The following is a 72,089-nucleotide window of genomic DNA, read 5'->3' as shown; positions in this document are numbered from 1 at the left end:
CTTCATCGAGTAATGAGTCATCATTATCCACGCTACGAAGGAAGTTGTGTAAGATACAACATGCTAAGATAATCTCTGTCATCGTCTCCAAATCATAGTGTGGTTCAGTGCCACTTGCAATGATAGGGAATCGTTTTTTCAGCACACCAAAAGTTCTTTCAATAACATTTCTCAACGATGAATGTCGATGATTAAACAACTTGTGTGCATTTTGTGGTCCTCTGCGTGTATATTCCTTAATGTGATATCTGACGCCTCTATACGGGGTCAAAACTGTGCTTTTCAACATAAATCCAGCATCACTGAGGTAGTATTTTCCTACAATTTTGCACATATACAACTATTTAGTCACTACTCACATATACAGGTATTTAGTCATCAACACCGCAATGTAGACACTAACCTTGGGGGATAACCAACGGATCATCTCGATTAAGAGAATTTTTTAAAATTCTTGAATCCGATGCAATGCCTTCCCACCTAGCAAGAACGTATGTGAATTTCATGTCAAAATCACACGCCACGAACACATTTTGAGTTGGCCAATCTTTTCTTCCTCGAAATCTCGGAGCATCAGATCTTGGCACCTTTACAAGAACATGAGTACCGTCCATGGCCCCTAAACAATCCTAAACATACAAATAAGAAGACATGATAAAATTCTAAATTTGTTATCATCCTTTCATCAAAGAACATCTAGAAATATTTTTAAATGAGTACCTTAAAGTACGGGTAAAATCGATTGTTGTTCAAGATATATGGATGAACCTCATTTCCTGAGGGTTGAATCAGAAATTCAGATTCCAAACTTATAACTGCATCCAAGACATTGTGAAAGTGTTTACTAACCGTCGAACCCGATCGATGAAAGAAAAATGCGACACTTCGATTCTTAACATTATGGCCAATTATGTGAAGAAATTGAGCAACTTGTTACTCCACTGTCGACCGAATGGCGTCCTTAACTAACCCAGTTGATCTTACTCTTTCACAAAGATTAATAAATGCCTCCGGACTCATCCTAATAATGTCGCGGCATCGATTAGTGTGCACAAGATATGACATTAATTTCCACTTACGACGATCTTTTTCTGGTAGGGAAATGCTTACACTACTGGAATCACTCTAGTACATTTCCAAGATTCTCAACGCGTGTGCAACATTGAATAACATTGTTACCGCAGCCAAAGCAGTGGTTATTTGTAAGTGTTGACATATAATTGAGATATTATTGAAGTCTACGCCAAGCACATCATCATCTATATCTTCACGCTCCAAATATGATAAATCTAATTCTTCTTCCATCTATATTTACTTAACCAAATATACATACTATAATTAAAATCATACATTCCTATATTCATTAAACAAACCTCATTCATACATTCGTACATCATATCTTCATATATTAAATAATTATTATAGATTAATACATTAAATAAATATTGTACATTAAATAAACATAATACATTATTACATTAAATAAACATTATACATTATATATTCATATAATCAGTTATAAAAAACAAAAAACATAACACGCTACATTATTTTTTGTAATATATAATTAGTTATACAAAAAAACAAAAAAGCATAACAAGCATTCATATATTCATTATACATAATTATTTCAAAGATGGTTTCAAAATTACCTCTTGAAGACTTATCAAAATGTTATTCAAGATTGACCAAAAACAATTTCAATGAACCTCCAATTCAAAGCCACTCAAAATGTACCCAAAGATTGTCAAATTTAAATGTAAAACTTCAAAGCCCGTCACCCTAACAAAGCAAAGATGGCAACTTAAGTAGGATTATATCAAAAATATATTACACAATACTACAATAAGTTTTTTAAACATGATATACCTTCAATGAACTTGAATAATACGAAGAATCACTTCGCTGCATTTTTGATAAATGCCAAAACACCAAAAAAAAAAGGCTTCAATCAGGAAATTATAAAATTAAGTAAATGCCCTAACACACTTTTACTAGCCACCACCCACGCTGCTCTTTGGTTACAACCTGCAACCAATTCAGGAAATTATAAAATTAAGTAAATGCATACACAAGAAGACACTCTAATGTAACAAGAGAAAATCATAGGACAAAAACATACTTCTTTCATAGTCATTATTTTCAAAGATCAAACAACGAATATAACGAATGGGAAAACACCTAGAAATTGCAATATATGGGCCATTTACATAAAGAGACTATCAAAACAGCAAAAATTATTACTTGTGTCCCGTGTTAAAAATAAAAATATAGTGCAAACTCAAGCCTTTGCCCACATGCTGTCTGGAACATCAACATCAACTATATATCCCTCTCGGTTGCCAAGTTTCTAAGGCACCACCTTTATCACTAGCGGACCAGCTGCATCAAACAGAAGAACAACATGAATAATAGTTTACATCCATTTTCTCTTTAATTAAAAAACAATGTAACAATCTACAATGGTCTTTTGTTAGGAATAATGAAAGCAATGAGGTTAGGACCCAAGATAGTGATGACATCTCCCCTGGCTTATGAGCAAACCATTCAAACAAACTCAACAACAGAATCAACCTAAAACAAACTAAAACCGTCATGTTTGAAGAACTTTTTTACATGTTTCTCACCTAGCTCGAGGATGCTTCACCAAAGTCCTTCATAGCACCTTCACCAGACAAACGCCACGAACTCGACAAAGCTTCACCTGCAAAACGGACCTCACGTACAACTCGTTCACCTACAACACACACAAAAAAAGGGTTAGGGTGTTGCATCAAGTCGTGCTGCTTCAACCACTGTGGTGATTCTTCTTCTTCGTCACACGTTGGTTTCATAAACTGTGTATCATGCAGTGTGGTCCATGGATATCGCCATGTTAAGCTTCTGCAAGGACTGCTCCTCCATGGACCTCCTCATGTCCTCAACGATCTCGACGCCCACCACGCGCACCATTAACCATGTTCACAACAAGAACATGAAATGGAGGCTGCATGGATTCGAAAATGATAAGCACAACAAGAACTTCTCCTAAGCACACTGTTGCGATGGAGTAAGGAACAAAGGCTTGACCAACCGGTGACTACACCCGGAAACAACCCATCCTTCCCATCCAAAAACGAAAGCTTGGAACCGGATACGCGAAGTTGTATCCGGATAACCTCCCTTCGCAAAATGTTCAAAAACCTATATCCGGATACGTTAACACTGTATCCGAATACCCTTCATGCGAAAAATCTTCCAATTTCTCTACAATGGACATGTCTTCTACATCAGGTTTCGTCTTCTTCATCCGCCTATCTCCTCATCATGAAGCTTCTTCTTCCTCATCCCCTCTCTACAACCACACGTCTTCAACCTGCAGAAACCACAAGACAAAAACATTACCTCAGCAGCAGAAGAAGATCTCCAAAGCTCCTTGATGAGTCGTTATTTCTTGAACTGTATTTAGTTTATTGCAACTAAATAAATCAGGGAATTGTGTTTAATTGTCTGTTATTTCCCCGTTTTCTGAATTCTGTTTAATTTGGTCGGAAATTCGTAATGGTGCTAATTTGGATTTTCTGAGCTGATTAAGCGCATTTCTGGTTGTAGGGAAATTGTGGAAATATCATTTGGAGCATTAGGATGTGGCGTGACACATTAAAGACTCAACATTTAGTCATTTAAATTTTAATTAAAGTTGTAATTTCGTTTTCTAGAAGTGTTAATTAGAATTAGGTGTTTTTGGGCTCTTTTAGGGGTAATTTTGTAAAAGCCCACTTTGTAGGACATGTGGCTTTTAGTCTAGGGTTTTGTTTTAGTGTGTGGACCCCATCATTGGGTGATTCTCAGTCATATTGAGAGACAATACTGAGGCACACATTAGCCACTTTCATTCACATGGTTTTTTGCTTCATTTCTTCTAGGGTTTCTCTTGTTTGAACATGCTCTCATGGGTGCTTGCTTGGTGCCACGGTTTTGGACCATTTTCAATGAATTGATGCATATTTTCTTCTTCCCTTGATTTACTCTTGGTTGTCTTAACTCATTGGTGGTGAAAATCCATTCATTCCTTCTTCCATTTCCTTGTTGTTGATGTTTGGAGCTTGAGCTTTTAAGCTTGTCTTTGCCTTTCCATGGTGGTTGTTGGGTTTGAGTGACTTTAGATTTCTGTTTCCTCTTCCATTGTTGTTGTTATTCTCGGTTTCCTTTGCATTTTGGTTGGTTGGTTGATGAAAATGGAGTTCTATGTGAGTTTTGGGTTGAAGAGAGCTTAAGGTGTTGTGTGAGTGTTGTGGGTTTGGCTCTTTCCTTCCATATTTCGGTTTGGATGTTTGAAACCAGTTTGGAACCAAAGTTTGATGTGTTATTGTGGCTGGGTAGTGCTGGAGTTGAAGGGTAAGTTATTATTTTCGTTTTTGCACAAGAGCTTGAAGAAATGGAAGATTAGGTTGAGTTTAAGTAATAGTAGTGTGGGTTTATTGTCTTGAATGGAGTTGCAACTTGAAATGGGGTCTTGATGAAGGTTGAAAAACAGTTATTTTCATATGCTAATTTAGACCAAATCACTCTCTTTACTACTTGGAATGAGCTTAGAATCAAGCAAAGCTCAATAAATGAGTCTGTAGAGAGTCAAAAGTTGTTTTTAGCGATATTATGCTTGTTCTGCACTGTTTTGCAGTATTTTTGAGAAAGTGAAGAATGGAGTTGAAGATAAAGGTCGTAGACTCAAGAAAAGAGAAGAAAATTGAAGATTTGAAGAGTCGACGCACCGCCCGGCGGCAACTTAAACCATCGGGCGGTCCAGGGCGAGGAGTAAGCACTAGCGTTGGCGCTGGGCGGTTTTGAGGGAAACCGTCGGGCGGTTTTGCGATCTGTGGGAAACCATCGGGGGCCACACTTGTTCCGCCGGGCGGTGGTCAGTTGGGCTTGGGCTTGTTTTCTACTGCGTTCCTCACCTATAAATAGCCCTATTGCTAGTTGAGATGTATTCTTTTGACAGAAGGGGGCGGCCAGACCTAATTCTGCTCTCTAGAGAGGATCTCTTGGATGCTTAGGCTCCTTTTCATCTTTTCTAGGATTTTCTTTTCCATTCTTCTTCCATTTTTCATCTAGATTCACCATGAAAATGGTGAACTAAACCCTATTGTTGATGAGGGAAACAATGTAATCTTTTGATACTCTCTTTTATTGAAACTCTTGATTATTTATATGGTTTCCATATGTTTTGATTGTTAATTGTTGGGTTCTAATCTGTGCTTAATGCCTTTATTGTTTAACTCATTCGATAACTGATGTTTGTCTTTATTGATACGAGGACGTACAGTAATGTCATGAACTGGTGAGTAATTTCTTGATTATGCAATATCACCTAGGGATAGGGGTATGACGATCAATTGCGTTTAACTTCTGCTCTATAATGTTGTATTAATTTGTAGGGGAGGCTAGGGATAGCAAGCCAGTAATTAGTATTAGGCTCTTTTCGCCGAGGGATCGGGTTAAGGGTAGGCTAAGAAAGTTGCATGACAATTAATTAATCAANCTAATAATTCAANAGGAGTANATAAGAGAGAGCAGATTAGATGAAATTGTAAACCCCCAACAACTTCATTCATCCATTGTTTTCTTTTGTCAATTGAATCAATCCATTTTACATGTTTATATTTTATTTGCACATCCAATTATTTAATTTTTATTTTCAAGTCTTATTATTTTAATTCACGTGAACCAGAAAGCCTTTCGAGTCTCTTGGGAAGAACGATATTGGGTTTTACCAATTATATTACTTGAACGATTTGGTACGCTTGCCAATCCGTTAACAGGTCTCTTGGGTGTGTGTTTTCGGTGTGAGGAAGAAGAAAGAGCTGGAGGTGTGTGCTGGTTGTGGAATTTCGAAATGGGACAAGGAAGGAAGAGAGAGAGGAGTGCAATTAATTTCCTTACCACTTTTGGGAAAACATACATGGTGCTACTTTTGACTAAGGGAATGTTTCCAATTTAAGCTTTGTTTCTGTCGATAATTGCTAGGTGATGGGAGGTTTTTGTTGTTTGTTTTCTTTGGGTTTTGCTTACTTGGCACATTGGTAGTAGCATTTGAGGTTGCATCCTTTTACCCTTTGGTTTAGAAGCATTTTCTTGGTAACCATTACATGGAGTTTACGGTAATTTGTGCCTTGGTATTGGGATCAGACTTCTTTGTTGCATGGGAAGAGTGAAGGGACGATTTTATTGTGTTTGGAATGCACATGTTTAATTTTTTTGAGAAATGGTGCACAATGGGACAAAAAGACAACAAATTGGGTGGTTTCTTGAAGAGTAAAAATTGAAGTGGACTTGGTGGACTGTGGCTCACGGCCACTTGCTCTTTCTTGGCCATTTGGACTTTTAATTTATTTGTTAATTGCACCTTGGTTCACATAAATTACTAGAAGTTAAATAGGCTTGTTTATTTCTCTTGTTTTCACTTAGTTTAATTAATAGGTTGAGTTTAATGTGTTTCAGTTAGTGTTGAGTTTAATTATTTTTAACTGTGTTTGTTAATTTGTTTGTGACAGTGTTTGATGTTTGAATGTTGTCTAAGGTTTTTAATATTGTTAATTTGATTTCCATGGTAGCTTAAACTAGTTTGGTTGGTCATTGACGATATTGCACTGTTTCCTTGAGATTCTTGAATTGTGATTGTCTATGGACTCTGACTTGGTTAATGTGAATTCTATTTTTGCACTTGCAATTGGGTATACGCTTAGTTGCCTAGTTGGTGTTACATCTTCGCTTAGTTGATGTAACTGAATGGTGTAAATTAGATTTGATATTAACACTACGTTCGCTTAGTTCGCTTTTATGAAAACAGGGTTAACCTTCGCTTAGTTAGTTAACTTTGTTGGATTAGAGGTTTGATTTGTAACCTTTTTTTGTTGATCTGTGATTGGAAACATTGTAGTTAAGTTAATGACCAACCTTCTTTAGTTTGTGTTTGAAACCGTTTTCTTTAGATCTGTGTTTACATCTTTGTTTGGATCTGTGTTTTGGATTTCAGCTAATTCGTCTGTATTCACCACAACCTTTTCAAACCCCCCCCCTTCGTGTTAGACTCGATTCTCGAACCGCAAAATTGGTCTTTGGGAGACGACCTAGGGGTCATTCCCTAGCTATACTGCATTTCTCATATGCAATCAAATTTGTATGGGCTGCGACACCTATCACTCCTACTCTCCACAATTGCTGCTCTTCACCACACACAGAGAGAACTCTTCGCGCAAAGCTCGTCAATGACCACACACTCTCAAACTTCCTTCACTCTATCTAAACACACAAGCATCGGTTTTAATACACACACCAAAGTTATACGTTAACACACTCCTATTAATGGTCTTCATGCCCAGACCTTCTTTTTCAAATTCAAACGGCAGGATTCTCTCCTTTACTTTGCAGTGAATGGTTGTGTAAACAAGCGAATCTCGCCAGCGAATCTCGCCAGCGAATCTCCCCAGCTAGTTACAGTGTGCAGCAGCTACTTACAGTGTGCAATGGGCTGAAAAGAAAGCTGCAAAGGCTAGAGATCAGCATGCCCAGGACACTGCATACTGGAAAATCACATGGGCAATGGGAAACGAACAGTGGTCTCGTGAAACCACAGTGCATGTGTTTTTTATTTCATGCTTTCAGAGTTGTTTTTGGTTTTTTAATATTAACATTAATATTATGGTTTTTTAATATTATAAAGGGTTGCAGATTTTTCAGATGGAATTTTGAACAGTGGATGAGGGCATATAAGTATTTTACTTATAAATCAGCGCATATCTTTCCATTTTGGCGAGATGGTCTAAACAATGAAATTCAGCAAAATTCACGCAAATCATCGCTTTTCCATCGTCTGTAATCAGCTCAAGCGAACAGCATTTCCAAATCTTTCATCGCTCTCAAATTCGCATGAACAGTAAAATTTGTTCAAGCGAACACACGCTAAATCATGTGCTCTCCTTCTTCTAGAAGAACGGTACAGAATGTTTTTATTAAAATTCATCAAAATATATCTCCATGTCTTCAGTGAAAACTTTTCGCAATTTATTCTTCAATCAATATATTATCCATAAACCCTAATTATCATTCACCACATATTAGTTGAAGGAAATTTGAATTTCAATTAAAGATTCTAAAGTGAGAATTCAAGAAGAACATATCAAATAAATTTCAAAAAATCAAATAAGAATATATCAAATAAATTTCAAAAAACCTAACAAATGTATATTGAAGGTGGACCTTTGAACAAATGACAAGATCAAAAAATGGATATGATGACATTGTGTAATGCTCCAAATTTAAGGTATCATGAGTTGTTACAAATACCAATAATATCAAATTTTTATCATACCACAAAAACATATTTTTCAAAAACTCAATATTTAAACGTGCATACTTAATTCAAAGCATAATAGTTCTGAAAGTCTTATCTAATTACATTATAATAAAAATAACGAAGGAAATAAAAAAAACTCCAATTACATTGTCTCAAAAATTCAACCACAAATAACTTTAAAAGAAAATCTCAAGTCTATCCCTGACACCTCTCGAATCTATCATGTCTCAACAACATCTACAACATCGTTTGTTCACGGATAACACATTATATGATCATCTTCGATAATTTCATTCACAAACACATAACACAAACTTGTATGGGGTAAGCTACCGATAAAACAAAATACAAAAATATTGATTATATCAACCATAATCAAACACCCCTACATAAAAGTAATAACAATAGGATTCATAATCCTCTAAACATAACAAATCAATCATATCTGATTATCACTCCTTGATCCTTGATCCTTGATGTCATCACGAACATCACAAACATGGACTAATAGTCTATCCATTCACCAGCACCAATGCTAAATATAACTATGATAAATACACCACATAAACTAATCACTAACAATATAGTATTCTCTAAAGCATCATCGTCATTACGATCATTAACACATGTACCTCCATCATGAACATTACAATGAGCATCCATAATACCATAACACCATAGTGAAAAGAATCAGTCACACTCTTGTACCCTACCTTACACTATAGTCTCCCCTACAGGCCCTTGTAGCCTCTCCTACAAGTCCGCTTGAGTAGTCCCAGCCACTGGCTAAGGAACATGTTTTCCTACCTCACAAGGACAAAGCAAAACACCATCATCCCTACACAAGGAAGGTTCAATACTCACACACCCCTTCCTTTTCGCACAAAAGTCAAAGGGAGCCATTATCCCGTATCACATGGCTGATAGACTCGGGATTTACTAGGTATAACAAGTAGACCTATCCTTCACTTTTATGATCATCCACCACACATTTAGGTACTCTCTAACACTCACTCATGCTCAAACCTCAACCATAAGTCAAATTTGACCCTAAACATAACCACTAATCTTATTTTGTGCTCATTATCACGTTCTACAATTCATCTAGCTTAGTCCATGTCCATCCTTCATCAAAAAAGCATTTTCCAACAAAAATATACTAGGATAATCGAGATGGTAAAAGATTATTCTAGACAACTACAATAGCAATTTTTCAACATTTTAAAATATGAAAGGATAATCTATTATCATCCCAAATAATCGATTATTCTAGTAACGAAACTAAAAAACAACACGCAAATAATTGATTATCACTTAAGATAATCGTTTATTGTCGAACCCAAACTCATTCTAAAAAAACATCAAGTATTCAAAACACACAAACATCATCCCTAAACCACGAAGAATCATACTTAACACATCATACATACATTCAAGCCTCACATACCCTTATAAACAAACCCAAGTACATACATTACATCATTTGAATAATCCAACTCTCATCATTACGCAGATTACAACCAAAAAAAAACCCAACATACTACATATGATCATCATACCACTCTTTACAACAAATATTTGCATAGTAAAACCCCAAACAACATACCTTTGTCTTCCCTTAACCTCAATATATATTACCACGGGATAACCCAACAAAGCCATACATACTTTTATAGGGAAAACCCAACAAAAACATGACATAAGCCCTATCGTCATGCATACACAAACCCTTACCCAACAATAATAATAGATAATCATAACCATAAAGTTTCATTATCTTCCATTGAGAACAACTCGTATTGCCTTATGAGCAGGCTCAACTTGTTTCATTTTACTTCATTGGAACCATTGCATGTGATGACCAAAGTGTCCCACATTTCCTTGGCTCCTTTAAAAGTGTGTACCTTTCTGTATTCTTCTTCTGAACGAGCGCACATTAGTGAATTTCTAGCTTTTAAGTTTAGAAGATACCTATGTTTTTGCTTGTCTATCCATTTGTTTTTGGGAAATTCATCACCCTTCTCGTCAAGGGGTATAAAGTTTTTGTTTTCAACCACGTCTTACAAATCTATGTGACATGATTAAAAGAAAGCAATCATTCATTGTTTGCAACAGTCGAACTTTTTTCCCTTGAATAAGAGAGGGCGATTTATTATGTATCCTTCATTTCCATCGCTTATTAGGATCGTTTCCTCAAGTCTAGCGAAGAACTAACCCTTGAGAATAACTCTAATACCAACGAAATAATAGAAAAGGGAGGAGGGGTTTGAATAGTGTCTCGAAACTTTTCGTAAGAACATCGTTTAATAACTATAGCAAGTGTTAGTTAAACTGCAATAGTTGTTAATCGCTTGTGTTTTCAAGCAAGCGTTTTGGAAAATTGTTTTCTAAACAAGAAAATCAATAACACAAGTATTTTTATATTAGTTCACTCAATCCTGAGCTACATCTAGTCTCCCTTAAGAACTCTTAAGGGGTTTCATTAACCTTATCCAAGATTAGAAACGAGTATCAACCAATCCTGGTATATACCGAGTATTATCAACCACTCCTCGTTCCCAAGTATTATAAATTACTCTTGGTTCTCCAAGTCAATCTTGACTAGTCCGAGTTTAACCACTCTTAGTATCCAAGTATTCTGACCACTCCTGGTATCAATCCTACCGTCTAGAATGTTTAACTCTCCTTAGCTAAACAATACAAGTGTTTTCACTCTCTTCAGAATCCAAACACAATTAGTATTTGTTTACAAGTACAAATTTGAGTAACTCTTAGAGAGAGGATAAGTATAATACAATGAAATCTGAAAACTTGTGAAGTTCTTTCTTTTGTTCTATGAACAAACTTAGACAACGTAAGTTTATAAAGAGAATAACAACGTAATGATACAATGATAGCAAAAATTCGTTTATTCTCTTGTGTGAGTCCTTCTTATATAGCTTTTTTCGAGAGATGACCATTACTCTAAGAGAGTTGACCTTCTTTTTTTACAGTTGGTGGCTTCTCGTAAGAAGATATGTAATTTTTTGTGCCCTGGGAAGATTAGTAGTGCTTTCACAATAAGAGCTTGTACAGTTATGGTAGGACATAAACCTTTAGGAAACATTCCTGGAATGTCTTCCTATTTAACATCTTTCTGATTCACGTGTAGTGTCTTTGAGTAGATCTTGGTATTATTAATATCTGCACAAATAAAAAGAGAAAAATCAAAGCAAACAAGGTATAGTATGTATATGCATTTAATGATCTATATGTTGAAGCATGATTTGTAATATGAGCGTTTAACACAAATCTGGGCTTTTTCAAGTAGTGACAATTGTTAAGATATATGTTTATTGTTTCTTTCTTTAGACGTGTTTTAGTCAAATATTGTTTAATCTTTTATATTTGACACATCATGATTTGTCTTATAAGCGTTTAATAAGAATGTACTTTGTCCAAACACTATATTCCACTAAACTATATTTCATCAAAAGTTGTTTGTTAAACTTTAAAACTCGAGATGCTAGATAGTCTATTATCTTTAGATGATCTTGTCTTAACACTTTGTGTTTTCCTTGGTCTCTATATATAGAACTTGATTGGGCTTGGATTCTGACTTTTCTATTGATGAATTCATTTATTTCATAATGGTTTCTACATCATAGCTAATTAACGAAGTGTTTTAATCTATGTGCATATTGATCATATGAGTCTAAAGGTTTTAATTTTTATTGAGAATGTACTTTGATTGAACTTAGCAACTTTCATATGATTGAATGAATTTTTGCTACCAATTGAGGATGTATTTCGATTATTAGTAAAAACTTTAACAATAATTAGTCAAGAATGTATTTTGATTAATTAAATTTTAAATTGATTAGGAGATAAAAAAATAGACATTATTAAACATAATAGAAATTAATTGAGAATGTACTTTGGTTGAGTTTATTGTGAATAGTGTAGAAAGGTATTGCTTTTAATTGAGAATCTACTTTGATTAATAGTAAGATTGTCATCAAATTAATTAAGAATGTAGTTTAATTAATTTAAAATAAAAAGCAATAATCAATTGAACAATAATATGTGGTTGATCGATGATGAATCTATTTTAAAAAACAATGGAATTAACATATTTTTACTATAATTGTTTCAAAGTCTTTTATTTGTCTCGCACTTGTATCAATCTTCAATTTTAATTTTATTAGGATAGGTTTTTGCTTTTATCTTTTAATATTAGCATTGTGTTTTGTTAACTCTTTGATTTCATAAAAATTAATTATTGAAAATGATTTCGTATCTATTGAAAAACGATTCAGAACTAACTTAACCTTATCTATTTTGTTAGGATAATGATATTTAGACAACATTTTTTTTACAACATTTGAACATTGATTACGTGTCAATCTGTGGTTGGTCAAAAATTACTCCACAATCAATAATAATAATCATAAACATTATTGTGGAGTAATTTTTGACCAATCACAGATTAATACGTAATCAATGTTCAATTGTTGTCAAAAAAATGTTGTCTAAATATCATTATCCATTTTGTTAACTATTAACTTAGTACTACTATGATATGATACTGAAGTTACCTTATTAAATAGTAGTAATATGATAGAGTTAATAACAACATATCAAGTTTGGCATTATTGTGCCATAATAATAAGACAAAAGGGTGTAGACGCGTGAGAACTTATAGGTCTCTTAATATTAAAGTGAAGAGCACTACTAGTTAACAAATTTGAATAAACACTTGGTCTCTTAATATTAAAACCCAATTACATATTGAATAGTAAGGTTAAAATTATAAATTTAGCTTATTGATCTCTTAATATTAAAGTGAACTAAGACAAAAAAAAAAAAAAAAAAAAAAAGGTGTAGCGTCAGAACTTCGACCGCTGCAAATTTTTTGGCATGGTGGTCATTTAGCTTGGACGATCACCAGATCAAACAGGACTACACTGGGTGGTGGCAGCACAGTGATAACAAAAGTAGCTAGAAAAAACCTAAGGATAAAGCTGAAATTTTTTAATAGAAACAATTTTCAAAATAAAAAATAGTACCGGTGCAAAATGGGTTCACCGGATTGACAAAGATTAAACCAATAAGAGAGAGAAAACATAAACTCAATTTCTAATGTGTTTAGAACACACAATATTATGCACTTAAAATATAAAGAACCCAAAGAGATAACCTGCACCCAAAACATTTAACACTACATAAAGCAAATGTACATAAAACTACAAAATTAAGTAAATCCGTTCAGAAGTTTATTAGTCGTAGATTAAGTAAAGTTAGTCATCAAGTTTAATAAATAGTACTATTTACAAAGTAGTTATATGTTTTTCTTTGATATTTCTTATTTGACCCATGGTTTTTAAAAATTAATTTAGAAACCTCGTGTTTAGAAAACTCACATGTTAGTTGTCGTTAATTTCACCAGGATACTTATAACTAATTAAATCTTCAAAATATAATGTTCCATGTGATGATAATTTATGTATATACATATTTTACATCGAAGATGAGACTAGAGAATTACACGAGGCTTGGGCAATCCACAAGGTCAACAAATCAGTCAGTAAGTAACGTGCTTGTACACAATTAATCAAAAAAATGATATTATATACTCACATAGTAATTAATCAAAAACTAGCTCTATTTCCTTCGTCACCATCCAAATAGTATCTAAAAATTAACACGGCCTATCATATGCAAGCCATTAATCCCATACCCAACAAAATAATATCCCGTCAAGCAAAAAAATCAGAACATCAAAGCAAAACGTACAAGCAATCAGAAATAGAATGATGTTAAAGAATGCCAAAAAAATATTAAAAAGAAAAAGAAAAACAATCAAACAAAATCATCGTAATGCATCACGTAACCGGTATCTTCTTCCTTGTTATCCATCTCCTTTTAGCATTCTCTATGGCTTCCTCCCTCATCTTCACAAGCTCACGAAAGCATTGTTGATACTGTGTTTCTATTGCTTCAAGCTCCAACTGCAGATCGTCTGAAGGGTCTTTGTCAACTATATTAAGAGAACCAGTGCTTGACATGTCAAAGTTTTTAGATGGGCTGCAGCATGAATTGATTAGAGAGCCTTCTGAGTTCTCTGAATGATTCTTTTGTCCATCCTCTTGCCCACTAAACCTGTCATCTGAATTGGAATTGAATACATCAAACCCCTCCCAGAATTCATCAAAAATAAAAATGTCAGGTTCTACATCTTTAGAATCTGAGGCAATCGTAATCCCACACTCTGCTGATATATCTGACATAACAGATTCTTGCTTCTCCTGATAACCTCCATCCACAGGCCCATGACGAACTAGATCCTCATACATCGTCTTCATATCGTAATCACTTGATTGTAATGGCCAATGACAGCTCAACTGTTCATTCTGAACTTCTGAAGGGGCCCTGTAATGATCTGTCCCAGATGAGAGGTTCTCACACAAAGGCTTCCAGTTGGGCTCAAGCTTAACAATCATATCTTGTATTAGCTCTGCAATGACAGATACATCCTCATGTGTGAGTTCCAGATGTTCCACCATCTCCTCAGCAATGGAAATTGCTGTATCAGAATCGATGTAGAATGGAAAATGGATATTCCTTGCTCCACCTACATACATATATATTAAGTATTAACAACAGGCATATACCAGAGGAACAGGGGAACAGAAGATATCTCACCACGTGCATCTGCAATTCGCAGTGTAAGTGAAATTGTACTTTCAGCATTTTTCTCCCCTCTTAGCCTAAATTCGTTATTCTCAGTCCTCTTCACAAGATCAAAAGTTGAAACCTGAGAAATTTCCTCAATTCTTCCCACAGACGAGCCTGGTGAGCTACGCCTGGAGTTAAAATCTATCTCCATGGGATGAGGCTTGCACACTGGTTGATTCATCAATTTGATATGAGGATTATTAGGCAGCTGCAGTATATCAAGATTAATCTCCTTTGCGTTTTCAGTCGCAAGGAATGGGTCTTTGAGTAGTTCACATGCCGACAGTCTCACTGACGCTGGAACTAGACATTTCTCGATGAATTGCTTCACTTCAGGATCATTTACTTTAGCAAGAGCAGCAGGCTTTATACCCTAGAAATAAAAATAAAAAACAAATTAATGAGTAATGACCAAAAAACAAGATAAACCGCAGTCAAAAATAAATAAATAATTAAAAAACGAGAAAAATAAAACAGACATGAAATATTTAACGAACTCCACTGAAGCAGACTTACAGAGGTAACTTTCTTATATATCTGAGCTGGATTTTTACATTCACTGTATGGGTACTCGCAGGTGATCATTTCCAAGATGCACATACCAAAGGAATATATGTCAACAAGTTCATCGTAGTTCTCCTCATAAAGCTCTGGGGCCATGAACTCCGGTGTACCTGCACCAAGATTGAAAATGTTTGCCATCTGTTTAATTTACAAGGCCTCATTGAGCAATAACCTAAGAAGTAGATCACAAGTCAATCTATTATATTACCGATGACACTACGGGCAGTAGGTTGTTGCATAACAATTGCCAATCCAAGATCTCCGATCTTAACCAGTCCACTATTCCCATTGACAAAAATATTGTCACATTTCAGGTCCCTGTGAATGACAGGAGGAGTCTGACTGTGCAGAAAACACAAGCCACGGAGAATCTGCCGTGCCCAGTTCTTAATGGCTTTCATATCCACATTCTTATGCTTCTTACGGTACCTGTACAGGCAAGACACACATGAATAAAATAATCACAAAAGTAGGAAAACACAAAAGCATAACCCCTGTACTTTTTAGAATACCAATGCATGCATTTTCCAACAAAAAACACATGTTTCAACGTGAACGAGTGATTAAGACGAACATAGGTTTACATCTTAATCACATTTAACAGCGGCAAATAATGTCATCAAAATTAACTCTATGAAACAGAAAATAAAACAGCTTATGGGGAGAATTCAGCTAACTTAGCTCATGAGAAAAAGAAAGCAAAAGGCTTGGTCCATTTCAGATTTAGAAAATCAATAACAGAAGAAAAATAACCCACATTTGAACAGAAGAAAAAAAAAAACCCATTTGAACAGAAGAAAAAAAACCCACATTTGGACAGAAGAAAAAAACCCCACATTTGAACGTAAATACCCTGGGCACACACCTCAATTACATCTACCGGATCAAAATCAAGACACTATCTCAATGTAAATATGTGATTCAGATCGGTTTAGGCACTTGTCTCGATCAAAGAATCACATTCAACAGACAAGATAGAGAATATCAAGAAAAACAATCCAACCCAACCCTAAAAACGAATGAGGCAGAACAATAAAAGGAACTAGTGTAGGAAAATAAGAAAACTGAACTGCCTCAAACTCCCGGAGGTGAACAACTCGGTGATCATGTTGACAGTGGCTGTGTTATCATCGATCCAATAATTGTACAGCTTGATGACATTGTCGTGCTTCAAGGTCTTGAGCAAGTGAACCTCCGAGTATAACTTCTCCAACTGCAGCGGCGTCTGCACAACGTCCTCCGCGCTGATCCTGTTCCATGCAACCTCGATTCCATCTACTTCGTCAAAGGCTTTGTACCTGCCCCCGTTCAACAATCAAATAACAACAACATTCAAAGAATTCAATAACAAACCAATAAAATCCCCACAGGAACGAGTCGGAGAGAGATACATACACAGTCTTGAAGGCTCCTTTCCCCAGCACTTCATCATACTGAAAAATAAGAACGTCACGAAGATCGATCAAAGAAGCCAACAAATAAACAATGAAAGCAATAATAAGAAGGTAACACACCCGAGCGTATCTGGAGGTGGGGTCTTTCTCGATAGCGTGGGAAGAGGCCATGGCGCGAAGATAGATAGATATAGAGAGAGAGAAAGAGATAGAGAGAGAGAAAGATAAGAGGTGAAATATCAAAGAGGGTGAGGTTCGGAAAAGGCCTCGCAAGCGACGGCATAGGAATCGAACGGCGATCGGAATCGGTATTCGATGGAAGACATGCCGTGGAAGGATCGGAGAAGAAGAGCGAGAGGGTTGTGAAGAAGGCTGTTGCTGCCGCTGCTGCGCTTAGTCATTGATCCACCCTCCCCCATGATGCCTCTATCTGCATATCTTCACACAAAATTCAACAATCCCTAATTCTGATTCTAAACCTAATCCTAATTTTCTATACCCAATTCCAATTCAAACTATTTTAATCGATTTTGTCGCAGAACACAACTCGTAAGGAGACGCACGTTAATACCTGATGCTTCTTCCTTATCTTTGCTCTGCTTTTCCTATCTTTTGGGGAACACACGACCTAACACAACACAACACAACACGATACGATGCACTTTTCGAAACAACGATTTACATGATTTTATGCATTTAAAGTTCAAGTAAATATTACAATCAATTTTTTTAACCCTATCTTCCTATATGATTTATCTCCAGATTACCCTTATCTTCTTTTTATCTACAGTGGCCCACCACTGGTTCCTATAAATTTCCTTTTTATTTTTGTGGTTTCTACAATTTCAGCTTCATTCAGTTAAAACTTCAAGTTATTAGATAAGATAAACTTATACAAACATTTAATTCATTATAAAATTAGAAAGCGTATATGAAAATTGACTTTACGTTTTTAAGTTTAGTGACTTTAATAAAGAAATATTTGATTTTAAGGTTTAAAATTATATTACAGATTTTTTTTAAATTACAAAATATTTATTTTTTCTCTACTTCATTTAAGATAATTATTTTGTAAAAAAAGATGTTATTCAAAGAGATTTAAAAATAAGTGTGTGTGTATATATATATAGGTATATTCTAATAATTTTTATTCACTTACAATATAAAGTCACAATAAAAGTAACACACATAATAACAAATTATATAAAAAAAAAGTCATACCATAATGAATATTGTAAGATAAAAAAAATAATAAGGAAATTATTATAGGAAGTTATTAATACAGGCTAAAATACTTATTCTACCGTGTTAACACTCAAGTTGGGATACGTAAATAATTAAAAAATAAAAAAATATATAATAAATTAAATAAAATATTTTTTAAAAATTATATATAATAAATTAAATAAAACAAAATTTCTCCAAATTTTCAAACTTTAATTTAGCCAAAAAAACATAAAATATGATAACAAATAATAATGGAATAAAATGAACCCAATTTATTTTTAATCATTTTTGTCAGTATAAGAGCCTAAGAGTCCAAGAGTTTTATTCATATCTTTACCATTCTTTGTTCTTCATGAAGTACCTGAAAAACACTAGAAGGGATTATTGTACACGGTTAATGGAAAACTTCTCGCAACTCTTATAATATAGCATGTTATCGAGCTCTTGAAATCTTCTTTTGAATAATCGTAGGCTCGACTTAATAGGACTTTGCAATAACAACTTTTAGCGTGTTATACATAATATATATACTACAACGTTTTGTTAAGAACTTCCCTTATGATATAAATCATTTAGCTTGGAAAATTCTTGTGTTTGGAAATAAAGCGCAATTGTAGGTTTTCACAAGAGGAAAGTTTAGATAAAAAAAAGAGATAATTGCACAAGAGATTTTATATCGGTTCGCTCCAACTAAGCTACATCCAGTCTCCTCCATAGAGGGCTCCACTATAATCTTCACACAATTATAAATGAGTATTATCACCACTCCTAGTAGTCAACTACTTCGCCAAGATTTCCTTTGAGTATTCGCACCACCCCTTGTACTCAACACTTTGCACCACTCCTGGTACTCAGCACCCTGCTGAGATTTCCTTTGAGTATTTGAACCACTCCTGGTACTTACCAACCTTGCCAAGATTCCTCAACCTAAAAGAGTTCAGTTGTGAGTGTTTTAATTCTCTTCAGAATTGTAATCAACGATTGCTTACAAGTAGTTCATACTATATCCTCAATGAGAGGATTTAAATACAATACAAAGCAATCTAAACACTCCTAGGTTCCCTCTTCTCTCTTACAATAGTAAGCAATTTGATAATGAAGCTCGAGAGTATCTTTTTCTCTTTTTCTCTTCTCTTTTTTTTTTCTTCAGCTCAAATGTATTTTTTTCTTCAGCTCTTTCTCTTTTTCTCTTTAGGATGGATGTATCGTTGTAAGCTCTTGTTTCATAAGCTATCCTCTACATTTTCTTCTTGAGAGATGTTCTATTTATAGGCTTCATGGATATTTGTCTATTAGACCGAGTTTGTAGTTTATAGCCTTGGTACTTGTGCTTTCACTTTCTTCTTTTCATAGCAGCTGTTATGTAAGTCAACTTTATCATAGCAGACATGCTTTTTCAATCCTTTGCTTAAAGTAGGTTGTATGATCTTTTTAGACTTTGCTTCAAGTGAAGAACATTATGTAAATATCTCCTTTGTCTCTAACGTTCACTTTTTGATATTTGATCTGTAGTATTGTGGATGCGTGTAGAATAGCTTATCTGCTAAATTAAAGTAAATTATGCATGTAGTGATAACGGTTGAATTTACCGTTATCTGGGATGTTACTTTGATACTAAATCAACTTTATTTGACTTAGAAACTTGCTTGAACTTTTGTTTTTAGTTTAGTTTTTATGAATAAGGGAGTTAAGGTTATACTTGATGATTGTTATTACTAATTCCCTTGAATTTGTAGGTTATTGGAATGATTTGGAAGAGGAGTTAAAGTATCAAAGAATTGGAACCCAAAAAAGACAGAAAAAGCACCGAAAGAGAAGGCTACAGAAGGTCGCAGGATGCTTGTTGCCCATTTCTAGGGCCCTCAACGCCAATAGCTCGAACCAGTACCTGGTTGCCTTCCAGAGGGGTTGAGTGCTAGACTCCATGTGCCGTAGAGCGCCTACTTGTCCCTTTCAGGGCCCTCGGCGCCACTCTTCTTGCAAGGATGCCCGGTTGCCCTAAGTGTAGGCGTTAAGCGCCAGCGTTACGGGCTTGGACTTTGCTTCTGATTTATTTAAGGACCTCTACGTCCTAGGGTTTGTATCTTTTGACGACAGAAGTGCAGAAACACACTTTTCGACCCTTTGGAGGCAGAATTGGATGCAGGAGCTCTCCTCTTCAGTTTCTAGGTTTTTTCTATCACTTTCATTCCATTGTACACCTATTTTCTCCATGACGATGGAGAATAAAACTCATTTTTTGTTGGGGAAGATGTAACATCTAAACTTTCATGTATTTGAATTTGTTTTGAATTATTATATGCTTATTTCATTAATTGTTAGGGATTTTCTCTTTTGCTCTATGCCTGTTACGATTTGATCACTCATAGCATGATATTTGGTTTTCTTTGTTATTGGGAAATACCTAGAAACCTAGATCTGGAGAATTTCTCCCAAAAGAAATATTGCCCAAGGATGGGGATAAGATGTTTGGTTGTCTTAAGCTTTTGTTCGTAATGTAGAATTAATTATTAGGGATACATGGGATTGTGATCTAATAATTAAGGATATGTTTTTTACATTGAGGAATCGAGTTCTAAGTAATTTAGAGAGTGATGTTAACAATTTAATGAAGAAGATGAATCTTATATGCATGAAAGTAAGGACGGTGAAATCTAAACCCCAACAACATAATCATCTCATATTATCAACATCATCCATTCCTATTTGTGTTAAGCCTCAATTGATCAATTTGCATTCATATTTACTTTTGTTGTATGTGTATTTAAAACCAACAAAATGTTCTTTTCAGTCTAAATTAGTTGAGTAATTACACAATTGTTTAGTGTCGTGAGTCTTCTGGGATACGATACTTGATTTTATCATTTTATATTACTTGATACGATTTGGTACACTTGTCGAGGTCTTAAAAAGTTTTTGGCGCCATTGTTGAGGACTCATGGTTTAGACTATATTTTTGTGTGATTCTTAACCAGTTATACTCTATTTTTATTGTTTTTAATTTTTGTTTTTTATTTTTATTTTTTTGGGCTAATTGGATGCTCTAGTGTGTTATTCTCTAGTGCATGTAGTGTTCAATTCAGACTAGAAGCATGAAATTATCCGAACCTCTTCTTACAGGTTTGGACAATAGTAGAAGAAGAAGGAAGAACAGAATGTCCAGAGAACTTTTTCCCTCTCCTAAAACTCTTGAACAACCTTTCACTAAATCTGACCAGAAAATAGAAGATACGACGGATCAGAATGGTAATGAGAACAATAGACGTACCCTTGTAGATTATGCAACAGTTATTAGACATCTTCATTTTAACAACATTGCAAGACCAAGGGTAAATGCAACAAACATTGAGATAAAGTCTGTCCTCATTCAACTAGTGAAGAGCAATTAATTCAATGGATTATCTCATGAAAATCCATTTCAATGAAATATGTAATGCAGTAAAGATTAATGGTGTGCCTGATGAAGCTATTAGGCTTAGCTTGTTTTCCTTCTCTTTAGGAGGCAATGTTAAGATGTGACTTAATTCTTTCCCAGAGAACAACTTCACTGAGTGGGAAGATGTGGTGGCTAAATTCCCGAATAAATATTTCTCTCAATCTAAGGTAAATAAAGGTAAGCAAGAAATTTCTTCTTTCAAGCAGGGCATGGATGAGACTCTAAGTCAAGCGTGAGACAAATTTAAAGGTTTATTGCGAAAGACACCCACACATGAATTTTATGAACCTACGATAGTTATTCTATTCCTTGGAAGACTAAGCTCATAGACGAAATTGATGTTGGAAGCCCCAACTGGAAGTAATATCAAGTGGAAGACTCCAGAAAAAACCTATGAGTTAATTGAAAATATGAAAATGAGATACATAATGAAAGAGCTCAAGCACAAAAGAAAGGAGTTTTGCATTTGCAATCTCAAGATGCTTTGGTGGCTAAAAATAAAATTATGACTCAACAATTGAAGACTTTAATAAAAAAAAAATTTCTCAACTTTCAAAAATGTTGCAGAATATCTCACAAACTCAACACCAACTTTGTAAACTATGTAGTAGAGATCATATTAACGATCATTATGCTATGCAAGTCAATACTCATGAAGAAATCAATTTTATGGATAATTAGAATCGCTCAGGTAATTACAACTAAAGGTGAAAACCTCACCCAAGGATAAAAAATAAGTTGTGTAATTCAATAAACAACCACATTAACAATACAATGACAATATAATCAGTATTTGTCTTCTCTCGTATCTATAATTTTAAAGAATTTTTTAATTATAACATAACATATAAATTTTCTATAATTAATATATTTTTATCAATAACACAAATATTAAACATTAATCATAAAAACAATAATATATTTAGTAACTAAATTTGAAAAAAAAAATAATTAATAAGCATCCAGGCTAAGGATTGTGTGAATGGAGCCTTCTTCTCTTCCATTCTTCAAATCGAGAAGCATCGCCACTCCCTCCGCCACCACTGTTGTGCGAATGAGCTATCACCGCGATAATGTCGGCGTTGTCGGTTGAATGCCACCATCGGAGCAACGTGACCCCACAGCAGTTGCCGATCTCCTCCTCCACAATCCTTTATCCTTTTCTATTTCAAACCTTATTTTTTATTTGGGTGAGTATTTTGCTCAACAAGAGGGAGAAAAACATAGATGGTAGAGAAGAGGTGTTAGATCTGAATTGGGTAAAGTGTTAGGGAAAAAAATAATCTTCATCGTTGGTTTGATGAATTTGGGTTTTCGTTTATGAAGAATTTGGGTTTTTAATGTGTGACGAACATATTAATGTGTATGATAAATTACACTTGTGTTTTTCTGTTCAAGTATTGCTTATGGCTATCCTACTCCTTTGTTCTTCAACATGGCAGATAAGGTCCATTTGAGCTTAATCTATGTACAATAATTTTTCTAGTGACTTACGAGTTACAATTATCCCCGAGTATAAGAAAGACCTAAAAGATAAAACCTATAATTTCATCCACTAAGGAAGCAAATTCACTAGTAATCAACAAAATCCTAAGCATCAGGAAAATATCTGCCTTATGTGATCTGCATGTAGTAATTTCATCTTGCAATCTCAAAACACCAAATGAATCGCTTCATCTTCCTCAACTTTGTCAACTGATGTAGCATGTAGCATCGTGTATTGCATCGCACATGATCCTAATCTGTCTAGAAAATAATGACCTAAAGTCAAACATTCAGTGATCCCATTTTTCTTTAAGGCTCTAGATGACTTTGAATGCCATCAGACAAAGAAAGAGATGACGCCTTGTTTCTGCTGGGTAATGGTGTATTCTTTCGGGACTGGCGTTTTGTGCGCACAATCGCACTTTCGGTTTCAAAGTCTATACTCAGTATCTCCTCATCATCAGTGTCGTCGTCCATGCTGTCCTTAAAGATTGGATGAACATAGGCATTTTGAAGATAACCTTTCAAATTCAAGTTAGGTTCTATTGCTCGTTCTAATGTATCTTTCATCATTGCTTCCTGCATAAGTAGTTCCGACAACATTAAAATTACATGAAATGGGAAACTAGAAATATAGATGTACGTCGTTGACAATCTCGTAGGGAGCTTGGATACCAAGTCCAAATTGATTTACAAGATATATGGTTTCTTCAAACCAATTTTAGTTTTAGATTAAACTAAGGTGGTTATAGTTTGAGGATCAGTCATGTAAGTCCACTTAATTAGATTGGCAGGTAGCAAAGTTATTCAACAAATATATAAGCCACTCTCCAAAAATTGTAACAGGTAATTGAGACCTCACAATGAGATGTTAGGACAGCTTAATTTGTTTTATCATGAAATCTGACACACACTACATAACACAATGCATCATTTTAATTCATCTAACCTATGCCATGTCACCATTGGTCGGAAAGAGGCAAAAGGACATCTATAGAACAGATGCAATAATGTATTTCCTGTTTCAATCATGTCTAACAAATAAACAGCCAGAAGTAGAAACTAGGTCTCTACTATCAAATATTAATGCAAGCAGTTGAAGAAATTACTAGGCCCGAAGGACAAATCCACATACCTGTAAGGGAAATTTGACAAATGCAGATTCAAAACGTCCTTTGCAGTACCTATGGAACCATATGGTTAGTATTGGGAGAACAATGAGAAAAGGAGTCGATGAAGCAGCTTTCTTGGTGGTGAGAAGCCCCATCAGAACTATCTGTGAGACTATCAGTGCAAAAATGATACGGAAATGGACATCAGGCCAGAATGCTGCACCACTCTCATACTCCTGATTGTATACGTTAATGATCTGCATTCGGAAAAAAAGTACAAGGTACAGGTCATTACCACATATGAACAACGAAAAAAAATGAGGCAGATATTTAGTTATGATAAGATTGAAGTTGAACACATTCTGACTTATTGAAAGAAGTGTTCCGGGTGATTAAGTTAACTAGTTCTAGTACACTACTTAGAAATGCCCCGCAACAAGTTATAAGATAATCATTGAGACCTACAAAACAAACACAAGGGCATCTTGAACTCTTTTTCTCCCTATGGACAAGTTAGCCCATTATCTCAAGATCAAGAAGAGTCACCCTTCAAAATCCTATATCAAACGATTAATTGTTCCTATTATTTTTCTACGTGTGACTATATGCCAGGAACTTCTCACAATATTTTTAAAAATACTCGTATACTAATAGGGACACGTGTATAAGCCACTATGGTGCTAAGCTCTAAATGTGCCCTGTGCATTTTTTAACAACGGTTGATGGAACCCGAATCATAATCGTGCTTATAAAATTCAATCACCATTGGCTTGTAATTCAAAATCTAACATCTGCGTACCTGATGACGGAAGACAACATAGGCCAAGCCAAAGAAAACTATAATGAAAGGAAGAACAGCAGGAGTGACTGCAGCATATACTAGACCCAACAAAAAGTACAACTGTATACGTGGTTCTCCAGAGTTGAAACCGATACTCCCAGGATACATGGCTTCTTCCCTGTCCCTTTCAGTTTTCACCAAGAAAAAATTCTTCAAGTGATAGAAAATTAACGGTTTCAACATCAAAACCTCCGCAGCTATACTAGCCCATCCGTCAACCATTATATAAGTAATGAAGAAACTTGCTTTTAAAGGAATAGCCGTGCCAATTGTTACCGGATATCTGCCAAAACATTAACAAGTGTGCTTAATTTATCGACACAAACTAAATTTAAGAAAATATCTTGGATCAATACATGGAATCAAACTACCTGAGGGTGATTAAGAATGTTAAAATATTGTTTATTAAAAGGTATATTTCATAGCATAGATTATGAAACCATTACTTTTTAATAGCTGTAACGGATCCAGCATTAAAGCCATTTCCATGTAATAAGAAGTGATATAGTATATTCAGTACCACTAACACAAGACCACTAGATCACACCCACAACACAGGAAATATAGTAATGCAATTTACAAGGTAAAATTACTACAGAGAATAAAAAACCGAGTTCCCTATATGGAATAACTTACTGGTTCGCTGGTTGGTGAATGAAAGAACTCAGCTGTTGAAATGCTGTTCCGGTAAGTATGTTCCCAAGGAATATATTCACAAAATTGAAAAGATAGTGTCTAGAAGCTGATCTTCTCTCAAGAGATGATATAGATTCAAAGCCTTCAAATTTAGACATGATCATCAATATTGTTGGCAAGAAGATAAGGAACAGCTTCAGCACAATACCGGGCAGAAAACCTTGAATGAATGACTTTATGAAAGGGCTGCACAATGAGAAATGTTTGAATAAGTAATCATCGGTGATGCAAGTGAAACCATATCTTGAGATTTCCAGCCATTAGATTAGACTTACATAGTAACAAGTGGCTTCAGCCACGGTGCTGCTTTCTGGATTCCTTCAATACTTGCAAGGGTTTGAACAAATGCAATGGGGATCATAAAGAAGAAAGTGAGGAAAAAGAATGCCACAGCTATGATTAACCTTCTGACAGTGTGGGAAACATAGGGAATTGGCAAGTTTCGCCAATATACATCTCGCGGTTCAGGAGCCCACTCAGTCAACCAAAGTGTAGGATCTCTGGTTTGCTGAGTTTGTGCACAAACGGCAGCACCCCATCTTGTTTTAAATGACACAAATGCAGCAGGCATGATAGAATTGGGATCATTTGTGACCTTTTCCCTCTCTACAACAATCTGCAAAATCATCGCTGATCATCAAGAAAACTTAAAGAAAGAGCCTAAAGCAATGAAAACACAATATGGCTATCTACAAATGACCTATTATGTTGATATTGGCCCTAAGTGAAATTGAATTAAGAAGTTTCTTCAGCATTTGTTGCAGTCCAAAGTTGATAAGTACAAACTCTAGCGCCAGCATTTGGAAAGTTCTCTATTTTGATATAAATGATGAATAAGGAAAGGCTGCCACAAGATAGCAGAATACTCTGATGCACGTGATAAGGTAAAGAAACTAGCAGAATTTTTAGGAAATTCTAGCCTAAAATGAGCTCTACAAAATTAAAGTAGATTTGGCGTTGTAGTAAAAGTGGATGGGAGGGAGGGATAGGATACCGGTTCAAATTCCCCCCTTATATTAACAACTAGCATTTGTGGATCCATAAAAAAGGGTAAACTTTCATATAAAAGTAAATTTCTTAAAAGTTTGTCTATGTATTATTGGCATGGAAGATTTCATTGTGCACGTGTAATTCGATAAACTTTGTGATAGAAAACAAGATATACGCGATACTTACTTCTTTTGACAACTTCTCAATTTCATTGATGTGGTGATCAATAGCATCCACTTTCTTTCCCCAGAGGCCAAGGAAACCAGTCTGGCAGCACGAAATAAGAGGGAAAGCTCAAGCGAAACCTGGATGGTTCTGATAAAATTTTGACTGAATATTAATTTCTATTTAAATACCTTTATTTGGGGTCGTTTTGAAGTTCTTTCAAGTTTATTTTGATAGTATACAAGCCAATTTTTCAACTTCTTCTTCTTCTTAACCAACTTAGAGAGTTTGTTGGCATCATAAACAACCTGCATAAACGTTATAATAAATTGACTGATACTATTTTACCCATTTAAAGAAAACTAAATAGACAATTGAAAGCTAAGCAGCAACTTGAGCAACAGTATATTGGGTATCAAAAGATAGGACAATGGAAGGGGAAATTGGGGATTTTTTGGTTTATGAAAGGATTATCAGTTTTGGTTTCTATTTTTGCCAATAATTTCAAAAGTACCACTTTTTTTACACTTGGTTTCGGTTGTCAAAGATTTGTGCAATTTGAGCAAGAAATGGTAGAAACACTAAAATGTTACTTTCACAGTTTCCTATGTAATTGAATATTGGAAACAGAGTAGAAAGTATGTAATTATTGGTGAAAACAAGGAATGACTTTCTGAAATCAAGCATGCGAGTTTCATTTAACATGTAGTTATAATGTATATATTTCAATTCAAATTATAAACTTGAATTCAATGAACACGGTGAAGTGCAGTAACAGGGTGACTTCTGGCCACAAGATATCCAAACCTTGTAGTACAGGGAGAAACTTAGAAACTAGAAACCACACAATGCATAATACGAAAGTCGGGGAGATAATAGATGCAAGTACCATTTGAGCAGTGTAGGCGTAAACAGTAAGAACCAACCTGGTGAGTTAGATAGTGATCTGGATGATTGACCAAAAAGAAGTGCTCAACAAGCTCACTCACAGACTCATCGGGGTCTGATGGAATATTTCTAACAAGCACCTGAGTACACAGTATTTCTGTAAGTAAAAATGTGAGTAGCTAGTGCATGACAACTCAATTACAGCTGCAATTTTCTTGAATTCATCACTAGTGATAAAGATGCACAAGAACTGCATTGCTCTGTTGTAGTAAAAGAAGACCCAAAAAACTGTTAAATATACAACTGAAATCTACCATTGAAAATGAACAAGTATAATACAAACTCCATCCTCTAAAAGCTCAAATCAGATTCCATTAGTTCCTTTCAGAGATGCTCAAAGCCAGACAAAATTATAGTAAAACAAACAAAAGAGTGAATCACTATCTGCGACCACATAGTTCTATATACAATAGTTACATTTAATATTGAAGGGTGAAAATTTCAGTTTACCGTAAATTGATCAGGACGACGCTTTTCTGCTGCAAGAAAACTAAGTCTCATTGATGCTGCCTTCCCATATTCCTTTAGCAAAACATAGCAAGTCCAAAAGGTAAAGGCATAAGCCATTACTATGTGTCCCCAAAACCTGAAGAAGTTCACAGAACTTTAGTATACATTAATATGCATCACATTAGTGACTTACTTTGCAATGCTAATGTTAATAAGGGAGACGATGCCAACTAAGTAAGTAGAACGAGTAATGTTAATATTCAAATAGATTTTGGGGAATTAAGTGATGTCCTAGAACTAGAAAGAAAGACTGATGCGAAGAATTGATAATTTAGGTATATCATAAGCACTATAGAAGATGAAAAGCAATTAAGATAAGCTTAAGGTTTCACCTAATTAGATGCTAAATCTAAAACACCATACTAGCTGAAGTATACACTTGGCATGGAGACAGTTCAAATTTGAAGACTTTGGTAGAAAACATGAAAATGGAGTAGCAGAATTGCAACAGCACTGAATGGAGAAATTGAAACCTTTCAGATCGACTTTGGACATTTGAAACAGAGAGTTTATCAATATCACTGGAAGTTATGTTTCTTATGTCGCCTCCTTCTAGGCCAGTACTAGTCCAATTGACAGGAACCAGAATAGTCCAAGCCAAGAATGCTATAGGGACAAAGATTTTAAGCCTGCCAACACAAACAGAAAAAATCAGATCAGAATAACCGTATCATGCATTCCTGAAGTAGCATTGACTCAATGCTGCATACATACCCTATCAAGTATATTCGCAAGTAAACAACAGAGTCCAGTCCTGCATGGTCAATAAGCTCAGGTTCTGGCATTCTAATTGCTTCTGGAATCCAATTCAAAAACCCAAGATATGCTCTCCAGTCTAAATTGATGAACTTGCTCACAAACGCTCTTCCCTGAACTGGATCTGTTCTTAAACCCTTCAAATACCATTTTGGAAAGTACACCCTATCGTTCCAAGGTTGAAGCCTCAAAATAGCAAATGCCACAAAGAAAAGCAATGCACTGGAAATGTTTATGGCAGCAGAAACCCCTATATCCGACAATGTTGTCATCTCTTCCTACAAAGGGTTTAGGTAATGTTAGGTTAGATTCATGCAAAACAATTTTGAACCAAAACTTCATCTGCCAGAAGGTCATTTCTTTTCAGTATGACTTTCCATATTATTCCAGAATTCCATTGAATAAGTACATTTACATAATTTACAAGAAAACTGACCTGCTTTTGTTTCCATAATAATTTTAAAAACTGATTCATGATTAATTCCTTATTATTTGCAAACCTTGTGTCCTACTCTCTTCCATCCAATCCATAATAACAAACACAACAATCGATAACTCTTCTAGCTTTCTGGTTCCATAACATAAACCGCCCCATTCATCATTCAAACAGTTTTCACTCCAAATGATGCAGATCAAACAAAAAATCAAGTAGAAATAGGAAAAGAAACGAATTAATCATCACCTCCTACCTATGTTTTGGTCAAAATTCAATCTTCCCTGAGCCTTACCGAGAAACACTAACAATAACAACAACTAACTAGAATGAATATCATGATAAGAAAGCAACGTGTGATTGATTGGAATGCTCACAATAAGTTGCAGAGTTGAAGATGATGCAACGTGGGTTGAAAGGGTGTCTGTGTAAGAGGTTGAATATCTTGCAAAGCAAACAAGGAACAAGATTCCGCAACCTTTTCAGGTATTAGAACACACGCCACTGTCACCTGCTTGAGTTCAGAAACAGGAACCCAGCTTCAAGACTTTACAATCACACACAAAACAAAATATGAACCAAAACGCAGAGAGCAGAGACAGTGGAATAGTTTGTGTCTAGATTTTTCTTCTGCATTTCAGGCAATTGCATTCAGTTGGTTTTATAAAGGTGTGTCGGCACGTGATAACCAAACATACGTACTAATATCACTTTCCATTCCATTCTATTCCATTCCGTTCGTGCCAACTATTATTGTATTTTATTTATAGATAATTTTAATTAACTGTTTATTAAAAAAATTCTTTCATCAAATATTTAATTTTTATTTTTATTTTTTGATTTAACTACTCTCTTATTTTAATTTTGCAATCAATGGAATAACTTTAATGTTATTTTTACTTTTTTGTCCGTTCAACTTGCTTTTGAAAAGAGAGAAAGAAATTATTGAATAAAGATCAAGTAAAGTCAAACTACAGATGAAAACATATTTTAAATATATAATAAAATAATTTTTAATAAAAAATTAATTAAAAATATCTAAAATATGTAAAATTTACTTTCAATTTTTCCTATATAATCCTTTGTTTTAAAATACCTTTTTAAAAATTTAAAATCACCATTTCTGTCTCTTTGGTATTGTAGAGGAGTATAAATAATTTGTACTATTTTTCAGAAAAATAAAAGAAAAAGTATGTATCTCATATTATATGGTTGTTTTTGAACCTCCTAATTATTGAGAAAAAAAGGATGAATGAGAATACATGGATATGCACACATGAACGAAAGGGACCACTGCAGCCATGGTAGAATTATGTGAAGATAGTAAGATAGATAATGTTACAAAAATCTGATTCAAATTAGAGGTAATAATTAAAGGAAAAATAATGCAAGAAGAGGATGAGGTGGCGTAATGAAAACGAGTTACCTAAGCGTGTATATCCGTGTAGATAATGCGTTGCTTGCGTAGAAATGCACCACGTATACAAAATCAAATCAATTATTCAATATTATATTATTTTGCTTTTGAATTTCATTTTCTAAAACTTTAAACAAATAAATAAGAAAATAACGTTATTTAAAAATAATATATATAGACAACATCGTATGGAGTAATTTAATCTTCTAACAAAAGTTTTGATGTCTAATATCTTCTAACAATTCAAGTTTTAAAGTTTACCAAATGAAATATATCTGTTCAATAAAAGAAATGTCTACTTGACTTACAATGTCTATAACACTTGATTAAGTCAATAGAAAATTTAAGGTCTTATACGAAAAGCTATGTATATTGTTTAAATGTCAATAGAAAATTTTCTCAAAATGAAAACATACACAAGAGTGTTTCTTCGAAATTTATATTGTCTAACACATTTTTTTTTATAGTAAGTGTCTTATCAATGAAAAAAGTCTACATAAAAACTTTAGAGATAGCATACTTAAGAGTTTGTACTCATGTTGAGACGAAAAGAGAAAAGAAAAACATGTTATGAAGGAGATATCTTAGAAACATGTGCAAAATAATAGAACTCAAATTAAAATATCCTTTATGGATAATCATAATAACACATCAAAAAGAATTGTTGTAAACAAGAGTATTCCATAAATAATATCTTCTAATGAAAAATGTGTTAAAATATATGATGAGTATATATTTATGTCTTCATTTAGCCTTTAATATTGGATTCTTAATTGGTTTTTGCACTTTAATAGAATATTTTAATTAGGATTTGTTCTAATTGGGTTTATTTAGCATGAGATACAAAAATATGTTAAAAATAGCTTTTTAGTTGCATAAATGTTCTTGGGATATTGAGGTGTGATAGTGCAACTGCAACTAAGTTGAGCTCATTGAGTGTGGAAATAAATTAGGTAAAGTGTCATGACACCTTAAAGATAAATCTAAGAATAACAAATAATCAAGACTACAAAAAGACAATCCAAGCATAACATGAAAAAAGTGAATAAATTTGGCTAGCCAAGAAAAGGGAACAAGCAACAAAAATTAGATCTTGTAGTTTTCTCTATTTTTTTCTACTAAAAGGGCTTTGATAATTGACACATGTTTATGATTAAAGATAATTTAGAGAAAATATATCTTAACATATTTTATTTGATATTGTAAAATAATTACCTTATTTAATTATATCAATAAATATAAAAAAATAATATTTGTCAAATCGTTTTTTAATATAGCAAATATCTTCTAAAATATTTTTAGATCTCCAGAGCAATCAAATATATTTGAAGATATTGGATTGTTTAGAAGATAATTGAAGAAATTACATTATCATAAAGAAAATTGCAACAGAAAAGCCTGAAATAAAGCCAAATCCAATTTCTATATAAAGAGATTAAGGGAAACACATTAAAGGAGCTTAGGAACCCTTTCGGGGTTCAAATTTCTCCCTCTCTTCTCTCATGTTCTCCACCTTCTTTTATTATACTTTCATGTTATTTCCATATTCCATGGAGTGTTAAGCCTCTCGAGTTGATTCTGCTGTAATTTCTTAACTGGATTTTGAGGTTAAATAAATAAATTTGTTTGTTCTTTTTATTCTTGTTGTGATTTATTTTTATCTATGTCTTTTGCTTCTTAATCATGTAAAAGTTATGGTTTTTACATTATAGCAAGTTAGCAAGGTGTGAAATCTACATAACATATCAATCATATAAATCCAAGGAATTTTAATTTTAATTGAGAATTTATTTTGATTAAAGTTAGAAACTTTCATGTCATTGAATGGGTGTTTTCAAATAATTGAGTTTGTACTTTGATTAATGGTAAAAACATTAACAAGAATTAATCAAGAATGTACTTTGGTTAATTAGCTTTTTATTTGACATAAGAGGTAAAAGAATAGACATGATTAGGTATCCTAATATTTAATTGAGAATGTACTTTGATTAAATTTACTATGACTGATCTATAAAAAGTTCTTGATAACGTTAGCTATTGGGCTTTTAGGCTTGCGGCCTACTCCATCTTATTTTTTCCTTTTTATTTCTCTTGTACAGATTGTAAACACAAATTTCACTTTTCAATAATATTTTTGCGTTCTAGATTCTTCTGTGTACTTGCATTTGCTTTTCTCTGTGCCTTCTACTTCATTGTGCGCATATCAGTTAGGCTCCGCCCTCTGGTTTTTCCTCGCTGGGTTGGCTTGCACTCTTCAGGTATGGCTTCCTGCTTCATTCATCAATTGATTGCTACTGTAAGTGCTTTGGTTCTTCTTCATCTTGTATATTATGTCCATCATCTTGTTATGTATGTCACTCTGCTTCCCTTTCTCCCTTTCTTGTACCCTTTTTCCCTTTTTTTTCCCGCCTCAGTCATGGCAGCCGACAGCCTCGTCAACAATTACATGTATCTCCATCCCGGCGAGAACCCAACGGCTGCTCTTGTTTCGCCGGTTCTTGATGATACAAATTACCACTCTTGGAGTCGATCAATGTTGACTGCCCTTAGCGCCAAGAACAAGATCGAGTTCGTTCTTGGCAATATTCCTCCACCGTGCAAAGACAAGCCGGAGTATGCCGCTTGGATTCACGGAAACAACATGGTCGTCTCTTGGATCGTCCACTCGGTTTCCAACGTCCACTTGGTTTCCATCCCCATCAGACAAAGCATCATTTGGATGAGTAAAGTCGCGGAGATCTGGAACCACCTAAAGAATAGATTTTCTCAAGGAAGTCTCTCTCAGATTTCTAGCCTTCAACTGGACATTGCGGGCCTTCATCAAGGTGACCTTACCGTTTTGGAGTACTTCACTAAACTTCGCGTTCTTTGGGATGAGATCGAAAATTTCTGTCCCGAACCCCTTTGCACATGTAAACCCGAATGCAAATATGAAGTTCTAACTGTTGTGAAACAAAGGAAGCAAGAAGACCAAATCATGCAATTTTTACGGGGACTGAATGATCAATTTGCTAACGTCACCTCACACGTGCTTCTCCTTGATCCCATTCTGGACATCACTAGGGTTTTTTCCTTGGTGGCACAACAAGAAAGACAACTGTCTAGTGGAAATCTGATTGCTGCTGTAAAGAATCAGGACACTGGTACTACCATTGCTTGCGCTGCTTCCACCTCCTCCATCATTTGTAATTATTGTGAAAAGCATGGGCACAGTGAAGCTGTCTGCTACTGCAAGAACGAGTTCCCTAATCAAGACAAAGGATTGAAAAGTGCACCGACTGGTCGAAAGCATTGCACTCATTGCAACAGAAGCAGTCATACGATTGAGGTTTGCTATAAAAAGCACGGTTATCTCCCTAGACATAAGTTCTATAACAAGCAAGCCCAGATTCATCATACACCTGCTTCAGAAGATTTTGTGATTGTCAAAGATAATAATCCTGGCAGTGTTGATGATATACGGCTCACGTCTCAACAATTTCAAGTTTTGGCAGAGCTTTTCAAAAACCACAACTTAAATGGTGCTTCTGCTTCTGCTCAAATTCATCACATTGGTTCTGCTTCAGCAAACCAACCTTTTCTAGGTAATATCTGTCCCACTTTTACTTCCAAACACACTAAACATAATTGGATCCTTGATTCTGGAGCAATAGACCATATAAGTATTTCTCTACAAAATTTTTCTTCATATAAAAGAATCACCCATTCCTATTGCTTTAACTAATGGTGATATCGTTCGTTCTAAATATTCTGGAACCGTTATTTTTAAAAATAATATTCACCTCCTAAACGTCCTTTATGTTCCACAATTTTCCTTTAATCTTGTTTCTATATCTCAGTTGATTTCCTTTAATAACTATGAATTAACCTTTTCTTCTCATGGTTGTACTATACAGGACACTCAAACCAAAGAGAAGTTTTTTATAGCTAAACTCATTGGTGGCTTGTACACTTTAGACTCTTCCTTCCACATACTCACTTTTGTTGTTTAGTTTGCGAACAATATTGTAAACAAAACTAGCCTATGGCATCTTAGATTAGGACATCCCTCTGACATTAGATTGAATTCCTTGAAACTTAAATACCCTTTCATTGTTCATACTTCTACAGACGTTTGTGATGCTTGCCATCGTGCTAAACAAAGAAAGTTACCTTTTTCTGATAGTACTTCCAAAACTATGAAAATTTTTTATCTTATTCACATTGATATATGGGGTCCCTGCAACATTCTTTCTATGCGTGGTTTCAAATATTTTCTCACTGTTGTTGATGACTTTTCTCGTTACACCTGGTTAATACCTATGACTAACAAATTTGTTGTTAGAAAAATTATCACTGATTTTATCACAAACATAGAAAACCAATTTTCTACTACTATTAAAACAATACGTACCGATAATGGTATTGAGTTTGCTATGCACAATTTTTTCTCCATTAAAGGTATCAACCATCAAACGACTTGTAATGAAACCCCTCAACAAAATGGCATAGTTGAACGCAAACACCAACATTTGTTAAATGTCACTCGTTCTCTTTTGTTTCAAGCTAATTTGCCTACTCTTTTTTGGTGTTTTGCTGCTGAACATGCTACTCTTTTGATCGATTGCATGCCTACCCCATTACTTAATGATGATACTCCACATGAAATACTTTCTGGGAATCTGTATGATATTTCTGCTTTGCGTGTCTTTGGATGTTTATGCTATATTAGCACTTTGACTGCTCACAGGAAGAAACTTGATGCAAGGGCTATTCCTGGCATTTTCCTTGGCTTCCAAAAACACACCAAAGGTTATCGGTTCCTTAACTTACAAAACCATAAGATTGATATGTCTCGCAAAATATTATTTCATGAAAATTGCTTTCCTTATACTTCCATCAACAGTTCAGGTTCTACCTCTCTTTCTTTGCCTGCTCCTCATAATTATAGTCACAACCATGATGATATTATCTTTCCTAGTGCTAATGTTTATATGCCTTGTTCTACTGACCTTACTGTTGCTAGTGACATGGTCACCAGTGCCAATGACACCACAGCCATTTCCAATGCTGATGATACTCCCCCAACTAACAACTACAATCATGATATATCGAGTATAGATGAGCATGTTGACACTGTCAGGCGATCCACTAGGACCACACGTCCTCCTACATATCTTTCAGACTTTCACACTAATCACATCACTAGATATCCTATTACTAATTTTCTCTCTTATGACAAGTTATCCTTTTATTTCAGGCACACCATCCTCTCTATCTCGTTTATCACTGAACCTCGCACCTATAAGGAAGCCTCTAAAATACCTCAGTGGACTCAAGCTATGCAAGACGAACTCAACGCCTTAACTAACAACAACACCTGGACCATCACTGACCTTCCTCCCGGCAAAACTGATATAGGATGTCGTTGGATATACAAAGTGAAACACAAGTCTGACGGATCCATTGATCGTTTTAAAGCCCACCTTGTTGCTAAGGGATACACCCAACTTGAAAGATTAGATTACCTCGAGACCTTTGCCCCTGTTGCTAAATTAACTACTCTACGTATCCTTCTCGCCATTGCTGCCTCTCACCACTGGATTTTAAAGCAACTTGATGTCAACAATGCTTTTCTTCATGGTGACCTACATGAACAAGTTTACATGCAAATTCCTCCCGGCCTCAACCATCAAAACCCCAATCAGGTGTGTAAACTTCAACGATCTTTATATGGGCTCAAACAATCTGGACGACAATGGTATGATAAACTTTCCACCTTTCTTCTATCTAACAATTACACTAGATCTAATGTTGATCATTCCCTTTTCTTGAAACATGATACTTGCTACACCACTGCCATCTTGATCTATGTTGATGACATTGTCCTTGCGGGCAACAACGCCACTGAGATACAACAAATCACTACTTCTCTTGACAGCCTTTTTCACATCAAAAACTTAGGTGACCTCACTTACTTTCTCGGGTTGGAAGTTGCCAGAAACAGTTATGGAATCCACCTCTCTCAATGCAAGTACATCCTCGACCTACTTACTGAAGCTGGAATGCTCCATTCGCCCCTATGCTGACCCCTATGGCTCACTCTTCACGTCTTACTAGTCAAGGTGACCTCCTCAATGATGCAGATGCCTCATCCTACCGTAGACTCATTGGCCACCTCATCTACCTTACCAATACCAGACCTGATATCACTTTCTCCGTCAATAATCTTCGCCAATTTGTTTCTTCTCCTACCACCTCACATCAACAAGCTGCTCAACGCATTCTTCGATACCTCAAGGGAAGTCCCGGCAATGGCATCCTCCTCCAAAGCAACAACACCAATCAACTCAAAGCATACAGCGATTCTGACTGGGCAACATGTCCCGAATCCCAAAAATCTATCACTGGTTACTCCATTTATTACGACAACTCTATCATTTCTTGGAAATCCAAAAAGTAGCAAATTGTTTCCAGAAGCTCTTCTGAAGTTGAATATCGAGCTCTTGCTACTGTCACCTGTGAATTTCAGTGGTTGACCTACGTTCTTCATGACCTTCGTGTTATCACCACTCAACCTGCTATAGTCTACTGTGACAATCGCTCTGCCATCCAGATTACTTCTAATCAAGTCTTCCACGAATGCACCAAATATATTGAAATCAATTGTCACATTGTTCGGGACAAGATCAACACTGGCCTCCTCAAGCTGCTCCCCATCTCTACCACTGAACAAGCTGTCGACCTCTTCACTAAACCTCTTGCCCCTGCAGTTTTTAAGTATCTACATTCCAAGCTGGGAATGATAAACATTTACTCCCAACTTGAGGGGGATGATAACGTTAGCTATTGGGCTTTTAGGCTTGTGGCCCACTCCATCTTATTTTTTCCTTTTTATTTCTCTTGTACAGACTGTAAACACAGATTTCACTTTTCAATAATATTTTTGCATTCTAGATTCTTCTTTGTACATGCATTTGCTTTTCTCTGTGCCTTCTACTTCATTGTACGCATATCAGTTTGCCTCCGTCCTTTGGTTTTTCCTTGCTGGGTTGGCTTGCACTCTTCAGGTATGGCTTCCTGCTTCATTCATCAATTGATTGCTACTGTAAGTGCTTTGGTTCTTCTTCATCTTGTATATTCTGTCCATCATCTTGTTAGTTCTTGCTTTTAATCGAGAATGTACTTTTGTTGATAGTTAAAATGCCAACAAATCAATTGAGAATTTACATTGATTAATTTGAATATCTAAGACGTTAGTTAATTGAATGATAATCTTTAGATAACCATTGATAAATCCTATTTTGAAAAGACACTAAAATTAACATATTTTCATTACCATTGTTTTTTATCTTTTAAATCTTTTTTATAAATTTATTTCTTTCTATCTTTGGTTATTTTATCTAATCTTTTATTTATCTTTATCTTATTTATTATTTTTATTTTACTAACCCTTTTGTATAATTTTTATAACAACTAATTTGTTAAGAATCAATTCTATATTCGTTGGGAGACGATTTAGGATTAAATTTACCCCTTTTATTTTGTTGACTACTATCTTAGCAATACTAAAGTTGTTAGTAGCGTTAATTTGATCGTGTCAATGACAACATATCAATATACATCCAAAAATAGCTTCCCATAAGAGTTTAATGTTATATGTCGTCTACTATAAAATAGTGTTATACATCGTCTAACCCTTCTTGAATGATTGTTTATTCGCTTTTAGGTAGCATTAAAAGTCAACAAACTCAGTTCCCCACTAATGTAGGCTAGTAGTGGTAACCAAGGTAGGAATCCTAGAACTGAGTGCATGTTAAGTTCATAAAGTGTATAGTTAATCCCTATCTATGAAATTAAAGATGTAATGTCCCAAATTCAAGGTGTCACGGATTATTACAAAAATCGAATATTTAAAATCTTTTCTCATAACGCAGAAATATATTTTTCAAAAACCTTAATGTTTTAAACTTGTGGAAACAAATCAAATTTGCATAATTTCAAAAGCAAGATTCAATTTACAACATAATATGTAATGGTGATTAAAGAGAGGTCACAAACCATGAACAAACAAAAGAAAGTATAATCCTAAAACTCAAGAGATGCTTCATCAACACAACTAGGAATGACAATAGTTTGGGTTGAGTACGGAGGTGCCTACTCGTAACCCAATCCGTCGGAATTTTACCCATAACCCGATTTGCTACCCGTTGAGTACCCATTTAGAAAATACCTGCGGATATTTTATAACTCGCGAATACTCGCAAAAAATAAAAAAAAATATATTTTATACATTTTAAAATAAAATTTAAATAAAATTACAAAAAAATATATATAATATAATATAAATTAAATTAAATATAAATTAAAATTTAATTTTAATTAAATTTAACCTAATGAAATATAATTTTATTCTATTTTTAATTAAATTTAATTAAAAATATATATAAATTAATTTTTTTTTTTTTTATGAGTAACGGATACTCACAGATCGGATAATATACTACCCGTACCCGACCCATTTAGAAACGGATATTAAAATACCTACTACTCGTTTCTTGCAAGTAGTTACTACCCGCCACAGGTTTTACCTGTGTCTACAGATTTTTTTTCCATCCGTAAAGACAATCAAACTGTTATACTATTTAAATATAGTAAAAATTACGTATGATATTAATCTCTCTTGTATTGAATAAATACATAAAATCCTCTCTTTATAATAAAAAAATATAGACTAAACTCAAACTACAAATAAAAAATAATAACAAACTAACTAATAAAAAATAAAAATAATAATATAATAAAATACATGAATAAATATTTTTAATTGCGAATTCTTATTGGGTCATTTTCAATTATGGCAAGACCATATATTCTCTGGTGCTGTCCCAATTTTCTTACCACAATCACAATCACCCTTTTCTTTCATCCAAGTGAGTCTACAGACAATGATGTTGCAACGTGATTGTGTAGTAGAATCACATTGATGTTTTTGTAATACAAATGCAAAATAAAATGTGTAGACCTTACAAAAATTATAAATGTTAAAACTTGTATATTCCCTCCCATGCTGAGACAAACAGCAGAAAAATGTCATCCAGGTATCTTCCAGTTACCAAAGAGTGGTCTCTGTTCTGTTCCTAGGCTGATTGGAGTATCTTCTTATAATCTTGGAAGGTGCCATGGAACGGTGTCACTCTTCCTTCGGATACAACCCATAGCTCCTCCACGCTTCCCGAGATAAGGTGTTCGTCGTGACTCACCTGCCAGACACAAACGTATGATATGATTGTTTGTAACCACTCAAATCGAATACTAATATTAAAAAAATGAGGTGTCAGAGAGTTTGTCATACCATTAGAATGCCTCCTTGGAACAGGACAAGACCTTGGATAAGCGCCTCAACAGCATCCAAATCCTACACCATGTTATTACGTTCTCAGTCATTTTTGGATTTAGGGTCGCTTAATTCACAATATACTACACAAGCTGCAATGTAACATCGTTGCACTTGTTTATCAAACAAGACATTAAAGTTTCTTCTTATGCGTTATGTGTTCATTGAACCCTAATGTTATATTCCAAGAAATCCTCTTGAAAATTGAAATTGCCAATCTACATCCAATTTATTTTGCAAAACGTCTCGTCCAAACAAATAGTGTCACTAGTTTAACTGGCCCCATAAAAGAAGATAACAAATAAAAATGCCCAGTAATTTTCCTGTTCAGGGATTTCGATCTTATTACTATAGCTGTTGCACGGCGATGCCATTGTAGGAAATGAAGACACAAATTACAACGTAAGATTCAGTGCAGGAAATGTAAGCTGTTTCGGACAGGGCAATAGGTCCGTCGTTTTTGTTATGTTAGGATTGAGATGATTCCCTAAAAAAACATAGGATCTACAGCTATTTTCTCCTTCACTCAAGTTGCTTGCATACCATTATAAAAGCGAAAATAAGCACCACCATGATGGAAAACAAAAACAATGAATCATTAGACACGTGTACTTTCCCTTCAACAAATAAGACAGTAAACAACAAACAGCCCACCAAGGAGCAACAAACAATGACGGAGAGACACAGCAGCATACCAGATGATTGGAAGGCTCATCAAGCAATATTATGTGTGGCTTCTTAAAAGTTATCTTTGCAAAGGCAACCCTGCTTTTCTGACCACCTAGTAAAGCATTTGGAGAAGTCAAAAAATATAATTCACACTAGATTGGAACTCAACACCCACGAGTGTTGTAACATATATTATTGCTGATCTAAAAGATAATTAATGAATCGTTTATGAATTATGATGTCTACATGAACTGTGAGAAAAAGTACCAGACAAAGTATACATTGGCTGCAGTGCAAGATTTCCAGTTACACCAAAAGAACCTAAGTGAGCTCTAAGCTTCTGTTCTGGAACTCCCTGCAGAAATTTTCAAAAAAGGAAAAAATTAATAATCAAATTACAAGTACAGCTACTAAACAAGTTTTTACAAAATCACCGAGTTACATGCCTAGCACCCAATATATATAGACCTGATCAGTTCCCCTTCCTCTCTTTCAAAAAACAAATTCACAAAAACTATATCATGAAAAGAGGAAACAATTATTAGTTTTCACATGCACAAAAAGAACTTTATCTGTTATACTGATCATCCTTACATTCTTCCCTATAGTTTCCCCAAACAAAAAAAAAAAGCTCCAGGTGTTTGGTTTAGGCCACTCTCCTCGCTCACATTGAACCCAAAACAAGTAAACATGCTCCTCACCCTACTTGGTATGTAGCTATGAAAGCAGAATATGATGCCCTGCTGCACAATGGAACTTGGTCCCTAGTCCCCTTACCACCACCCAACAGGACTTCCTTTGTCTTGGGTTACTTATCTGTTATGGAAAACGATTGCTAGCAAACTCCAGTAATAAACTTGTTGATTTTGGAAGCCAAGTCAGATTGTTTATTAAGCATCTGTTTGCAAAAGATTATGTTAAGGAAGCCTTGAGGCAGTCGCATGGGAAATTGTCGCAACGATTAAGGACCAACTTTAGATTACAACCTTGAAGACAAAGTTGTTTTACAACAGCGAGTAATGAAAGGATATGTAATGTATTAGACAGTTTGTAGATAGTTTGGCAAAAGTAAAACATAGAAGTTAGTATGAAGTGGTTAGGGGATAGTTATGAGGAGTTTAAACAGCAGTTAGGGGAAGTTTTAACTAGTAGTTAGGCAGCTTTTGTCTTTTAAGGAGGAGGGATGTTCTAGTTCTGGTTGTTGGGTGTTTTATTTCTGAACAGGGACCATCCTGTGTAGAAGGGAATGTTTTCCCTTGGATGTTGTTGAATGTTTTCTGTATTTTTCATTCAATAAACTGCTGCCTCACTGAGGTTTCTTGTCTGTTTGTGATTGTTTATTTTGAGATAGAATTTAGGTTTCTTGTCACCAAGAAACCTAACATCCTTCCTGAATAGCACTGTTGAGAAAGAAGTTTACAAGACTCAACCTCAAGGGTTTGTGGTTTGAGAAACCTCTCGTCTGCAAGTCAAACAAAGCCAGCCATCTGTGGATAGATTGGACCCGATCCATGTTTTATTCTAACACATGAATTTATTTATAAATGGATTGGATGGAAAATAGATAAATAGATTGAGTTGTCACCCTCAATTAGAATATGATGGGAACATCAATTATCCTGCACTTCATTTAGTCAGTGATTAGAAGGATGGGAACCCCAGTAAGGCATTTAAATTAATATTAACTCCCACAAAATATTCAGAAAACAGGTAATTGTCACTGAATACAAGGAACTCACAGGATAGCACCGCATCATATACAGTAGAGGATTTGAGGATAAGTCCAGACCATCAACATGGTGCTGACTGAACACTGCTATACGAACCTGTAACAGTAAAGATATGTAATTAATGATCCAAAATAATATTGAAATAAGAGAAGACATCACTACGGATAGATGAGCTGCCATTCTGATAATTTCAAGTTCCTGAGCATCACGTAGTAACTTGTAAAGTGCATTACCATTTTCAAATCATTCATAAACTAGTTTTGACATTCACAACTGATTTAAACCATAAACTACTGAGACTTCAGTTGTTAACAGTATCATGGATAAAAAAAATAGCCAATAAGTCAAATAATAGTGGAAGTGAGACAAAAAGAAGTAACTTTTATTTTTGAAATTGTAGGATTGTTTTCTCAATGTACTATAGTTACCTTAGCAGAACGGAAGACGGTCCCAGAACTGGGCTGAAGTTCCCCAGCAATTAACTTAAGTATAGTTGATTTGCCAATACCATTTGGTCCAACCACTGCAAACATTGAGGATATAAATTTCAAGACCAAACCAATATGGCAGTGCCATGTCATTATATTAACAATCTCTCCTCCGTCCCCCACCCCCAGAAGATACAACACAGGAATGAATGACATATCCACCACATACAGCCATGACTCATGCTGAGCAATCATGCATACTATATGATGCCAATATAAATTGAACAAAATTATCTATATTACGGCAAGGCTTTCAAAAGGCATGAGAGAACTCATTCCAGGAACTACAATAAACATGATTCTTACTTGCAATACGGCTGTCAAGATCAATCCCAAAGTTCAAATTCTTAAAAAGAATGGGGCCCCCGGGATAACCAAATGATGCATCACTGCACACGTAATGAAAATTTTCCATTTAGCTCACTGAGAAGGCCTAAATGCTGTACGTGACACTATATTTTGGTATTCACTGGTTCGTATAAATCAATATTCTCCATAGAGAGTACAAGGGATACCTGAAACTTATAATCGGTGGACCAGGTCTATCATCTGGAGTGGGGAACTCAAATTTGTAGCTACATCCCACCAGAAAAAAAAAAAGGTATATACAGTTAAAAACTTCAACAAAGCTAAACAGAGAAACACAATAAAAGAAATAAGTTCTTACTCAGGATCATTAACAATCTCATCCACATGGCCCATTCGCTCCAAAGCCTGAAATATATTTTCCAGGAAAAAAGGGGTTGATGATATGGAAATATCGGATTTAATTATTTAAACTGAAACTTTAAATAACAAGTACCTTGATTCTAGATTGAACGAGTGATGCCCTCTTTGCATTATAACGGAACTTGTCAATAAAGGTCTGAAAGAAAAGCAAAACATCAAATATCAGATGTCAAATAGAATCTTGAGTAAAATGCTACAGAGGCACAAGTTCTGAAATTGCAAACAGCAATATTTTGAAGGAATCAAATGGAAAATGACGCTGGACAGACTATGTTAGGTTCCTAGGTTGGGAACCTAATTCGATAACTCTCTTCCTCTCCAAAAGACACACAGAAGATAGGGAAATCGGTATTATATTCACAGTATAGTGTTTATACAGCAAAGAATACAGAGGCTTAACCTTCTACTCAGGTATGAACCTGTCAATTAACAAATCAATCAACTCTCCTTTTTCAATCTAGAAGGCCTCTATTTATACATCCTCCCCCACCCAATCCTAATTGTCCTAGGCATTTAAACTGTTACAGTTATTTACACTTCTTATTCCTATCAGACTACGCACATATGATAGTCTGCCTGCTTTTTCAAATGTTTAATTAAAACTGTCAAAAAATTTGTTAAAATTAGATAAGTTTTTTCAAAAGGAAAAAAGTTTTTTCATAGAAGCTGGAAAGCATAGCATCAGAAAAAAAAAAAAAAAAAAAAAAAAAAAAAAAAAAAAAAAAAAAAAAACTCAATAAAAAACAGCATAGTCAAAGAGCTTCTTTTCAAAGTTTATCCCAGCACACCGGAATAATTAGAAGCAATGTCAAGAACTAATTAAGGAGCATGTATTTGTTTAATAAGGATTCAATCAATATAACTAACACTAACCCATCTAATGACACTAATATAGAAAGAGAGAGCATGTGTGCAGACTTTCCAAACACAATTCATCCCAAACTATAGTTGTTTAGTTTCGCTTGTCAAGACAATTGATAGGTACCCAGACTTTACAAGACAACTCCAAGAGAGATTCTTGGATGTTTATTAAGAAACCAAACAGCACTGTTCTACCAATGTGGTGAGAACAGGAACAACCATGTACAATTTTCAAGGTCTTTCGAGAGCACGGGTCTCTTCTAACTTTTCCCTTTACAAAATACTCCAAAAACTGCCACCTCACCTCCTAATAAGACTATATATGATAGAACTCTCAAGGTGTATGTTAGAAAAAACGGTCAAAATAGAGGTTAAGAGGCAGTTAACAGGGGTTAGACAGTTAACTGGGGGTTGGAGGTGGTTACAACGCCTAATAAGGGTTATCTTTTAAGGGGGGAAACGGACATCAGGTTGGTTGTGGATTAATTTGTTCGGGAACGGGTTCTAACCTGTGTAGAAGGGATTTTCTTCCCTTAGAAGTAGTTGGACGTTTTCTGTATTTTCCTTTTCTAATTAAATTATCATCTTTTGAAGTTGAAGTAAGATTTGTGTGCATTTTCCTTAATCCAAAATAGTAATTTGGTTTCTTGTCACCAAGAAAACTAACAATATATAATAGTCTGTTACAGTTATGTAATTACAACTGTACTAACTACCTTCTTTTTTCCTTCTTTTGCAAACTGTATCAAAGCTATCAATATCCCCTCCAAGAAGATTCACCTTGTCTTCAACGTGAAAGTCTAGAAATTCTTTATAAATGCAGAACTTCTAAGTCACCTTGACTGGTCTTTCTAGTATCTAGCAGTTGTTCTAGATATACTTCTAGAATAGAGTCTTGAGTGGAGGATGGCATGGGCTGGGTAGATATGGCTGGCTGCCCTCCCTGGTGAGTAGTGATGGTACTTATTATGTCTGGGGTCTCCCCTTTATTGTAACAGATTAGTGTGCATTTTCCTTAATCCGAAATAGTAATTTGGTTTCTTGTCACCAAGAAATCTAAAAATATATAATAGTCTGTTACAGTTATGTCTGGGGTCTCCCCTTTTGCTGTAACTCTGATTTTTTCCTCAACCATCTGAACCTTCATCATCAACTCAGGAAGATTTTTGGGTTCATACAACTTAACCTCAGCCTTGATATCCTCCTTTAACCCTTTCAAAAAAATGCCTACCAAATAATCCTGTTGAATCCCCTTCAAGAACCCAGCATATTGTTCAAACTGTTCAATGTAATCTTCCACTAAACCCGTTTTTCACAAGCCAATTAGAATTTTAAAGGGCTTTTGCAGCATTGTTGGTTGAAACCTGCAGACAACAGCCACCTTGAATGCCTCCCACGTAGGATTTGGATTATAGGTTTTCCACCATTGAAACCAATTCAAGGCTTTCCCTTCCAAAGCAACCATGACAGCCTGCATTCTTTCCTCCTCACCGAATTCCTTTAATCAAAAACACCTTTCCAATCTGTTAGTCCACCCATAGGCCTCCTCTCCTGCAAAGACAGGGATGTCCAATTTTCTCAATTTTGAGGACACTACCGAATTTTTCTCTTCATTCTCTCTGCTACCCTCATCGCTTCCATTTACGACCGAATCCTCATCAGGCTATTTCGTTGTTGAAGACAGTTTCTCCACCACCACTGTAAGCCCCCAAATCATCTCTTCGAGACGTTGGAACCTCCTATGTTATCCTATTCTTGCACCATTTTTTCAAGTCCATCCAATCTTGATTCCATTCTTGTATTCACCATTCCCCCAACAGCTACCACAAGACCAGAAAAGAGGCTCTGAATACCAATTGATAGGTACCCAGACTTTACAAGAGAACTCCAAGACAGATTCTTGGATGTTTATTAAGAAACCAAACAACACTGTTCTACCAATGTGGTAAGAACAGGAACAACCATGTACAATTTTCAAGGTCTTTCGAGAGGACCTGTTTCTCCTAACTTTTCCCTTTACAAAATACTCCAAAACTGTCTCCTCACCTCCTAAAGACTATTTATAATAGTCTGTTACAGTTATGTAATTACAATAGTACTAACTACCTTCTTTTTTCCTTCTTTTGTAAACTGTATCAAACCTATCAACAAGTTTCTGGCTACAAATGATCTTTTGGAACTTAGTGCCCTCAAATTTATATCTGATCTTGAAATGGCAGCTATCAAAATCCTATTCCTTGACCTCAGGGTTTTTTAACGGGATGTTATCGTTAACAATTCTTCTATAAATTAATGGAGAATCAGAAATAGGTTTTTACAAGATAAGCCAATAATGTTGTGTACATATGTTGGTTACATAGATGTTAATCAGGCAGCACTATCTTCAAATCTTGTTTGTCATAAAACAATCATGTATACTGATGTTGATTGCCAAATTGATGGGGACTTGGGATAAAATTCAGCCTAGATAGATCACAACAGCAGTTGTGAACTCCAGTAACCAACTTGTTCCGTTATCAGTATGGCTCCTATAGGCCCCCATGTCATTTATGCATGTAATAGACTTGGCACATATGATGTGTTGTAAACTGTTAATATTCATAAGATTTCATCTGGCTTATGACCCTCTGCCACTCAACCTGTTCAGCCAATCTCTTGCTGTTTTCCTATTCTGGACATGGTGATATGTTGTGCCGCTTTTGCTGTTTTCGACCATGTGGTCAATTTTGATTTCAGGTGTTTTTTCTTTAATTTTATGCATATATATATATATATATGTGTGTGTGTGTGTGTGTGTGTGTGTGTGTGTGTGTGTGTGTGTGTGTGTGTGTGTGTGTGTGTATAATGCAATATAAATCTACTTAAGGGTCTACTTAAGGGTCAAAGTAGCATTCATACCCAAGATTATCAGATTCGAGAGTCTAGGTAGACTCATGGTGGTGTCGTAGACTCAACTTGTGGACCTGACTTGTTGACTTTTAAGAGTCTACTTCATATGAAAAATAGATATAATACCATGCTAATTCAACATTTCAACACCATAATTAATCAAAATAGTAGACAAGAATCCCATAACACCACAATGCCTCTCTATTGACTACAATATATTGCCTACTATTAGTTAAAGGATATGGGCATCCCCAGAAAAGCCACCAAGGCCAGCCAGCCAGAGATAGGTGACTCTGGTGGAGATGAGGCGCCAAAAAAGAAACTAGAGAGGCGGTTGTTGTTGACGAATAGGGAAGGGGGGAAGAATAACATGGACTAAATGGGGCATTAAGAATTTTAGGCAATCTGAAAAGGGATATAGGTCCATTTTAGCTTTTATAAACCCTCAAAACAATGCAGTTGAGGGAAAAGAGGGAAATTGACCCATTTATCTGTTGCGTTGTGACACTATTGTGCCAATTCAGCCTGTTTTTTAGGCCCCCAAAAGGAACTTGGCCACAAGAGCCACAATGTGTTTCCATGATTCCAGATCTTTGGCAGCCACAGATCTTTGTCTGCCAAAAGATCTCCATTCCCGCCACTATGATAGGGAATGAGAAAAGCCTCTCTTCCAATGGCTTCCCCTTCACAAAGAGCAAATGTTCAGTTTACAAATGACAGTTTATCCCCTCCATCATACTATCCAACCCTATTTAATATCTAAGAAATTCACACACAGCAAGCTAATATTAGAAAATACATTGAGAAAGCATATATCATGCAATCAATGTACTCACAACTTAGTTTACCACCCATGTCCTAAACCCCACTTGGCGGCATAACGTGTAGCTCTTGAATAGATTCACAAATTAAGGATTCATATAAACAACCCAATACTAGTATAACAAAGCATCAGCCGGAACAAAATAAACTATCAACACTGAGAAGAATAACTTTAACAGTGAAAAATAATACCTGCATATGAGATCTTGCGCGCTCATTTGCCTCCAATGCTTTCTGCTGGTTTTTAATTTGTTCTTCTCGGGTCCTCTCAAAAGTATCATAATTTCCTTTATAAGTAGTCAACTTTTGGTTTTGCAAGTGAACTATATCAGTAACCACCTGGGAAGGCAGTTAACAAGTTAAAAACTATACTAGTAACACATTTAGAGAAAGCACTAAAGCAACACAATATCTGACCAAATCAAGATAAGCTGATATGTTACCGTGTTTAAAAATTCTCTCGCATGTGAAACAACAATAAATGTTTTTGGCCATTTAACCAAGTATGACTCAAGCCATAAGACAGCATGAAGATCAAGATGATTCTGCAATAAAAAAAAATTCATAAATTCTATAAACCAAGGCATCCATGAATCACAGAAGAAACTTGGAATGATGAGTCACCGTAGGCTCGTCAAGAAGCAATATATCAGGCTCTATAAACAGTGCACGAGCAAGAGCTATGCGCATTCGCCATCCTCCTGAAAATGTTTTTGTTGCCTTCTTCTGCATCTCAGGAGAGAAACTCAAACCCTGAAATTGCCCTTTGTAAGACAATGATTTTGGAAAGTGTTTCTGCTTCATAAATATTTACTACAAATTTTAAGTAACCAACAACAGGAGAGTGCTTAATGTTAAAGTAGAGAAATTCTTCTACTAGCATGTTTGAGACCCTCATCTAAAAACATATTAGAGTACTGCCTTTGTATTTCATACCATTACCTGAATGATCTCCTTAGAGAACTGATTATGCAATAAATAGGGAAAACCGAAAGACACATTAACATAAGAATAAGCTACAAGCCTACAATTCAAAACTTCAACAAGATTCAAGTGGCTAATAAGAGAATAAGACTTTCCAACAAGTGACTCTAAAAAATTATGATACAAATCAACAATGAACTCACAGCTAATATAGATGCTGCTCGTGCCTCTGCAGAATCAGCATCAATGTGTTCAAGCCTCTTATATATTTCCTCAAGCCTCTGTGAAATGCTATCCCTGCCAACCATTCCATTTGAGTCACCCTTTTCAATTTTGTCCTCAAATTCCCTCTGTCAAACAACACAACATCCTCAGTTATCCCAGATTCAAGACCATATACAAACTGCTAGCAAAGCAGAACACAATCAATTCTTCACCTGTTGGGCAACTAACTGAGCTTCTTCTTCAATAAGCTGAGTCCTCTCAATGTCAGAGTTAAGGACACACTGCAAGGCTGTGGTATCATCACCTGTCACCTCTTGCTCCACGTGCAATATTTGACAATTCCTTGGAACACCATCGATCGCATGCATAGCCATGTGTCTAAGAAAAGTGGTTTTTCCTGTCCCGTTCCTTCCTACCAAACCATAATGCCTTCCAAACGAAAGTGTGACACAACCATCCACAATTAGATCCCGCCCACCAACAGAGATATTGAAATTCTCCATGTGAATGTCCTTCACGTTTGGCCCCCCAGCGCTCTCATGCCTCACACACACCACCGGCATACCTGCCCGTGCCGCCTCCATCTCCGCCAAGTGCATTTGGTATTGTGCCTGCTCGTATCCTTCTATAGTCAAATGAACTCAACCACAAGCTCTAACAGTGACAATAATAACAATAACAAAGTAATGTTACACTATCATCCAATTACAACCATTCACCATGAAAGGCATTATATATGAGACGTGTATTGATTTTTAAAATAATTATCTAAAAGACATTTAGCTTCTAATTGACACGTTCTGAACAGTTGACATTTTAAAACTGCTTAATATTTTTTAACCATGTTAATTGTACAGAGTATTCATCAGCTTTACTAATGACTAATCTCTATCAGGAAACTAGGCTGACCACCTCCAGTCAGGTCTCCTCTCTCAACATTGTCTTTCCATACACAAGGCCAGATACCCAGACATTGCTTAAGGGGACCGAGTGCAATACCACTCGGACCAACAACACTTTGCCGTAAAATTGCTTAATCTAACAATCCATAACTCTAATAATAATAATAAAATCAAGATTTGGTTTCCACCACATCTAGGGTTTTGGAGTCTCCACAACCATAGTTGTGGTTGCATTAACCGCATTTGTCCACAGTTTCTCACTACATCAAAATCGTTATAAAACCATGACTGTAATTTAACCCCTTGATGATGAAAACAACAATAAGCAGAGGAATTGGGGAAACACCTCTCGCTGACGTTCCTCCTTGCGTTTCCTTCTCTCGAGCTTTAGACGGTCACGTTCCGATAACAGAGGGCCGTCGACGGGCTCGGGCTTCTTCTTGGGAGCTTGGACGTCGTCCAAACCTTCATTCATTCGAAACGGCGCCGCAAGGCTCCGCACGGCGGGCTTCGCCTTCACCAAACCGTGCTTCCCGAACTTGTCGCACAACGTGCTGCACACCTGCATTTTGATTGAAACAGAAGAAGGAGAATGGTTAGGTTAGTGCTAACAAGTTTAGGTTTTGCGAAAAAGGGAAAAGGAGTGCGACTGACAGAGCGGCACTCGGAGAAATCGTCAACGCAGCCGGCGGCAACGAGGAGCTCGCCGAGGGCTTCGAATGCGCCTTCACCGTCGAGGCCAAAGTCAAAGTCATCGTCTGCAAGGACGTTGACGATGTAATCGACAATTGGTTGGTCTACGTCGACGACTCTTTGTCCCAAAACGTCGTGCACCACTGATCTCGCCACCTCCGTCATCTTTCGCCACCACTGCGCTTCTGCTTTCTTTCGCTCTGCGATGAGCTGCTGCTTTTGGCTTTTAGGGGTGAAAATGGAACTGGAATAAGATTTTGGAATAAACCAAACTCTCTCTCTTTCTCTCTCTCCTTCGATGTTCAGGGGCGGCAATTCCCTCCTTTCTTACCTTCTTTAGCTTTCAATTCGACTCGTTTTCACTTTTCTAATTCTCTTTCAAATGCTTCTCGTCGTCAGGGTTTCTCAATTCTCAAATCTACTTCCCTAGAGTAACTTGTCTTTGTGTGATTAATTAATTTAGTAGTAAAATTTAATTGCATTGCTTTTTAATTAAACAAATTTTTTAATATTTATTGAACTTATTAGATATAAAAGTGTTCAGTCATTTAAAATCTTGTTTACTTAAATGGATCTGAATTATGTTCACTTGTTCCTTTAATAAGTCCAATAAGTCTTAGGGCTTGAGGGAGAGTAATTAAGTGGATTTAAGATATTCAAATCCTCTAAATTACTCTTCTTCAAATCCACTCAAGTGAACAAGGTCTTAAATGGCTGAACATTACTTTTATATCCAATAAGTCCAATAAGTCTGAAAAAAAGTTGGTTCAATTAAAAAATAAGATCATTTTCACGATTGACTCCAAAAGTTTATCCAAACTCCCCACTTATTTGATCTTTGCTCCCAGGTATGTTTCTGCTTAAGCGGTGTCGCTGAGCGTCCAGGCGATTAAAGGGAAACCGCTGAGCGGTCAATTTAGGCATTGAGCGATGCAATGCTGGGCTTGAGCTTAAAATTATGTTATTTTTATGTGCTATAAATAGACCCAGTGCGACCCTCAGAGTAATCTTTTGGCAAGCAAAGACATCCAGAGCAGTTCTACACTCCTTGGAGGCGATTTCTTGGATGTTTAGGCTCCAATTCATCAAATCCAGGGTTTACTCTTCCATTCTTTCATTTAATTCCATCTAGTTTCACCATGTCTATGATGAACTAAAACCTTTGTTGTTAGGGAACAATGTAATCTTTTGAAATTCTTATTTTATTCATATGCTTATATTATCAATTGTTGGGTTTCTTATCTATGCTTAATGTTTTTATCGTTTAACTCATTCGGTAAGAAGATATTTTCCTTTGTCGATACGGGAACGTACGGGGAAGTCATGAACTGATAGAGAATTCCTTGATTAAGCAATACTGCCTAGAGATAGGGGTAGGACGATCAATTGTATTTTGCTTCTGCATTTTAATGCATTATTAATTACTCAGGGAGACTAGAGATAGTAAACTAATAATTAATAGTAGGCTCTTTTCACCAAGGAATTGAGTTTAGGGTAGGCCAAGAAAGTTTGCATGACAATTAGATAATAAAGCGAATTAAATAAGAAAAGTAGATATAAGAGGGTGGATAAGATGAAATTGTAAACCCCAACAACTCCATTCATTCATATCTTTTCTTTGCCAATTGATTCACTTGCATTTGCATGTTTATTTTCGTTTTGCATTCACACTACAAAATTATTTCTTTCTCAAGTCTTATAAAATCAATTTACATGAAAGATAAGGCCTAAGAGTCCTTTGGGAGAACGATACTCGAACTTACCGTTTATATATTACTTGATAACGATCAGGTACACTTGCCAGGGGATTAACAGGAGTGTTCCCATAAATCCTAGTCGTCCTCCAGGCTCTCCTCTGAGTGAAATCATGCCTCTAAAACAACCAAAGACCCAAAACCCTTCGCAATTTAGGTTTAAACAGAATAGATCTGCAACAAACCCTTAACCGCCAACGCTCAACGCCCTAAGTGGGGCAACCAGGCATCTTGCGATGCATTGAAGCTGACGCTCAGTGCCTTGGAAGAGGCAACCAGACAAGTTTACGCGAAGCATGACGCTCAGTGCCCCTACTAAGGGGCCTTCAGCCTGACTAGCTGGCACTCAGGGCCCTTGACCCAGGGCCCTCAGCTTGACTTTTCTGCACTGTATATTTTTTTTTTCTTTTTCTGGAGATATGCTTGCTTCTGATGGTTGGTTCAGCTCTAAACATTGTTGGAGATTCTTCCAAGCACATTATTAGCTACAAAATAAAGGGATTATAGATGAAATTACATCATAATAGCCTAAAACGTAATTATGCATAAAACTAAGATAAAAGAGAGGATTAAGCAAGTTATGAGCTCGAAAAGAGTTGATTTAGCATCAAAATTGCATCACAGGTAAAAGTAAAGTCAATTATTATCACAACCCTAAACTTGAAACTTTGCTTGTCCTCAAGCAAAAGTACTTTACCTAGAAAGCAATTCAAATCCAATGGTCTAATGACTTAAGAATAATTTCAATCAAAATAAACAAAATCAATCATGCGTGCTCATCTTATAAATCACATTTGATATATAATCTAGTTTCAACAAGCTAAACATCAATCATGATGCTCACAATTCAAAATCACAAGATAGATGTAAATGATAAATCAACAAACATGGCAAGTTGTTTTCATTGAATGTATGGAACCAGTCCTCACCAAAGAAAATGTTTCACTCAAGCATAATGATGTATAAGGATGTGTGTCTAACTCTAAACACTAGTACAAAAATCGCGTACAACGTCGAATATTTTGGGCTTTTAACGGCGAATTCGCGAAAGACGTCATATCAGGAGACGTTAAATTGATGTCGAATTTTAAAAAATTCAACATTAAATTGAAGTCGAATTTTGTCAATATACAACGTAACTTAAAGTCGAATTTTGTCAATATTCGACGCTAATCAATTTTTTTTAATTTTTTTTAATTACTTGTGATCCTTTTTTACAACTCTACAAGATCTTAAAAGCAGAAAAATAACAAATTTCAGTTTTTAGTATTTTATAAAGCATGAACTATGATCAACAACAAACAATAATAACCAACAACAAACGAGTTCAATCAAACAACAACAAATAAGTTGAACCAAACAACAACCATAAACAAGTTCAACAAAAAAACAACAAATAAGTTCTTCAAAACGAAAATGAAAACTAACCTTCAAAAGGTGGGTTCATCAGAATAAAGTGTCGTCATCCGTGAGAGAGAAAGCAAAATGCGTCTATGAAGGACAAGAGCACGAAAATAATCGGTCAAAACAAATGGAAATCACACATAAAGTAGTTAATTGACATGCATTTGTATCAAATGAAAGAAAGATTACCTATGATGCTCGACAAACTTCGTTTGAGAAGAGAAAAGAGTCTTGTGCACTAAGATAAAGTGAATGAATTTTCAATCTCCAGCTCAATTTTTTATTAAGTTCAGTAACCTTTTTAGAATCAGTATAGTACAAGAATTATCATAGGTAATATATGAGTATGAAAATGTATGAATGTAACAATAATCAACAACTCATTCATAAACAATTATAGTAAAATCGATTTTAATCTTATTAAATCAGCTTCACAACATAAATCAATTTAAGCAAACTTCTGATTTCATTGATATAAAACATTAAGTACAATATAATCAACCCAAAACATAAATGGCGTATAATGCCAGCTACAAAAAAAACATTAAAAGCAAACACTAAAACCATAACACAATAACCAAAAGCCTTAAACTATAAGCACAAAACTTATTCTGTTTCAGATGACTCTACAATCTTCTCGTTTGCACTATTATTTTCACTTTCAGAATCATCTACAGAGGTGTCACAAAATGCATTTATCCTCAACGCATAGTCCATCTTCCAGTGTAGCTCAGTAAAGGATCTTTGAAGCATTAGCATTTTCTCATCAAGTCTTTTGAATCTTTCATCAATACCAGGAAGGTATTCTTCCTTGAAAATCCAACCTTTTTTACTTTTTATGAGTCTCATGTGATCTAGAAATAATTTTTCAATCAAATTCTTTTTACTACAGCTATTGGTGATCTCGTTTGTGGTGTCCACATTTTGTAGTCTCAAAATTCTGCTAATTAAGACAACGTATGGCAAGTGGTATTCCTTCTGCTTTGCAATCTTCAGCATGTAATCTCCAATGACAGATGCCCAATCTGTTTGTGTTTTTGTTGGCAATGCATACAACAAGTACACATCTTCTGCATTCAGCAATGATTGATCATTACCCCTTGGAAGCAAAATCCAGGTGATCACATAAGCGCATATTCTTTCCTCTTTACTCAGATTATCAACACAAAATGATTCATATTTCCCTATCATATCAAGATCCTTCAAAGAGTTGTTATAAATATCAACTTTGTTGAACCCTGGTATGCCATGATGTGCCTTCAGTCCTTTAGGCTAAAATCCAACATCATACTTCCATATGGAATCATCAATTTGGACAGTCACACCCTTTACTCTGGAAACAAGATAGTTCTTTTCCCTCTTTAAGTTCACATAGAATACTTTCACAAGATTAGGATAACAGTCTCCTTGAAGTTCAATAAATTTTGTCAAACTTGAGTTGACCAACCATTCTTGAAACAAGAAACCCTCTGTGCGGAAGAACATAGTGCTTAAGCATTTGTGTCTGATTACTTCTTTGAATCCCTACTGACAGATGAAATCGGTCTGTTGTTCGTCATCACTGAACCAACCAAAAGGGTTTTCTTCTCTGACTGGAGAGGCAGAACGCTTTCCTAGACGAGATGATGAAGCGACCATGGCAAATATTGAAGAGTTTGCAGAGAATTCTTGACACAGATAAGGGTTTTAAGTGTCACAACTATGTTACAGTGTCAATGCATACAAACATTTATAAAGGTGCGAACCATCAATCATTTTAATCTAACCGATTTGAATTTTCAAACTAAGAAAGCCCATAACAGAGATTTATAATCGATTTCATTAAATCCAAAATCGATTTCATGTTTAATTGTGTTTTCAAAAATAGAGATACACATACCCAGAATACATATTCGACTCAACACTTAACATAATCGGTTAAAACGCGAACAATTTGATTTTTACAGAAAACAATCACTCAAACACACATACAACAAACATGCATTTAACAATCAATCATACAAACAATTATTATGCATGATGCATTAAAAAGATTACAATAGTTACCACTTTATGAATCTCAAGAACTTATGAATTCTTCATTATAATTCATCCTTGAGTTCAACAATGCTTCAGTAGCCGCTACTTTCCTGCAACATGTAACACCCCTTCTAGGAGTGTCACAGAAAATTTTTCCAAAATATATGTTTACATTTAAAACCACACATTTATTAATATTATACAATAAGAACGTCAAAGTTTTTCAAGAGTAATTATTGGAGCACAAACCGAATCTTAAAAGTAGTTTAGAATTACAAACCACAACGTTTCACAATTTAAAATACATATTTAAAGTCCCAAAGAGTGTTTCCCAACTCATCCTCGCACTAAGTGTCTTCAGTTTTACCTGAAACATCATCTACTCCCGTATAACGACACGAGTTATACGATCATCGTAGACACACAAGTAGGGTAAGCTAACCTAATACAGAAAAACATAAGTTACAGATAAATTTACTTACGCACTTTGAACATTTAATAATATTATTAATGTATCAATAAAATCATATTATCTCTCGTCTCTTACTCGTAATAATTGGATTTATCTCGGTTCTTCTTATTCACACACATATATAACAAAACCAGTCCCTCATATGGACCGCGGATAAGAGTTGTCCTCTACATACTACTTTAGACATATCTCCCTGGTTCTTCAAGGACTTACGAGTAAAAACATTTGGTGAGTAACATCCATTCACCAAGCACAATACTCAACACAAGTCAGAAACCCTTGGCAAGATATTTGTACCCTCTTGAAAGAGGAAAAATAACAAAATTCGAATCCACCTATCGTCTTACATAGGTAAAAGGAAATCATCCTTTTTAATTACCGAGATAAATACAAATCACCCAATAATACACAATAAGACTAGTACATCATTAAAAGTTATACAATATTTTGTTTAGGTTTCCTTTGTTTAGGTTTGCTTCATTAAAACCTTAGTCACTTAAATTAAAATATCGAGACATAAGTAGTATAGTCTAAAAGAATTTAAAATATATATCAAGACTCATAATTATGAATAATCACTTGAATATAAAAGTATATATATGATAATTCCATTTAAAATCTTATATTTCAGTAACCTAAATAATATGACGGATACCAAACTAATACAAAAAATTAAAATTTTAATTGTTAAATCTTTATTTTAATCCATCAAAATAAAGCCAATAGCAAGATGGCTCTAACATATCCTAAGTAGATTTTAAATCTGCAACCATTTTCAAATCTGATATAACAATTAAATGGGAATATTAAAATACTACAAAACATTATATATATATATATATATATATATATAGCTTTTGATGAAATATTCCCACGGTAAAATCATATACTATAGAATAACTAGTAAAAATAAAGAATTTGACCCACTTTATGACATTGTAGATGCCTTTAACGTCTTTCTTATTTTTTTATTGTTATTCAGCCTTACAATAACTTACCTCACATAATAACAAACATATCCGACCTAAATTTAAAATTTAAAAGTGGTTGAATAAAATAATTACAGGGGCACGTCTCCTTTCTAACAGTTTCCAGAGAAAATATTTTTTTCTCTTAATAAGGCCACGGTGCACTGTAAGTAATATGCTAGATTATTTGTTTATTTTACTTGCAAAGGATATCTTAAGTTATGAATCACACACACTATCATATATCTACAACAGAACCATATTGCTACACTTAGATGGAAACCAGACATTCTTTCTTCATCCAGAAAAATTTACCAGAGCAATCATCATTCCGCGCCTTATACAGATCAAGGTAAATTCTTACTTCCTAATATTAGGAAAAGAAATAGATTAGCTCCCCTATCTCAATCCAGAAAGTTTTTTGCTATCTCTCGTTGCTTTGCTTTACTGCTACTCTCCTTTAAAGTACTATGCCTCTTTTATTCACCAAGAAACTTAGATTATTCTCACGTTCACTTTTTTATATTTTTCATTGTTTTTATTAATTTCATTAGACTAGAAAGCTGACATTTTATACTTGTTTTCAGCAACCTAATGGTTTGGACGATTATAATCACAGAGGAACCAAACCCTATAATTTTCATTCCTTGTCTTCGCAACTACTTTCAATTTTTGTGCGTGTTTTGTTTCATTTCTTTACAACGTATAAGTTTTTGTTGTATAACGCCAAATTATCAAATCAAGCTAGGGTGGAAAGGAAAAAGGAGAAAATTATGTGTTAGGAAAAAAAGAAAATTATACACATGGATGATGAGAATGAGAAAGCTACTGCATTCTCAACCACAAAATCTAAATTATTGATATTTATGTGACAAGAGTATCCAATGCTATTAATTCAAAACAATTATAACATAGGGTTTTAAATTTTCATGATAGTTCATGTACAAAGCTTAATTCACTAATTTTTTTTTAAAAGATTCAAAGACTAAATATTTCAAAAGAAAACACATCCAAAACAATTACAACCTTTATTAATTGTAATTAATTTCTTAAAATCTGCTAATGAAATTTTTATTAAACCTACTGTCTACTATCTTTGCAAAAGTTACCATTCTTCAATAATTAAAGATATAGCTTCTAAAAAAAATGTCAAAATTTCGTAAGCATGGTTTTTATTTATTATTAAAATATATGTGTATATGTATTTATATACTTTTAATTAACTTCAATTTAAACTTTAAATATAAAAGTAGACGTATTTATATTCTCAAGGCATAAACTGAATGTCTCATACATGATACTGGTAGAAAATGATTTTGAAAGGAGAATAATAACAAGACATGATCAAAAATACTTTTCGAGTACCATACCATTTTATGCAGTTTATAAAAAGAATTATCGAATTTGTGGGGACTTCTAAAGGTAAAGATAATATATCTTTCAAATAGTAATAATAAAACCAATTTGAATGCATATTTATGATTCATCTGCTATTGGCTATATGGTTCTTTTGAAAATTATATAAGAAATAAACTTTGTTTTCTCTTCTTAGTTTAAATTGTCAGGCTTCATCACAGTTTTATCAAAATAAAGCTACGAACCTTTTCATAACATATATCATTACAGTAACGAAGGGTATTACCGACGGCTAATGATTGACTACCCAAATTTTACTTCCTTCCCAAACCCGAACCAATACTACCCTCAATGCCTGATTCGTTCAACATCATCTAACTCATGTTTCTTCAACAAAATTTTATAAGACAAGACTACAAGCTAGCCAAAATTAACGACAGTCTCGCGTAAAATCATTATTCCAATCAAATATATCAAGGTATTCATACAATTCAAACATAGATATCAGAAAACTTTTAATCAGTACAATTATCAATCATAATTTCATCATAAACCACAGAAATATTAAATTCCATAAGATTCATCTTTATTTGGGAAAAACTCTCTTGGGAGAAAATAAAATAGTTTATTGCATTTATTTCGGGTCTTATACAACAAAGTTAAACATTTTTTACGTTGGTACCCATTTAAACTTGGGTTCTCTCTTGTCAGTTGCAAGAGGTTGTTCCTTAGGAATCCATTTGTGTTTTCCTTTGGGAACTCCAACCTTTCTATGGTAGTAATTTCTAACATTGTGACCAATTATGTTGCAATAAAAAACAAGCATTAGTAGCAGATTTACTCAAATCAATAAATTTCTTTGAGTTTATTCTATTGCTCTTAGCCTTATAACCAATGCCTTGTCTGTTGATAGCTCTTCAAGAAGCTCTTAGCACAACATTTAAGTTTTCTTTACCCTGTGTAAATTTTGCTAGAGTGCTAGTCAAGTAATCAATTTTTTCAATATCTACTGGACAATGTCACATTCTTTTTTAATAATCTTTGTCTAAGTTTTAACTAACTTAGCAAACTCCAAGGCAGTTTCTAACTCCTTTTTCAATTTTTCATTTTCCTCTACCAGATTATTAATTCTATACTCATAATCCTTTCTGTCAGAGGTTAATCAATTTACCTTATACTAGAGTGGCATAACTTCTGCGTGTATCTCTTGAAACGTGTCTGATGAGTCAATATTTTCTTGATTTCACTCAGTTTATTATGCTAAAATTAATCAGGGAATTGTGCTTAAATGTCCAGTATTTTTCCATTTCTGCTAATTGTGCTTAATTTGACTAGAAATTTTAATTTTAATTAATTTGAATAATCTGAGCTAATTATTTGCATTATTAATTGCAGGGAAAACTTTGGAGATACATTTTGGAATATTAGAAAGGACACCAAATAATTGAAGACTCTGCACAAAGACATTTTAGAATTAATTAAATTGTAATGTAGTAGTGTAAAATGTTTTTGTCTTAATTTATTTAGATTGGGCCAATTTTGGTAAAATGGATTAAACCCAAGTGTTAGGGTAGATGACTTAGCACCTTAGGGTTTTTTGTGTGGACCCCACCCTCATAAAAAAACTCTCACGGTTATTACTTTTGGGGGTCAGCCGCCACACTCACTTTGCTTGGCTTTGAACGTTTTTTTTTTATGGAGAGCTTTGGAAAGTTTACTCTGTCATGGGATTTTGGATGAATTTTAGAAGCACTTTCAATTTCAATTTCTTTTATTTACCTCCCTTATGGAGTTGAACATTTTGTTCTCATGCGGTGCTGGAAGCAAGGAACGTTTTAATTTTCATTTAATTAGAAATTGGAATGCATAAGTTACGGCTGGAAGAAGTGTTAAACGGTGCATAATAGCTGGATCTAGGATGCACTGGTTTTGTTCGTGAAAGTGGGGAGAACGTCCAGCAGGAAGCGCTACTTTCATTTACATAAGAGGAAACAGTGCACACACGACCACATACAACATTGGAAGTCTAGCAATCATTTTGCTTTCTTTCTCATGAGAGGATACATATTCCATTCGAATGGAATTCCTTTTTTTTTTTTTAATTATTCCATAAAGCACTGATTCATTTTCTTAGGCAGAGACGTTGATTTACATTTTAGAGCATGTGGTGCATTCGTTTTCTTTTTGGACATGCCACGGCCTGGTGGGGAATTAATTTAGAAGCTCATCTCATCTTTGCTGGAGCGACGCACACAATTACGGTTTGGAGAAAAGGAATTCAATTTCTTTCTTTTAAAAGCTATGGCCTGCACACACTGTTTTCACCTTGATTCATTTTTCAATTGGAGAAGAGCTCATGGTTGTTACGTGAGGGGAAACACTGATCATTGTTGGAAGGTGCACGACTTACGTCCAGCTAGGTGACATCTTGAATGAAGTAGCTTAGTCATAGATTTTATTTTCAATCATGCGTTTTCTTTAATTTGTTGTTTCCTTTATGAATGTGCGTTGAAGATGCTGAAATTGAATTGAATTTTATTTGTTTTCGCTGCAAGGTGCATTCAATGTTTTAGTTTAAGTGTTGCATTTGAATAATTCACCTAGTGTTACTTTATTATCTGTTGCATGTTAATTAGTTCACACATCTTGCTTTAGGACCATTAAATTTACTGTTTTTATGCTGTCTATTACATTTAGTTTACTTTTTTCGTTTACTATGTCGTCTATTCTGTTTGACTTTTACTGTTCTCCATATTTACCTCAATGCTTTCAATTCTTTTTAGTTATGTTTAATTTCATGTTTTAATTTAATTTCTTTCATACACAAAAACACTTTCAAAACCCCCCCTTTTCGTGTTAGACCTAATTCTTGAACCATAGTTTGGTCCTTGAGAGACGACCTAGGAGTCACTTCCTAATCTATACTGCATTCTTTATGCACATTAAATTTACATGGGCTGCGACGCCCATCAACTTCCAACAACATATCATACTTCAGTTCTTTTGGCTCGTTCTCAAATATTTCATCATTATCATAATCAGTCTATGGAGAGCCTACAATGAAACATATATTTGACTCCTCCTCAATGTTGCATTCTTCATCGCTTGAAGAATTAGAATCACTATTTTCCCAAGCAATGTATGCATTCTTTTACTTTCTACTCTTGTCCTGTGGAAACTTTCTGCTTGCTTTCTGTTTGATCTTCAAGTATGGACATTCAGGCTTGATATGTCCTTCTCTTCCACACTCATAGCATTGAACAACATTGTTTCTTGAATATTTTTCCTTTTACAGGAACCGCATTGTCGGTGATAGAACTTCTGTTTTTCATAAATCGATTAAATTTTCTTTACCACCATGTTCATGATCTCTTTGTCATGCAATTATGCTTTTGAGTCATTTTCTGGTTCAAGATTCTTTGAGGCTTTCTTGCTTGTGGCCTTAAGGGTAATTGACTTCTTTTCCTCAATTTCTTCTTCCTCTTTTAGCCTTCCAAGCTCCAGTTCTTGTTCCCTGAGTTTTCCAAACAAAGTTTCCATATTCATATTGGTTAAATATCTTGATTTTGATATGGTTGTGAATTTCGGCTGCTAGTTTCTATTGAGGCTTTTCAGGATCTTGATGTTGATTTCCTCTTTGCCAAACTTATTTCTGAGAGCCATGAGATGATTTACTATGTGTGTAAATTTCTTCTGTACTTCATAGATCGTCTCTCCAACTTTCATCCTGAACAACTCATATTCTTGTATAAGAGAATTCTTTCTGGCCCTTTTCACTTCTTCAGTTCCTTCATGTGTGACTTCAAGGACCTCCCACATCTCTTTGGTCGTTTTGTATTGTGATATCCTGAAAAATTCATCCATTGCTAGTGTAGACGCAATAACATTTCTAGCCTTTACATCATACCGCGCTCTACGGTTTTCATCTTGAGTCCACTCTGAAAAAATTTTCAAAACAACTTTTCCACTTAAAACATGAGTGGGTTCATATGGACCATTTAGAGCTGCATCCCAAATTCCTTTATCCACCAATTCAAGAAAGATTTGCATCCTCATTTTCCAAAGGGCATAATTTTCTCCAACAAGTAGTAGTGGTCTATTTTTTGAAGCACCTTCACCAAAGGTCTTAGAATTGAAAGCCATTTTCCAAGATCAATCGATTAATCGGAAATAGAAATCGATTAGTTTTTCAAATATTTTATGAAAACCAACTTTGGTGCCAATTGTTAAAATAGAATGGCTCAATTTCTTACATCAAGAAAGGAGGGGGGGGGGGGTGAATTGGTGAAATATAAAAACAAAATCTTATAAAATCTTTTTCACAAAAGGAAATGCCTTTAATCGTTTCTTGAAACGCAAAGTAAAAGATTTTTTAATGCAATAGAAACTTAATTGAATGAATATAGAAGGAAGTCGATTAAATGTAAAAGACTAAGGATTAAAAGATTCAAACACTACGTTTTTATACTGGTTCGGCCAACCTGCCTACATCCAGTGTCCTTCCAACCATGGGAAGCAAATGCACTATAATGATTAAGATTTTTACAACGAGGTTTCTATAGAAGACTTCACATAAAAAATGTAAAACAGCTCCCTAACCCTCCAATCAAAATATAGGCAATACAAAACTAGACCAGCAACAAGAATCCCTTCTCCTGCCGTATAAACCCTTTGAGACACTCTCAAAGTCAAGAACACCACAATTTTTATTCTTGTAATCACAATAGGGAACCTCAAACCAATCTTCAAAAGATTGCAGAATCTGATCTCGCAGTTACACCCAAATGTGCAAATTTGTTCAGCCTTTGATCAGTCTTGCTCTTCAAGAAATCACAAGTTGTTGATCACCATGGTCAATCTTGTTTCTTGGAGCTTTCTCTCTCTTTCTGTAAGATAACACTTTCTGCAAAAGATATCAAAAATGTTAGAATCACAAAAGTTCTTACAGAATTCAAATTTGCGTCAATTTATAGAATATCACATGTCAGACGCATTTTAATCGACTAAGCTACTAATGTAATCAAATATGACAATTCTGTTATAGCAGTTAGCAACAAACACAACAATTAATTGAATGCCCAATTAATGCAGTCAATTATCATTTAATGCTTGGTCAACACAATTAAAAATATGATCGTTAGATAGTTATGTCAAGCATTAACAAAATTTCAAAACATCAACAAACTTAATCGAATACAACACACAGACAATCAATTATGTAACAATGTTAAACATGTTTTGAAAAACTTTTCTCTTTGAAAAATCTCACAACACACTTGAAAAAAGTTTGTGCAAAGGCACAAGTTTTAATCGATTCACCCCATGATGAAATCGACTTAAAACTGTTGTTTTGCCACACATTTAAAGTTTTAACATAAGTGCTTGTGGTTTTCTTCTCTCATAAACATATGTCATGCAATCACGTATAAAATCACATATGTAACACAGTGATATGTAATGAACAACACAAACATGTTCTCAATTATGCTTAAAACAAATTTAACACATTGATCAAAAGCATATAGCATGTACACATTAAACATGTAACATAGATCACACATGTGTTATTAATTATGTCTTGTCATCATAAAAAACAGATATTACTAAGTGTTGAGATTGTTGATAAGGGAAACACTGGTTTAGCTAAACCTTAATCTCATAGTGCTCTGGTTTTTTATGATGACAACACATTATTAATAACACATGTATTGTTATGTGTTACATGTTCAATTCTTTATTGTGAATGATATCTTAATGAACATGTTTGTGTTGATTCTCGTATATATATGTATATTCACTGATTTTACATTGGATACATCTTTTGTGATTGCATTGCATATGTTTTAGAAAAGAAAACCACATGCACTTTGTTGAACTTATATTGTGTGGCAAAACTGCAAGCTTTAAGTCAACTTCATTATGAAGTAAGTTGATTAAAACTCGTGACTTTGCACAGATTTTCAAAGGCAGTGTTGTGAGTGATTTTGCATTGAAAAATATTTCAAACTGAGTTGAAGTGTCTAAGTCGACTGCATGCGTAGTGAATTTGACTTAGTTAGTTATTTGTTTTGAAAGTCTGTTAATGCTTTTGTGCTGTAAAGACTATATTTCAACTCTTTGCTAAAGCATTAAATGCAAGTCAACTGTATTAAATGCAAAATCAATTTGGTTGTTATGACTGCTGCTAATTTGTTTTAACTGTTATAACTGTCTGATGACAGTCGACTACATTAGTAGCAAAGTGGACTATAGAAGCGTCTGGTTTGTAGAAAACTATAAATAGACGTGATTCTATTGATCACAATGACTTTAGATATTCTAACTTTCATTTGATATTTCAGATTGTGATCTCTGTGTAAAGGCTCTAAGAACTCATCAAGAAGACGGAGGAGATCTTTCTTGGAAGAGTTTATTAAGGAGGAAGAGAATTGTGCATACTGTTTTGATCAAGATCTACACAAATTGGTGTTCACCATATTGATCAAGTCTTCTATCAATCTTTGGAAAGATTGTTGTTGTCCTATTGGGATTACAGGAGGTGAACTCGTGGAGTTCTGACACTTTGAGGATTGTTTAAAGTGAGACTTTTAGTTAAAGGGTTAGAGAGATTGTCTATACTTTTGACATGGAGGTCTCTATAGAAATCTTGTTGTAAAAACCTTGACTAATATAGTGCATTGGCTTCCTGGTTGTGGAAAGACACTGGATGTAGGCATTGAGGTCGAACCAATATAAAAACTTTGTGTTTTCTTTCTCTTTCCCTACACTTTTACTTTAAGTCAACTTTACAATTTACATAGTCAACTTTATATTTTTGTTGCACTTAAACTTCTTATTCCTTGCGATTCAAGAAACTTTGTAAAGGTTTATACTTTATGAAAAACATTTTAAAAAGACTCTGATTTTTAAACCTCACCAATTCACCCCCTCTTGGTGTTGAAACTGAGCCATCCTGTTTCCAACAATTGGCACCAGAGCTGGTTTTCATAAGATATTTGAAAAACTAATCGACTTCTATTTTCCTTGATCGACTATATTCTTGGGAATGACTTCTATTTCTCAAACAAGAAAGATATGTGAATCCACACTTGAATTGATATCAACTACTTGCAATGAAAAGTCAAATTCTATCACTAATGGGTTCTATGAATCTCTTGAAACAGGAATCTTGCAAGACAAGGCAACTTATGGTGAGAAATCTGTTTCTGGATCACAAAGAATAAATTTACTTGCTGATAGATTCACAAGATTTCTTAATGAAAAGAATGGCCAAAAGAGTCGAAGTGATAACAAGAAGACCATGTCTGGAGATTATCTGATCATGATGGCAAAGTCTAAAGTAGCAGAGGCAAATCTGAAACAAGAAACAAAAAGTTCCACGTGGTACTTGGAAAGTGGTTGCTCGAGACACATGACAGGGGATCCTACAAAATTCTCAAACATCTCTTACAAAACTATTAGTCATGTTACATACAACAACAATAACAAAGGGAAGATCACAGGTATAGGTAAAATCAAAACTCCTTCATCTTATGAAATTAAAAATCTTCTTCTTGTTGAAGGGTTAAAGCACAATCTACTCAGTACTAGTCAACTATGTGACAGAGGATTAAAGATTACCTTTGAGCCTAAATATTGTTTGATAAGCAATGAGTTAACAGACGAATTATTACTTATGGGAAAAAGGCTTAACAACATTTACGTAATCGACTTCAAGGAAACATCATTCCAGTCAGTAGTTTGTTTGATGACTAAAGAAGATGATGTGTGGCTATGGCATAAGAGACTTGCTCACATCAACATGGGTCAATTAAACAAACCGGTATCAAAGGATCTTGTTATTGGTCTTCCCAACATTCGTTATGCTTCTGAGAGATTATGTGATGCGTGTCAAAAAGGAAAACAAACAAGACAGTCCTTCAAGAACAAAAGAGAAATATCAACTTCAAGACCTCTACAGTTACTGCACATGGACTTATGTGGACCTTCAAGAGTGAAAAGCCTTGGTGGAAAATCTTATGGACTTGTTATAGTTGATGATTATTCCCGGTATACATGCACATTCTTCATTGCTGATAAAGTGACACACTTAAAGTATTCAAGAGGTTCACTGCTTTTATTCAAAATGAGATGGGCCTCAGGATTAAATCGATTAGAAGTGACCATAAGAAAGAATTTTAGAACGATGTGTTGAGATTGTTGACAACACAAACTCTATATCAATCTGGTTTTTGATGATGACAACACAATGCTTAATAACAGTACACATGTTGCTGTTTTACATGTTCTTGTTCTGAACTTGTTGTTATATTTGTTGAACATGTTTTGATGTACTGTGTTGTATTTTTCTATGTTAATTATGTGATATATCTGTGGAACATGCTTGTATGACAATGTGTAACAAAATGTCTTTGATAACAGTACATTCTGGAAGTGAAAAATCACAAGCACCTATATGAACTTATAAACGTGTGACAAAGTTCTAGTACAGTCGAATACACCTGTAATGGATTCGACTATTCTAAAACCTTTGTACAAATTTTGAACATCAGTGCTTTGTGACGTTTTGGATTGAAAAGAATTTCAAAGAGTTTTTTCATGTGTCAGTCAACTTGGTTATGTGTACATTTGACTGTATCTTTGATCTGTTTTGGAATTCTGTTATGCTTACGCGCTCCAACGGCTATATTTTTAAAAGTTAGTTAAGCATTGATGACTTGGTCAACTGTAATAAATGTGTGTTGTTTTTTGTTGACTGAGAGCCTATATGTTGACTGTCTGTTATAACTGTTTCAATACAGTCAACTGGATTAGTAGGCTATTCGATTGAGAAACAATCTGACTGACAGAAAATTATAAATAGACTGAACGTGATTTGTTCAGAGACTTTTGACACACTGACATTTTCATTTCTTGTTTCAGATTGAATTTGTAACACCCCGGTTTTTCGGAATGTCACGGTGATTTTTTTTTTTCACAACCTTTCTATAATACATTCAATTCAAAGGCGGAATTAAATCATGACTATAAANATCGTTTGAAAATCTTAGAATCTCACTTTTACATACAAATATCAAACTTGAAAACTTTTAAAATAAATAATAAATTCCCAAACTTAAAGTCCCAACTCTCACGTCAGCTACTTCTGTCCAGTTTTATCTTCAATGCAATCTACTCCCGTACAAGTACGATCATCGTAGGTGGAAACCACAACCACAACTTTCAGGGTGAGCAACCAGAAATATCATAACACACAATATACAGTAATTATATTAACTACAGAGTATTTAAAATCATACAACTTATTTCATCCCAATCATTAACATCACAACCAAACCATTCATGACCCAATGTCGTTTCCTTTTACTGTGTCGTCATGACCTGTTATCACTAACAGGTACCTGTTCCTCACCAGGGCAATTCGAGTCGTCTTCCATCGCAACTTCCGACCTATCTCCCCGACCTTTCGAAAAGCCTTTTGGGCGAGACATCCACTCCTCGCGCAGAAGGAAGTGACACTCGAATCACTATCTCGTAAACGAGAGTCCAACACATCACATTCTTATCGTAGCGCAATACGAAAAGCTCAAACATGACTGACGACAGTACAAGGAAATAACATAGCTTCATGTTCACATTACAAATCAATACACATTCTGAATAACATACAGTACTTAACAATCATAAAGTTTATAACGCCCTTCTCATTATCTATCACGCATAGTCTCAATACTATACATTAACTCATAATACATTAACTCATAAATCACATAATAATAACACAAATCTCCTTACCCTTGACCAATGATCTCATCATACACATTTATCTACCAATTCTAAGTTCTAGAACTTAATATAATTATTTCATTAAAATAATCAAACATAACAACAATTAACCAAAACATCCAACGCATTCATAAATTTATATAAATAAAACAGTATCGCAACATGCCAAATTTCTATCATGATTATGCTATTAATTTTCTTTTAATACTATTAAAACATTTACAAGAATACTAAAACAAATTATAAGTTTCTAGCGCCCCAACTCTGCGTGTGATTCTACCATCACCAAGAAAACTACCCTTACACTACTACTTAAAGTATTAAAACATAAAGACAATATATTATATTATATTAAATTATCATTAGGTTACGTAACTCTCTGCTACTATATATACATATAAATATATATACTACATTATGTTAACTTAACTTAAGTATATCATCCTTTGCATTTTTTTTCTCATGTTGGATAACCACGTAAACCTCCTGCAACTACTTTTTCTTGCATTTTCTACTTACATTAACTTCTCACTAATACTCCTTTCAAAACTATTTTCTTTAAAACTCGTAACCCTTTTCTACCCAAAGTTTTCTTTGCTCCAATCTCCAATAATTACTAATGGCCCTAATATCCTACCTACCAATATTTTCCAATATAAAATCTTAATAAATGAAATACCCATGCATTTAACCTTTGTGTGATGACAGTAACTCAAAAAATACATGTCTCGCGCTGGTTACACTCTCAAGCCAAACAACCCATTTATTTTCAAACGTTTACACCACCCATCCTTTGCGGTAACCACAGTCTGCTACTCCTAAATTCCTTCTCATCGAAACCATACCATTTTTCCCATGCAAATATCACTCCCAGAATCCTAAACCCAATCTGACATCTCTTTCTTCTTCTTTCTAACCTAAATCATAACTTTGATTGCAAAACCTTCCCATACAAAGCAAAACCCGTGTCTTTCCATTCCTTCCTTGCAACGCGAATAACCACCCTTCAACCACACAATACATACATATATTCCTACCATTGCTAACGGTATAAAAGACTTTGAAACCTTAAGGTGTACTCCCCTTACAATGATGCACAAGAAAAAGAACAAATATTATACCACATCACAGAATATTTCTCTATATCATAAAAACATTTATCAAAACCCTAAATCAATCAATCATGTGTTACATATACCCGATTCCTCCCCTTACCTGGATTTCCAAAAATTAGTTATGCCAACAAAGTTTCATGGAGTTACTAACAGCTCGGTGTCCCTCCACCTCTTTGCTCTCTTCACAGTTTTTCTCTAAAGAACTTGCCCTAGAATACTCTAATTTTATCCTAATGTATTACCCAAAACACTATATTAACGGCGCAATCTTCTATCAATATCTAAAATCTTTCAGTTAATATTATCTACCCCTATCTCTAATATTTATAAAACCAGAAAGAAAAATAAAATACTAAACCCAGTTAAATTTATGTTTTCTTTCTCCTCTCTACAATATTTTGCATGCACATAGATATATTTCACAATCAAATAAAAACCACTTTTCTCTCTTCAATTTAAATATTATTTTCCATTGGTCAAAACAAAAGATATGATAGAGAATATATCTTTTCTGCAACAAACATATTCACGCCAAAAGCTAGTCACCACACACATCACATAAAATCAATTACCACTAAACCCATTATAATACAAATATTTCTATATAATTGGGTATTTTCGAAATTTTAGAATCAAAACAATTATTAATTAAATTTTATATCACTCTCCCAGTACGGTGCGGTTCGAGGACGAACCAAGCGGAAGCTGGTGGGCATGTGACACCCGGGCACTGACGAGGGCGGGGAGTGATTGCCGGTGCAAGAGGCATGGACAAGGAACGACTCTTGGCAGGCTTCCAGTGGAAGGGGCACGTGGACAAATCGAACATACACCGGAATGAGAGGGATCTAGAGACTGTATAGGTATGGGACTATACAGTTGAAGGATAACTTAAAGGAATTGATTTGGCTACTCATATCAACAAATGCATTTGCTTTTCGGTAGCCTAACTCATAAGAACTCCATGGTTAAGCGTGCTTAGCCTAGAGTAATTATGGGATGGGTGACTTTCCGGGAATTTTTCTCGGAAAGTGTGTGAGTGAGGACAAAGCACACTGGAAAGCCTCGTGTTGATGTGTGGGGGCAGTCAGCAGTCCCTGTAATAAGTTGCGATGGAAGACGACTCGAATTGCCCTGTTGAGGAACAGGTACCTGTTAGTGATAACAGGTCATGACGACACAGTAAAAGGAAACGACATTGGGTCATGAGTCCCTGTAAGTTGCCAGGACGTTACAGAATTCTCTGTGTTAACAACTCTAAGAATTCTCCAAGAAGACGGCGGTGATATATCTTGAGAGAGATTCAAAGGGAGTAGGCTTATACGCTGACTGTGTGATCAATATCTACACGAAGAAGATGCTTCTTGATTGATCGTTGAAGGCTTGGCATCCTGTGAAGACTGTTGTGTTGATTGAAGGCTTGTCATCCTATTAAGACTGTTATGTTGATTGCACGCTTGACATCCTCTGAAGAGTGCTGGTTACACGTTGAGGATTGTTTGACATGGGCTCAGATTGCAGAAGAGGGGATTCTTGCTGCAAGTCTGGTTTTGTTGTGCAACTATATTTTGGTTTTGGGTTAGAGAGGAGATTTATATTTTTGCGTGAGGCTTCTATAAATTCCTTATTGTAAAAACCGCAACCATTATAGTGCATTTGCTTCCTGGGTTGGAAGGACACTGGATGTAGGCATTGTTGGCCGAACCAGTATAAAAACCAGTGTTTGATTTTCTCTATCCCTACACTCTTTAAATTCAGTCGATTATATCTGTTTAGCAGTCAACTGCATTTTTTCGCCGCATTGAAATTTTCAATACTTGCATTTCAAGAAAAGATAAAAAAGCTTTATACTTTTGTTTCAAGATTGCGAAAAGATTTTGT

General features: G+C 34.9%; 4 protein-coding genes across 6 annotated transcripts in view; all 4 read right to left on the bottom strand.

Annotated features, from left to right (window-relative positions):
- Nucleotides 1-3,289, bottom strand: part of LOC106774693 (putative nuclease HARBI1) — a 3,423-nt gene extending 134 nt beyond the window's left edge. Inside the window, exons 1-5 of the mRNA XM_014661739.1 lie at nucleotides 3,184-3,289; nucleotides 2,666-2,737; nucleotides 721-776; nucleotides 404-629; nucleotides 1-318 (exon numbers count right to left, since the gene is read on the bottom strand). The exon at nucleotides 1-318 is cut by the window's left edge and continues 134 nt beyond it. Of these exons, the coding sequence (XP_014517225.1) occupies nucleotides 1-318; nucleotides 404-629; nucleotides 721-776; nucleotides 2,666-2,737; nucleotides 3,184-3,289 (778 nt within the window). The remainder of the gene's footprint in view (nucleotides 319-403; nucleotides 630-720; nucleotides 777-2,665; nucleotides 2,738-3,183) is intronic.
- A 10,635-nt stretch (nucleotides 3,290-13,924) lies between these two features.
- On the bottom strand, nucleotides 13,925-17,689 carry LOC106775939 (serine/threonine-protein kinase WNK8-like). The gene is given in 8 exon segments (XM_014663196.2): nucleotides 13,925-14,232; nucleotides 14,235-14,948; nucleotides 15,020-15,425; nucleotides 15,569-15,726; nucleotides 15,825-16,045; nucleotides 16,687-16,914; nucleotides 17,012-17,049; nucleotides 17,131-17,689. Coding segments are annotated over 8 exon segments (1,872 nt in total). The 5' UTR covers nucleotides 17,182-17,689; the 3' UTR covers nucleotides 13,925-14,176.
- Nucleotides 17,690-22,944: 5,255 nt separating this feature from the next.
- Nucleotides 22,945-30,260, bottom strand: LOC106775774 (calcium permeable stress-gated cation channel 1). Of its 3 annotated transcripts, none has more exons than XM_014662957.2 (12): nucleotides 29,987-30,260; nucleotides 29,135-29,454; nucleotides 28,894-29,049; nucleotides 28,361-28,496; nucleotides 27,889-27,990; nucleotides 27,154-27,270; nucleotides 26,984-27,064; nucleotides 26,083-26,423; nucleotides 25,748-25,993; nucleotides 25,070-25,394; nucleotides 24,294-24,527; nucleotides 22,945-23,737 (listed from the first exon to the last, which is right to left on the bottom strand). In XM_014662957.2, exons 2-12 carry the CDS (start codon nucleotides 29,446-29,448, stop codon nucleotides 23,468-23,470), a joined length of 2,322 nt encoding a protein of 773 aa, XP_014518443.1. In that variant the 5' UTR covers nucleotides 29,449-29,454; nucleotides 29,987-30,260; the 3' UTR covers nucleotides 22,945-23,467. The 3 variants fall into 3 exon arrangements, with proteins under 3 accessions (XP_014518443.1, XP_022642803.1, XP_022642804.1); XM_022787082.1 differs by lacking the exon at nucleotides 29,987-30,260 and adding an exon at nucleotides 29,866-29,884; XM_022787083.1 differs by lacking the exon at nucleotides 29,135-29,454.
- A 9,543-nt stretch (nucleotides 30,261-39,803) lies between these two features.
- On the bottom strand, nucleotides 39,804-51,741 carry LOC106775963 (ABC transporter F family member 3). The gene is made up of 17 exons (XM_014663226.2): nucleotides 51,296-51,741; nucleotides 50,988-51,203; nucleotides 49,952-50,350; nucleotides 49,718-49,864; nucleotides 49,215-49,343; nucleotides 49,034-49,135; nucleotides 48,783-48,929; nucleotides 44,092-44,154; nucleotides 43,957-44,003; nucleotides 43,805-43,864; nucleotides 43,596-43,678; nucleotides 43,230-43,324; nucleotides 42,811-42,897; nucleotides 41,339-41,426; nucleotides 41,098-41,183; nucleotides 40,361-40,423; nucleotides 39,804-40,268 (listed from the first exon to the last, which is right to left on the bottom strand). Exons 1-17 carry the CDS (start codon nucleotides 51,497-51,499, stop codon nucleotides 40,146-40,148), a joined length of 2,139 nt encoding a protein of 712 aa, XP_014518712.1. The 5' UTR covers nucleotides 51,500-51,741; the 3' UTR covers nucleotides 39,804-40,145.
- Between the last annotated feature and the right edge of the window lie 20,348 nt (nucleotides 51,742-72,089).

The sequence above is a fragment of the Vigna radiata genome, chromosome 10 (assembly GCF_000741045.1).
Source record: "Vigna radiata var. radiata cultivar VC1973A chromosome 10, Vradiata_ver6, whole genome shotgun sequence".
In the NCBI taxonomy this organism is placed as follows: Eukaryota; Viridiplantae; Streptophyta; class Magnoliopsida; order Fabales; family Fabaceae; genus Vigna; species Vigna radiata.
The sequence above is the reverse complement of the archived record's forward strand: the minus strand, read 5'-3'. Positions and strand labels throughout refer to the sequence as shown.

Excerpts from the sequence above, each read along its gene's own strand:
- LOC106775774 (XM_014662957.2), bottom strand. The coding sequence starts at position 29,448 with ATGACAACATTGTCGGATATAGGGGTTTCTGCTGCCATAAACATTTCC. Across the intron at positions 25,395-25,747 it reads ATTCACCAACCAGCGAACCA|ATATCCGGTAACAATTGGCA; the intron begins GTAAGTTATTCC and ends ATGTTTTGGCAG. Across the intron at positions 24,528-25,069 it reads ATGTTGTCTTCCGTCATCAG|ATCATTAACGTATACAATCA; the intron begins GTACGCAGATGT and ends TTCCGAATGCAG.
- LOC106775963 (XM_014663226.2), bottom strand. The coding sequence starts at position 51,499 with ATGACGGAGGTGGCGAGATCAGTGGTGCACGACGTTTTGGGACAAAGA. Across the intron at positions 43,325-43,595 it reads TCTTGACAGCCGTATTGCAA|TGGTTGGACCAAATGGTATT; the intron begins GTAAGAATCATG and ends CAATGTTTGCAG. Across the intron at positions 40,424-41,097 it reads ATGAGCCTTCCAATCATCTG|GATTTGGATGCTGTTGAGGC; the intron begins GTATGCTGCTGT and ends AACATGGTGTAG.